Below are 71,431 nucleotides of genomic sequence, written 5' to 3' on the forward strand. Positions count from 1 at the left end.
CCGATTTCCCTTTTGTTGAAGGAAGCATGGAGCTAAGGCCGGCCCTAGTCTTGTGGTTCTGATGGAGCCAGTGCTCCCTGGAGGGAGGTTGGGTGAGTTTAATGAAGTTAATGGCTGGGGAGGTATAAATGGGTTTGCTCTGCAGAACAACCAGAGCGTGGATTCCGTCTCTGAGACAAGTGGAGAGAGAAAGGCAATGCTGGCATTTCTCTTCCCCTGGCTGTGTCCTGGGGAGACTTGATTGGCCAGGCTTCAGGCTCCTAAGGGCCCTTGCCGTGGACCTCTTAGAATGGGACTGGTGCTCGTGACTCTAGAGTTTAGAAGTAGTTTGAGCAGCTACAAAGGTCTAGAACCTTCTGCCAGAGACACTGGGGTTCATTTCCTCTACACATCTTTTTGCAGTCCCTCTGATTTGGGAATGGAGACAGCCAGGTAGGCACATGCCATGTTGGCTTGGGTGCCTCCACTGAGCACCTGTGCTGTGTCCGCCTGTGTCATCTTGACCACTGTGGCCCTGGGGCAGTTGAGTTGCCTTCTGTTGTCCTCTTTCCTTCCTGTCATTCTGCTGTTTTTGTACATCCTGACCCCAACTCAAATTTCAAGATTCATTCCAAACACTATCTCCTCCAGGAAGCGTTCCTTGATCCTCCTGCTCTCTCTCTAAGCTAGGATGGATTTTCTTTTTTAATTCCCATGCACTTTTGGCATTGATTGCCTCATATTAATATTTATTTAATTTTTAAGTTACCAAGCAAATACATACCTCTTTTAAAAAGTCAAACAAAAAAGGGATTTATTTAAAAAATCAAGAATTTGCTTCTACTTTTCCTCATCTGAAATCCTGCCCCTTTCCCAGTAAACCCTTTTAAACATTTGGAGTGTTCTTTTTATAGCTTTCTTCATGGTTGATGTGCACACACACACACACATACACACACACACACACACACACACACACACACACACACAATGTTGGAGACAGCTTCTGACATGGCTCCTAATGACCCTACTTTGTGTATTCTTGCCTTGGTGTATGCCTCCCCTTGAGTGGGAGCTGGACCTAGTTACTTGTTTCTAATGAATAGAATACGACACAATTGATAGGATGTCACTTCCATGAATAAGTCACAAAACACCTCAAGTTTTGCCTTCTTGGTAGTCTCTATAGCTCTTTTCATGTGTTTGTTCTGACAGAGAGGGTCACCTGGTGAGAAACTGAGGGTGGCTCCACCACTTGCCAATACTGTCAGTGCACCAAGGAACGTGGAAGGCCGATGGGTCTTGGGTGCTAGCAGGGCTGACACTAAGTACCGATTGTTCATGTTGAGATAGTGGTGGTTCAAGGCAATTTCCTTATTTGATAATCCTTTTATTGTTTATCAGACTTTACATTTGATATGCCTGCAGAGAAGCCAGGCCTGGGCTTCTCTCAAGTGAATAAAAAACAAACAGTACTGAGAAGTTGGTGTGTCTCTTTAAGAAAGAGGTCTCCACCTGGTCCCCAATGCCTTCTAAATTCATATTTTTTTTTATAGCATTTTCATTTGTTTATTGGCTCCTCCTTCAGACCCTGAACTCTGCCTCAAAGGTTGAGGCAGCCCCTGGCCAATCACCACTGAGGAGTTGAGGACCTCTGTCCAAAAGCTCTGAAGGAGCTTAATCCTTCCAACAACCACATAAGTGAGCTTGGACACAATCCTTCCACAGTCAAACCTTCGGATGACTGTAACCCCAGCAGACACCTTGATTACAGTCCCACAGGAGACCCTGAGCCTGAGGACCCAGCTAAGCAGTGCCTGGGTTCCTGACACATACAAATTGGATGTTGTTCCAACCTGCTGGGCTTTGGGGCAATTTGTTACATGGCAATAGATAACTAACACATCTTACATGCTGGCACTTTTATTTCTATAGGAGAAATGTATAATAGCATTATTAAGGAGCAAACAGGTGTATACATTTTAATTGTTAGCAGATGGCGCTATCTTCTAAAATACTGTAGCAATGCCCTTTCTACCAGCCCATGCTGGTAGAAAGGGCATCAAAACTGATTATTATCAATCTTTTACAATTTTTGCTACTCCGGTAGGTGAAATGGCATCTCATCATGTTTTTGTTATAGTTTGCATTTCCCCTACTAAAAAAGTTGAGCATTTTTTCTTATATTTATTGTGTATCTGTATTTCATTAGATAAATATTTACTGAACCCCTAATGTGTGCCAGGTGCTATTATATTATCTATAATAATAAAAGCATAATATATTAATTAGACTGGACATCCTTCCAGACGTTCTTCTGGGCATCCTTCCAGACGACCTTCTGGATGAAGCCAGTGATGGGGGCTGAGGCAGACGTGGCCATGGCAGCAGCAGGGAGCCGAGTGCCTTGCATGAATTTCATGCTTCGGGCCTCTAGTTAAGACATAAGTCATGAACCTTGCCCTTAAAGAGCACACAGCTTAATGGGGAAGATTAACATTAAAAAAAAAAAAGATGATAAGTCCTGAAATAAACATTTGCATCCAGTATTCTGGAAACACAAACATAAAAGAGACCATAATTCCTGGGGCTGCTTGAGAAGACAGGTGGAGGAGTGGGCATTTGAACAAGATATTGAAGAGGGTGTAGAAGTTTGTCAAATGGAGAGGAGTAGAGCCTGGGCAAAGATCCAGAGGCATGCCAGGTTGGCATTCAGCAAGGCTGGAAGAGAGAAGGCAGAGTGATGCAGGAATGAGGAGGAATGGGCTGGAGTTGAGACCGAGTGGGTCAGTTATGGATGATGGGGAGAAGATTCAGCAGCTAAGCTCAGGCCTTTGGACACTGTCATGCAGGCCACCGGGAACCCCTGAAGATCTTCCAGCAGAAGAATGACATGATGGATTGACATGGCTCAGATTTATTTGTGCATCTGCCACATCTCATTGACTAGGGGACATGAGGGTCTGTCTCAGTTTCATCCCCGCGCCTCTCCCAGCACACAAGCAGCATCCAGTGTGTGTGTGTTCTGCTTGAACCCATTGGGATGGGACTGGCCAACGTGGCTGAAAACATCAGTGTGGCTGTGAGTGAGAGCCATAGACTGGGGCATTTGGGACTCAGGAAGGAAGAGCGCCTGTCGTGGTCCCAAAAGATGACCCAGGACCACAAAAGCCTCCCAGGTGTCCAGGACCCACGTGGGTTCCCTGCAGCTGACGCCTGCTGGGAGCGCTCCTGCTGCTTCTCACAGGCATGGGCTTCTCTCCAGGCAGCTCCTGCGAGACGACCAGGGGCCTCAGCCCCAACAGACAGATGGCTTCCTTCCTTCTTCTATTTTGCCTTGGTGTCGTTTGTTTTCCAACTAGCCATGATGGAGGCTCCTCATTGTATTTTTAATAAGGCTAGATGGTCTCCAGGAGGAAAGAGGATGAGCTGAAAGAGCCCTTCATATTTCCCTTGTGCAACAACCCTCCCCTGACAAATGTAGTTCTTTTTCTCGTGCATGAACCACAATCGATTTCCCCTCTGTCAGAATCCCTCAGGCGTTGCCAGTCTCCTAATGGTAACCGATGAGGACACACTGGGCTCCTGTTGTTAGTGGAGCCGCCAGTGGTGCGGCATGTCTATGACCTACTCGCTGCAGGATTAGAAGAACAATTTGTCAACAGTAATAAAGGTACAATCTATTGAGTGCCTACTGTGTGCCAGGCACTGTGCCAAGGGCTTTGCCTATATAATCTGGTTCAGTCTTCTCACTACTTCTGTGACATCTGTGTTATTATTATCCCCACTTTACAGGTGATGAAGCAGGGGCACAGGGAGGTTAATGACTAGGTCAGTACAGCACTGACACTGAGCAGAGGGGCCAGGGCCTGCAGCCTCTGTATGGAAGCCCAGTGCCTGCAGATGCACATCCAGGCTTCAGCCAACTCAAACTCTCCATGTGGGTTCCCATCATGTGCCTTAAAGGAATGTGTCTTCAGATGATGTCATGCTGGCCATTGGTGCAGTGTCTCTGCATGAGTCTCTCCTCATGGGCTCTGGGGTAAGGGCTTGGGTTCCTGCCCTGGTATTTTGTTCAGAGTAAGATGTATGAAAGGGGTTTAGCTCTCCCACCCCTGGGGCAAAGCCAGGATGGGGTTGTAATCTAGAGATGGAGCCGAGCATTAGACACAATAAGGAACCTGGTTCCTGGGGAAGTGGCCAGAGGGGGGATTAGGGTCTGGGGTGATTGAGGGAATCATGACCAGGTGTCTTTCCTGGGCATCTCACGAGAGTTGGGAGAAGCTCAGAGGGTCTTTTCTTCTGTTTCTGATTTAGCTTTTCTCCCCCGTCTCTCCTCCTCTCTCTGCCCTCTTCCTTATCCTCTTCTATCAATATGGAAATAGTGGTATTGTTTTTCTGAACATAAAAATTCATGCTCTTTGTAAAAAAGTTAGTATGAAAGTTTGAAGACAAATGTAAAGATGATCCCATCATCTTTATCCCCCCGCCCCCAATTCAGAAATAGACCCCATCACATTTGATGTGTAGCCACTCGCTTTAAAAAAAAAAATATTTTATTTATTTTTTACAGAGAGGAAGGGAGAGGGATAGTAAGTCCGAAACATCAATGAAACAGAAACATCGATCAGCTGCCTCTTGCACACCCCCTACCGGGGATGTGCCCGCAACCAAAGTACATGCCCTTGACCGGAATCGAACCTGGGACCCTTGAATCCGCAGGCTGATGCTCTATCCACTGAGCCAAACTGGTTTTGGCTAGCCACTCACTTTTTCTATTTGTTAGAATGGAGTCAGACTACACAAACTGGGTTCCCCGGAGTGTCTCACTATACAATAGACTACGACCACCTCCTGGTACCAACTGTCGATCTGCCTTGCCATTTCATGTGCTGTGTGGGCTTCCACTTTTGGATGAACCATTACTTACACAGATCTTGTTGGTTGTGCGTTCCTGAAATACGGATGTGTATGTCTCAAGGAACTGGTTATGGAAACACCTAACCATGTATCTTTCACTTGTTCGTCTCAGATTTGCCCCTGAACTGAAGACACGAGGGGTTCATGGTTGACAAAAGAGAGGAGAGGAGAGGAGAGAGAGAGAGAGAGAGAGAGAGAGAGAGAGAGAGAGAGAGAGAGAGCGCGAGCGCCCATTTTGGGCACCATGCTGGCAGGATGCCAGGACATGGGCAAAGGGGACACTGGGAGGCATTGCTTATGCGGGCAGCAGTGCTCTGGCTGATGGACAGAGCTTTCTTGGGTAACTTGACATTATAGATGAAAACAAATCCCTGGCCCAACAGAGAATGAGATATCAAACTTCCACTCATCCATCAAATAGGCATCTACATCCATTCATATGTCAGGCTCAGTGCCAGGCACCGGTGATATGGAATCGAATAAATCATGGTTGGTACAAAGTGCCATGAAAAGATTCATGGGAGTGGAGCAGAGGGAAGGACTGTGACCTCTCTGGGCTGTTTGTGAGGAAGGCATTTGAGCCAGATCAGGGTAGGGAGTAGAGAGGAGAGGAAGACTGGGGTCTCCGGGCTGGAAGAATAGGATATTGGCAGTTAGGTGAAAAGCAGAACACGTGCCTGACATGTAGGTGAGAGTGAGAAGGAGGAGAGTGGTAGATGGGAATTAATTGATTAGAACTGATTGGGACCAGGCCTTGAAAGTAATTTTATTAAAGAAAAAAATCTTTATTGTTGAAAGTATTATTTATATCCCCCCTTTTCTCTTATTGACCCCTTATAGCCTGTCCCCAGCCCTCACCTCAGGCCTCCGCCACCCTAGTGTCTGTGTCCCTGGGTTATGCATATCTGCATACAAGTTCTTTGGTTGATCTCTTCTCACCCACTCACCCACCCTCCCTCACCTTCCCTCTGAGATTAGACTATCTGTTCCATGCTTCTATGTCTCTAGATCTATTTTGTTCAGCAGTTTATTTTGTTCATTATATTCCACATATGAGTGAGATCATGTGATACGCGTCTTTCTCTGACTCTTGAAGGGTTTTGAAGGTCAAATGTCATGCTAGGGGATTTATCCTGTAGGCCTTTGGGAGCGATGGAAGAGTTTGGAGCGTGCCAAAGAGCTGATCCAACAAAGATCTCTCTGGTTACTTTCAGCGAAAAAACTGGGGCCTGAGGACCAGGCCCAAGGCTCTTCATGGCCTGCGGGAGAGATGGAGAGGGTTCTAACTGAGGCACATGTCTCAGGGGTGCAGACGATGGGGCCTGTGAAGGAGGGCTGAGACAGAGGGCACTGGGTTTGGTATGGAACAGACATGGGGGCTGGAAAAGGTGCAAAAGGAGGCAGGTCAAGGTGAGAACAGGACATAGACATGCAGAAGGGATTGTGCTGTCCTCTCTCCTGTGCTGCTTAAGGCAGTGGGGAGGAGTCAGCAAAATACCAGTCTTGCTCTGTTTTGCGTGTGGATGCTCCAAGGGTCATAGGCTTACTGTCAAGAGGGCCTTGGAGATGATCCACCCACCTCATTTTATGGATGAGAAAACTGAGACCCAAGAGGGAAGGGATGGGCCCAGGGTCACACATGAAGTCACTTGAAAAGCTGGGGCTACACCCAGGTGCTGTGGTTCCAGGACAGGTTGGTCCCACCTCTGCCAGGAGCCATGACCAGGTGTGGTAACAGCTGTGGGCCGTGGAGCCAGACACACCTGGCTGGGAATCGGGGCTCTGATACTAACCATCGACCTTGGGCAGGCCCATCAGCCCCTCTGAGCTTCCGTTTCTTATCTTGAATGTAGGACTAACAGTTCTTGTAGCGCAGAGTAATCAGGGGGATTGAATGAGACATGTGCTTCAATACACACTGCTTCTCTACCCTCTGTCTGTCCTCCAAGCCTGGCCTCATCATTCCCAATCTCCCATCTCAGAGCAAATCTTTTCACTCTTAACTGAGGCCTCACAAATTTTCTGAATTGGCCATGATTCAGATTAATGGAAACTTCATACCTTTAGAAATTTCCTTCTTAAAATTTTTACTTAATGGAGAGAGAGAGAGAGAGAGAGAGAGAGAGAGAGAGAGAGAGAGAGAGAGAGAGAGAGAGGAGGCAGTGATTTGTTGTCCCACCCATTTATGCATTAATTGATTGTTTCTTAATGTGCAATCTTGGCATATTGGGACAACACTTTAACCATCTGAGCAACTCAGCTAGGGCTTTAGCAAGTTTAACTTCCTTAAGATTCAGTGTTCTTATCCATAAAGTGGGGAAAATAACCCCCACCTCCCAGGATGCTTTGGGAGTTAAGGGAGGTGATACAGGTAAGGCACCTAGCACTGTGCCCAGCCTGGGGCACAGGCTTCATGCCATCTCAGCCATCTCTGCATAGTGATCACCTGGCTCCCAGGAGGCAATGGGGAGCCCTCGATGGGGCACCAGAGAGAAGCTGAGCCTGACATCTCAGAGGCTCCTCGAGGGCATCTTGATGCATTTAGAAAAGGCTGATTTAGGTGGAACCGTCTCCTCTCTGCTGTATCTCTTTTTAACTTACTTTGCTTTGATTTTTCCATTTGTTACTAAGCATGTATGCGTACCTGCCTCTGTGATCTGTGATTAAACACAGCTAACTCTGCAGTGTGAGGAGGAGGCTGTGTTCATTCACGTTTTTTCTTTTTTTCTATTAATGAACACCGAGCTTTTAATATGCATTGGGATACTATGTAGTCTGTTGCTTTTGGTCTCACCACAATTAGAAAGGACTGTAGAACAGTGAGTCCCCTTGGACAAAGTAAGTGAACTCTCTACATTCCTGGATTAGCACGTTTGAATTTAACAGGCATGATCCGCATCTACTATTTTGTCTACTCTAAAGGGCAACCTACCTTTTTACATTGAGAAAAAAGCCAAGTCCTTAGCTGGTTCTATTCTCAGGGCCTTTGCATGTGCTGTTTCCTCACCAGAAACAGTCTCCACTCAGCTAATTTTAGAGTTTCCTTCTTTACTTCTTAATATATATTATTTCTAATATTATAAACATTATTTTAAGGTTCTAAGGTGTTTTTATTGATGGGAATTGTATGCAGTTGTCATCCTTCCATCAGCACATGAAATTACAGCATCATTCAAATATCCAGACCCGTTGAATTCTAATCTTGAACACAGAACAGTTCTCCCTTTATTAACAGCAGAAAACAAAACCTCTGAGTTTATCTTGGAAAATTTAAATTCCAGCCATTGAACAATTTGGAAAGCTGAGCAATCCAGCTTAAAGATGACTTTCTCCTGTTGATGGATTTCCCCCCCCCCCTTTTCTGTAGATGTGTGATTTGGGACCTGGTGGTTGTCCTGGCACTGTGCCCCGGTGAGTACTCTGCACCCAGCCTGCCACTCCCAGCCATTTCCCTTCAACCTGAGTATCCTTGCAGGAAAACATCCTTAGAACCTTTCCTGACAGTTCCCAACCCACTGAGAACAGGGTGGCCCCTTCTGCCGTGCTCTGATCCTCATCTTCCTCTCAGGCCTCGGGGATCACAGGGGTTTTGACCACACCAACAGTTCCCCGAGCCAGGAAAACCGCCAAGCTTAGAAGCTTAGAGTGGCCAAGCAGTGTTTACAAAGGATAAATTCTCCTCTGTCTTGTAGGCACACACGTGTCTGATTTTTCTCACTGTAGCATCCCCCATGCCCTGGCAAGGCCTGGCCCAGAGTAGGTGCTCAATGAATAGTTATTGAATAAACACCAGCCACGGGACTCAGAGGCTGAGCACCTGGGACATGATGGGAAAGGCACCTGGGAGGGGGCCTGCTGATTTCACAGAAGCATTGCCCACCCAAGCCTTGGGTCCTGGGAAGGTGAGGAAGTGGCAGATGACTCTCACTTGGCCATTGTGACCAAAGCACAGGGCTGCCGTTTCATTCTGATGTAACAGGAGACAGAAAAAGGGGTGGGCTGTATGCGTCCTTTCCACCCGTCAATCAGACGTATCACTGCAAGGTTGGGGGTCTTCCGAGTCCCCGCTTGACCCTCACATTCACACAATACCATCTCATCTTCAGTGAGCACTGCTCTGGAGTGGGCTCTCTCGTAAGTGCCTGGCCTGAATAATTCATTTACTCCTCACAGCAATCCTGTGAGCGGGGCACAAATCATATCCCCATTTATAGATGGGGTAACTGAGGCCTGGGCCTGGGAAATAACATGCCTAAGGCCACACAACTAGACAATGGAAAAGCTGGGATTTGAACCCAGGACGCTTTGGCTCTAGAAGCCCCAGGTACTGGGAGTGACCCCATGGCACTAGGACCAGCGTGGGGCAGGCATCAGCCCAGGCCATCCGGCTCCTTTTGAAGAAGCTGGGTTGGAGCTCAATCCTGCTGACCCCAGGAAAAGACTCCTTTCATAGCCTCGGGCAGTGTGTCATAGGGAAAGGGTGTGGGGTGAGAGTCCGTCCACCTGGATTTGAATCCTGCCCCCCAGGTGACCATTTAGTAGCTGATCCAGAGTCCGGCTGGACCCTGCGGCCTGGGGCCTGGAGCACCTGCCTTGACAGCACTGGGCACAGAGCAAGGGGCCACCACCACGTCCCCATGCGCCTGCCCCTGGTCTTTCGAGTCTTACCAGAGAGAACTGGGGGCACAACCCCAGCTCCTGCCCTCAGCCTCGGAGGCTGGGGATCCAGACTTGACAGTGGCTCACCTGGGTGCCATCTGTCCCATGCAGCCCCCTGGTCTAGTCCTCCCAGGTCGAAGCACCTTCCTTGCCTCTTAGTTTTGAAGCCAGCGGTTGTAGGTGAGGACTTTCTAGAATCACAGAACATCCTCCCCAGCCCTGGCCCCACTCCCTGTCCCCAGGCCTTTTGTCCTGAGTGGTTCAAGGCACCCGGCAGCATCTTCGCGTGGAATGAGCACTGGGCTTGGAGCCAGAAGACCTGACCAGGACTTGGACCCCGACACCTGCTCGCTGGGTGACTTGGGGCTGGTGACTCAGCATCTCTGAGTCCGCGTTTCCTCCATCTCTGAAACGGCTTTGCTCTTGAAAGGGCTGCTCTGAGGATTTCATGCGATAAAGTCAGCCAGGGCTCCTCCACCTTCTCTACCAAAGCAGAACCTGGCGACGGGCGCCCTGGGGGTTGGAGGGTGTAGCTTCAAGCGGCCCGCCAACAGCTCCCAAGGTATCTGAAGTCTCCCTGTCGCTTAAAAATTTATGTGCGTATTGCCTTCTGCTCCATAATATATGCAGGCTGTTTCTTTTAACCCAAACGCAGTGTTTTAAGTTGTTTACCGTTGGGTGATTTTAATGCCGGCAAGTAGGGCCGTGCTCGTCACGTGGCTCGGCAGGCTCCCTGGCCCGTGGCCGGGAGCCGCCAGGGGTGGGTGTACCCCAGCTTAAGAAGCATTCATGTAAGAAAAAGTGCTCTGGAAAGAGCAAAGCACGCCACATAAAGGTCAGAGAGTTTTAATGTGGCTGCTGGCGGTAATGGGAAGCGGAACGGTGAGCAAGACGGATGCAGGCAGGAGAGGGAAGGCAAGGCAGGCGGGGGTGGAGGGTGGGTGTGGGGCGGTGCTCAGGCTATGGATGCCAGTCCCAGGTGAGCCAGGGTCCAGCCAGGTTGCTAGACCAAGGCAGGACGGACACCCCCAAGCCTCTGTGGTCTGTAGATTCTCGAGAGCTTATACAGAAACTGGGGTGGACTGCGCTCTGCCCCTGGGGCCTGGTCAGCAGGCCCAGGGCCTGGACTCTGCCTGCTGGGGCCGTGCTGGAGCCTTCTGTCCCCTCCTGCTGGTGACGAGGAATCTTGATGATGTGTGTTTTGCATTCTGCTCCATAATGTGCCTGTTTCTTTTGACACAAAGACAGTGTTTAAAATTATTTACCTTTGCCCGAGCTGGCATGGCTCAGGGGCTGAGTGTCAACCTATGAACCAGGAGGTCACAGTTCAATTCCCGGTCAGGCACAGGCCAGGGTTGTGGCCTTGATCCCCAGTGTGGGGTGTGCAGGAGGCAGCTAAACCATGATTCTCTCTCATCATTGATGTTTGAAAATCAATCAATCAATCAATCAATCAATCAATCAAGTTATTCACCTTTGGGTAATTTTAACACCATTCGATGGGCCATGTTGGTTACATGACTCTGCCAGCTCCCTGGCCCGTGGTTTTGCAGACGAGGCGGCTACTGTCTGCTCAGTCACTGTGAGCCATGCACTCATGGGCTCCTTTGGCGTAGGAGGCTTTCCGGCAATGCCCATCCTCCCCAGACTGCCCTCTTCCGCTCTAGGCTCTCATATTCCCTTCATGGCTGTGGGGCAGAGTGTGTGCGATCCCTCTGGCAACTACCCCTGTCCTCCTAGGGGACCCTTCATATAAACGCTCGCAGGAGAGCCATGGCAATGTTCCAGAATTCTTCAGGTCGGTATGCAAATGAGGCTCCATTGTGACCAGGGCTATGGATGCTCCTTTAGTCTCCTTTCTGCTCCTTTTAAAAACGATAAAGCTCCCGGGCAGAAATATGCACACTTTACAATATTACAGAATGTCTGGAAGCAGATATTTCCAAAGAATTCTGGGAGCCCAAGCAAACACCTTTCTTTCTCCTGCTTATTTCCGGGGGAAAGCGGATAATGAGTTATCCTTCTCACAATCACTGTTCAGTGGGTTTTTGGCCACATTATTCGGAACAAATATAAACAGGGTACATTAAAGGCATGGATTATTGCAAAATAAAATTGGGATACATGAAGCTTAAAATTCTTAATTTTAAACTCCTCCTCACAATAGGCCAGAACTTGATCCTCTGTAATTCTTCGCAAACAGCGTTTGCATTTTATTATCGAGCGGGTTTTAAAGTGGCATAGGATGAGATTTGGCTCATGTTTTTGCATAAATATAATAAAAGGAGGCTTCCCAGTGAACACAGATTTGGGAAATAGTGTTTACTTTTCCTCTCAATTCAAAAGAGTGTGAACTAAAAATTTTTTTTGTTGTTTCAGTAATTTTTCTTTTAAACACAAAGGCTGTGAATTGTTTCTTCCCACAAAGAGCACAAACCAATCTGGGAACAATTACGGTTTTGTGTTTCTCTCTGAGGAGCCCGGGCCCACACTGAGAACTCACCAGTCAGCAAAGAAGGCTCCGTGATGCCCAGATGGCCTATGACTTGTTGGGGAGAGGACCAGGGCTGGGGCTCCAGGCTCAGGACTGGGTGCCAGTTTACCCTGGGGCACGCAGGGCAGGGAGGACCTATGGAGGGTGGGGCATTGTGAAATGGAGGCCCAGGAGAAGGGGAATAAAGTGGCCAGGCCCAACACTTTTTTGAGCCTATCCACTTCCAGAGACCTGCTGAGACCTCTGGGAGGGTAAGTGCTTTTTCAGACGGGCTCTGACATCTCCGAGAGGCCATCTGGGGTCTAGAGCGGGCAGGAGACTATAAAGAAATGGCAAAAGCCTGGGGTCAGCCAGGCCCAAGCCAGGTAAGAATTCTTTCTCTGCCACCCACCAGCTCTTTGACTATGGGCACATGGCTTCACCTCTTTGAGCCTCATTTTTCTGACCTGCAGGATGGGATAATAATAGGATTTACTTCAAAAGATTGTTGTAAAGATTTACGGGAGATAAAATATAGAGAAGAACTTTGCCTGATGCATGGCTTATTTTATCAGCTGTTGTGATTAATTCAAGTGGAGCTGCAACACTCACAGTCAGGATTTGACAGGTCTGGACTCAGTCAGCCTTATGCTTGAATTATTTATGGCTGTCTTGATTATAGTTAAACTAGAGGCCCAGTGCATGAAATATGTGCACTGGGGGTGGGGGGATCTCCCTCAGCCTAGCCTGCTCCTTCTTGCAGTCTGTGACCAATTAGGGGATGGCTGACTGCCGGCTTAGGCCCAATCCCCACCAGTGATCAGGCCTAAGCTGGCAGTCAGACATCCCTCTCGCAATCCGGGATCTCTTGATCCTTACCACCCACCTGCTCATTCTTTACTGCTTGGCTTGCTGCTCCTTAGTGCTGCCTCAAATCATAGCAATCAGTTGTTCTGGTCATTCCACTTAGACTTTAAAAAAAATATATATTTTTATTGAACTCAGAGAGGAGGGAGGAGAGAGAGACAGAAACATCAATGATAAGAGAGAATCATTGATTGGCTGGGGATCGAGCCCACAACCCAGGCATGCGCCCTTGACTGGAATTGACCTTGGGACCCTTCAATCTGCAATCTGACACTCTATCCACTGAGCTATACCAGCTAAGGTTAGGCTTTTATTATATAGTTGCTCTCAGAGGATTTGGGTTGGCTTCGCCTGACTTTGGTACCTTAAATACTCAGTAATTGTGATCTGAATTACATTAAATTTAATTTCTCCTATAAACCGGTTATTTCTGCCCTACTTTTTGTCTTCCCTTTGCCTATATTGTTTCTGCCTTGGGAAAAGAGATCCAGACTCTTGACAATTTCTGTGCTGCGTCTGGCAGTGTTTTCCTTTTGGGACACTCTTCCTGCAATTTACACTCATCACCACCAGGTGGCAGTAGTGCATCAGACCACTTTTGGGAGCCAGGTCCCAGCAGAGAGGATTTCCATCCTTGGGAAATGTGGAAAATGGATTTCATTAAACCGTCTCAATAAGATGCAGCTACTCACCATCCACAACTTTAATCATGGTGATTAAAGTCACAGCAGCTAATGAGACAAAATATAAAGGGTTTGGTACACTCAAGTTATCTTTTCTTAACGAATCCCTGAGGAGTGTGAAATCCGGTGCTCCCATTCCTTCAGGGAAGGCTCTCTCTCTAACAACACCCAGGTTTGCTCCACGTGGTATCACCACTGCCTGTGGCTTCCTTCTGCTCTGCCTTGTATTCACTCGTTCAGCCACACCCACTGCTCCTGTGCTCCGTGCCAGGCCTCATGCAGGGTGTGCTGACCTCATAAAGCTCACCCTCTGGGGTGGGGTCAGGGCTATGGAGACAGAGCAGGAGGTCATGAACCCAAGTGCCTAGAGTGTTGGGGCAGGTGAGGAAGATGAGTGAAGATGGGGTAAGGAGAACAGGGATTTGGGAGCTTGGAGCCCATCTAAAGTTCACCTGATTGTTGCCAGATGGGAAGGTGGCTTTGCATTCCAAGATCTCCCTATTCTTTTTCCTTCCTTCCTTCCCTCCCTCCTTCCTTCCTTCCTTCCTTCCTTCCTTCCTTCCTTCCTTCCTTCCTTCCTTCTCTCTCTCTCTCTCTCTCTCTCTCTCTCTCTCTCTCTCTCTTTCTTTCTTTCTTTCTTTTAATATATATTTTATTGATTTTTTACAGAGAGGAAGGGAGAGGAATAGAAAGCCAGAAACATCGATGAGAGAAAAACATTGACCCCTGCACACCTCCCACTGGGGCTGTGCCCGCAACCAAGGTACATGGCCTTGCCCGGAATTGAACCTGGGACCTTTCAGTCCGCAGGCCGACACTCTATTCACTGAGCCAAACTGGTTTCGGCGAGATCTTCCTATTCTTAAAGGAAATTAATATATTGATTTTTAAAATAGAAAGTTATTTACTGTACATCTCTTACTGGGCCAGATTCGGCTCTTGGGCTGTGAGTCTGAAACTGTGGAAGAGAGGTCACAGGCACAGTGTCCAGGGGACTGTGGAAGCCCAGAGGAGGGCGCCTCAACTTTGCCAGGAGCATTCACTCATTCACTCAGCAAATGCTGGTTGCTTTTCTACTGCGTACAGAGTTCTGTGCTGAGCACTGGGGACGCATAGACGGACAGGTGAGCGCAGCTCTGCCTCATGCAGCCTGGTAGGGGAGGCACGGACCTGACGCTGCCTGGCACGATTTAGGTTTGGCTGTAAATTGTGCTGAGTGACCTGAGGGACAGGCATGAAGGCAAGGACAGTCTGGTGTGAGCCAGGGAGGGCTTCCCTGAGGAAGTGATGTTTGGTCTGAGAGCTGAAGGATACATAGGGGTTGATTTGATCCCCTCACCAGGCCAGCCACTTTCTGCTGAGGGGAACCAAATGCTCAGGTCTAGCTTGGGCAGGGCCGTGACCTGGAGAAGAGGTGCCTTCCCAGGAAGGAGTCCCACGTGACTGGTAGTAGATGCTTTTCCTGCCGTGGAACGTGCCGAATAGGGCGGGAATCACTGGGGATGGGACGCAGGAGGAAAGAGGTTTTTCCAGCTCTGACCTAGGGCGTGTGCCATGGGAGCAGTGTCACAGGGCCCAGCTGGCAGAAGAGAAGCCTGGGGAGGGGCTAGGAGGAGAATACAGTTTCTTCAGAGATCAGACAGAGTCCCAAGCCAGCATTTTGGGAAGGAGACCCGGGCAGAGAACTGAGGCTCAGGCCCCTGGCTCCTGGGGCACAGAGATTCCAGGTTCCCTATCTGGTGCCGTAGAGTGAGCACTGCTCATAGCAGAGCTGAGCTCGGAGGCCAAGGAGGGTGAGGATGCTCAGGGCCCACAGTGCACCACGAGGGTTCAGACGTGGGGTGCGGAGTTGCCCCATGTTTGATGTGTGGGGGAAGGAACCCACCAGACCTGGCTCCACACCGTCTCCCCTCCGTGAGCTGTGTGACCTCGGGCAGGTTGCTTGAACTCACTTGGAGGATAACCATTGTGTATTGTGTGCTCTGTGCTCCGGAGTGGGGTGGTTACCTGGGAGCATCAGTGTGTGGGCCCAGCACCGTGCCTGGCCCACAGAGGGTCAGCACCTCTGAGCTCTGCTGTCGGGAAACTCCTGCCTTCTGCCGTCCTCACACTCACCAGCCCAGAGTTTGTCCCCTTGCCCCAAGCCCTCAAGGTCACAGGAGGCACCTCAAGGTCAAAGGTCTCCATTCATGCTTGTACCTCCTCTCCATCCTCAGCCTCATCGGGCCCTTACTCTGACCACTACTTTTACACCAATTTCTTTAAGAAGGTAGACTCAACATTTGACAGAAGACACAGGCACACACTTTCCAGTATATCCTCTCCAGAGCTGAGGGAAATAGCCCGCGCTGTCCGCAGCCCGGGATCTCTGGGTCTGGGCAGTCGCAGGGGCCTGCCGGTCCCTTGCTGCGTGACCTTGGGCGGGATATACATATGAAAGGGAATCACTTTACAGGTGCCACTGTTTGTCTTCTGTGGGCTGTTTTATGATCGGGAGCTTTTCTTTGGCGTTTTCCTATTTATTTCTGTCGAAGTGGAGGACAGAGCCGTTTCCACCCATCGGGCTGCTTAATGCATGTAGCACGGTCTCCATCCGTCAGCCAACGGCGCCCCTTGGACTTCACCTTCCGCTTGCTCGGCTGGTGTGAGGCGCCAGGGAGAGAGGAGGAAGGGATGCTCCTGCCGAACACCTCCCTCAGGGAGGCTCCTGGAAGATGAGCCTAGGCCAGTGGTGGGCAAACTCCTTAGTCACAGAGCCAAATACCAACAGTGCAACGATTGACATTTCTTTTGAGAGCCAAATTTTTAAAACTTAAACTATGTAGGTAAGTTACATTGTTATTAACTTAATTGGCATACTCTTAAGCTGGCCTTTGCAAAAAACTCAAGAGGCCAAAGAGCCACATGTGGCTTGAGAGCCGCAGTTTGCCGACCACTGGCCTAGTTCAATGCCGGGTCCTGTGCTTGTTGGCGGAGGGACCTGGGGCCCATGGCTGCCCTCCCTGCCCCTCACTGTCCTCAGGGGGGTCGTGATGTTGTTGTAGGCATAAGCCTATGTCCAGCATGTGGGAAGTTCACATTAGAAGTTCAATAGCATTGTTCTCTCTGTTTACTGCTATTTACATATGAAATCACACATGTGAAGCACATACATGTCCTGACACAGAGTAGCTACGTATAATAAGTCATGCCCATAATCATAATCATGCCCATAAATAACCACACAACACGCTTGGGGGTACAGAGTCGGTCCTCAGAGAAGATGTTTTAGAATGTCCAGGGGTTTCTGATTGGAGCCAGGGTCACAGGGCCTGCTGCGTGCTGAGGGCTGAGGCACAGTAGCATCAGTATTGATGACGATGACCCAGCTGGCACAGGCCGGGCACCTGCCGGACCATCAGTTCACGTTTCGTTCTGTCGCTGCCCTTCAGCACCCGGGGCTCATTCCTTGGATCAGAAAACCGGAGCCCCACGCTGCCAGGCCCCGTTGGTAGCCCCCGGCATGAAGCTACCGCCCCCCCCCCCCATCTGTGCTCCCTCAGCCTGGCTCCTCTGAATGGGGTTCTGGCCCCAGCCTTGCCAGTGACCTCTCTGGGCTATTCTCAGCCTCCTTGCTCCTCCCACCCCCTGGCCTTCCTTAGGTGGATGTGGTTTTGTGGTCTCTGGCTTCCTCCCAGAGCCGACTGCCCCTTCGCAGATAGTCCCCACCCTGAGGCCCAGACTCTGCTCAGGATCTGGGCTGGGAGAGGGCACCTCTGTGTCCCTTTCCACCCCTCTCCTCCAACCTCTGGCTCAGGGTGAATCCCCAGCCTCCCAGGCAGCTCCTCGGTGTGGGGACAACCTGGCAGGAGTGAGGAAGACCTCGGGGCCCCTAGTAGTCTCCCCTGGAGGCCCGAGAGGATGGTTGTGCCCTTAAACCCCGCTCTGCCCTCTTCAGGTACACACATGAATGCTCACACACTCATCACACACACATGCGTTCTCCATGTGCACAAACACTCAAACATACACCCACATACACACAGTCTTTACCCAGACACGCCACTCACACCCAGGCCCTTAGGCAGGCCCTCACGCAGGCAACCTCCCCCACCCTCCCCTCCCCGGCCTTCTCATGCAGCAGATGCATCTTTCAGGTCCTCATGCCCACAGACCTGGGTGTGTACATACACAGGCACACACCTATTGTTGCGCACTCGTGCAGACTCCAGGTGCAGACCCTGGTTACCTGCTCCCCCGCTCCTGGCACTCATTTGCCCTCATTGCAGCTATTATACTCCCTCCTGCCTTCACTCACAGACACACATTCACACACACACACACACACACACAGGCACCCCATGCCCGACCCAAGCGCAGACGCATGAAGATGCTTCCTATACACCTGTGTGGCACCCCCACACTGAGGCAGACCCCCTCCCAATCCTCTCTGGGCTCCCAAGTCCCCATACGTGCCAGGACCCCGGGACGCAGACTCGCACTGCCTGCCCTCATCTGGGCGCTCACCAGCAGCTTCCACAAACGTCCTTTCGTGACGGAGTGCTTCCTCCGGGCCTCTTCTGCCTGTAACAGATTAAAGGCGCGCAGGCATTTGTCACGGGGAAGCGTGCCCGGCCGTGCTGGAAAATGGACTTCTCGGTGAGCGCGGAGCCTGAACTGTCTCAGAGGGGAGAGCGGTGTTATTGCCGCCTGCCGGCCGCGGCGCCGTCACCTGTGTTATCGGCGGTGGCAGGCATCCCCTCCCACTGAAAGCATCCCATTACGGTAAGTAATGGCTTCATCACAGCCAGTTTGTAATGGCCATGACCTCCCCGCACCCCGCTGGCCTCCCCCGCAGAGGGCACCTCTCCACACTGTGGCTACGAGAGTGCTGCTCTGCACGCCTGCGGAAGTCCACAGGCCCAGCTAGGACAGGAATCAGGCAGCTCTGCTGAGGCTGCAGCCGGGGACCCAGGGCAAGGTCAGGGAGAGGAGGAAAGGCACCGAGCCACCGGCTGACCCTCGTGTACCAGTGGGGAAACTGAGACCTGGAGAGGACGGCCTTGTCTCAACCTTGTCTTACCCCTGCCTTTTCCCAGAACCTACCATGTACAGCAGAAGAGTAGTGACATAAGAGCTTCCGTCTCCTGGGGCCAGGACCTGGCATGGCACTCTCCATGCTTCATGTCACTCCAGCCCTGGAAGTGATACAGTGGCAATGAACATTGTTGAGATCTTACTGTGTGGCAGGTACTAGTGGCTCCCATGGACTTATTTAATTATCCCCAAATTCTAGGCCATCTATATGTATAAAAGCCTAAGTGACCGAATGACCTAACAACTGGTTGACTGGTTGCTATGACATGCACTGACTACCAGGGGGCAGACAATCAATGAAGGAGCTGCCCCCTGTTGGTCAGTGCACTCCCACAGACAACCTCCCCTGACCCCTCCCCACAGCCAGCCGGCCCCAATGTTCTGGATTGGGCCCATAGGCCAATCTTCTGTGGTCCCTCTCCCAGCAGGCCAACCTCCTGTGGCCGATTGCCCTGACCACTGGCCAGGCTGAGGGACCCCACCCGTGCACAAATTTGTGCACCAGGCCTCTAGTAATTAATATATTGTTTCCACTTTACAGCGGAGGCAAATGAGGTTAGGGGCCTTGTCAGTGTCACACAGCTAGAAAACGTGCTTCCGGATCCAAACCTGGGCCATCTGGCGGAGCGTCTGTGCCTTCACGTCTGTGTTCTGTTGCGTTGGGGACATTTGGAAATCCCCAAAGTCTGTTCTCTCTGCCTTTGGAATGCAATGTGGACACCTCTCCACTGCCTTTAAGCGCCAGTATCCTCAGCTCAGGGCAGGGGACAGCAGGCCGCTGGGGGCAGGCAAGGGCTGAACTTGAACTATGTTCAGAAAGGCTCTGGGGCTGCGGGGGGGAGGGGACATGAGTGGGAGGCAATGACTCCGAGGAGCTGGCTGAGGAGACAGCAAAGGAGCCAGGCTGGGAGAACCCAGAAACAGGCCTGTGGAGGGCGCACTTTTTGGCAGACCGGCCTCTGTCAGGGTGAGTGTCAGCAGGGCTCCTGGAGACAAGGCTGCTGCCAAGGGACTGGAGGGAAGCAGCCACCGAGTTTCACTGACTTAGCAACATCGATTCCAGGGATATTTACGAGGTGCCTACTGTGTGCCAGGCACTGGGCTGAGCAGCCAGTGAGTTTCACTTGCTTAGCAGCATTTATTCAGGAGCTATTTATTAAGTGCCCACTCTGTCCTGACTGACGCGATTCCTTCTTTCCTGGTGCAGAGCCAAGGCGGTGCAGAAAGATGCCAGCTCATCGCACTCAGAGGGGGTCGCTGAGGACGTGCTTTGTGCTAGAGACCAACACACTCGTCCTGCCATCCTCCTAACAATTCACGAAGAGGTACCGGGCTTATGCCCATTTTTTTTTTTTTTCAAATGAGGATGCTAAGTCTCAGAGACCTTAAGTGGCTTGCCTGAGGTTGCACAGCTGGTAAGTGATGGCGCTGAGTCGTGAGCCCAGACCTGCTGAGAGCCTGTGACTTGAACACCCTCCAATGCGGCTCTGCTCTCTCGTCTACTCACCTCCCTGCGAATCTGGGGCCACACGAAGAAGTGGAGTTGGGGTGGCGGCTGCCCTGTTCTTTCCACCTGGAGGGCTGCTTCCTTCTCTCCTCTCTTAGCTCCCCCCCACCAGCCCCCATGCCTGGGCCTTGCCTTCTCTGCAGTTGGGGAGAGCTTATTCTCATGCTAATTGCAAAACTAATTGTTCTTATTGCAAAATCCATTATATAGTATATTTATATTGCAGATAATGAGCTGTTTGGATTAAATAGCTCACTAAAAGTCAATAAAAAGAAATTTGCTTCGCTGTTCCTCCCCTCATTTTTCACCAGCACCATTAACACGGCCGTCCTTCTCCCGAAGGCTGAATTCATTAACCTGCCTGGAGCAGCAAGGGGTGGCTCTGTGCGGGCTTCCCCTTCCCCTCTGGAAAGGCTTTGGGAGGAGAGGGCTGGGAGACAAGATGCAGGCCCCTGGCCCAGTTTTAGAGATGCAGGGCTGACTCACCAACGGAAGGCAGAACCAGAGAGCATGATTTCTCTGGGGCTGGATATGCTGGGGGTGAGGGTGGGGCTGGGGAATGAGCTGATGGCAGAGGGGAAGGGCAGTGTGGGAGGGGAGATAGCTAAAGACCTTAATCCAGGCTCTGCGGGGTGAAGGTAGGACCCAGGGGCCAAGGAGACAGCCCAGGTCATGATCTGGGGGAGCGAGTACTAGGTTTGGAGTCAAGGGTCTGGATGCCCATGCTCTGGCCCCTGCCAGCACCACATCTCTGGTGGCTTCCAGGATTTTCCTGGCTTACCTGTTTTTCTGGCCTTGATTCCCTATGGGGAGGAGGACTGGTCTGTGAAGTTCAGGGGTGACTAGCTCAGGCCCTTCTGTGATCACTGTGTTTCACAAAGTGTGGGTTTCTCAGGAAGGGCTGGAGCCAAGGCTCAAACCCAGATCCATGCACTCAGCATTCTGTGGCCCTGCTCCCAGCAATCAAAGGGCAGGCTGAGAGGAAGGGCCTGCTTTTATTTCTTTTCCTAGGAGCCAACCTCACACTTGGTCTGATGAAACGGCCCGATCTGAGTTGAGTTAGCATGGCTGGGGGCTGCCAGCTCCCTCACACCCAGAGCAATTAACCTCTTCTCCTTATCATGTATTCATTCAGGCAGTCAAATATGTATTGCGTTAGGCCTTGATGATGACTTTGAATAAACACACATGAAGACTTTATTCTCATGGAACTTACTGTCTACTGGGAGTGCAGGGACAAGTGTTAGTCACATAGCCACACAGGTGAGTGGTGAGTTAAAACCAAGGCAAGTGCTTGCAAGGAGAGGAGAGCAATTGTAAGAAAGTCATCCCAGGAAGACCTTGCCTGAGAGGTCTCCTGGAGAATGGTGGGGCCAGAGAGGACCTCCTGGAGGATGCAACACAGGAGCCAAGCAATGTAGGGTGAATATGCTAGACAAAGAAGGGGAAGGTGTGGTCAGACAAAGGCCTGCCCCAGGGAGGGGGCAAGGAGCAGCAGTGGGACAGTGAAACAGCCCGTAGGATGAGGCTTTGGGATGGTGGGTTGAGCCTTGTATGTCAAGAAGCTAAGTTGTTAATCTTTCCTGTAGGTGCAATGCGGGGCCACTGAAGGGTTTACGGCAGTGGGTGACATGACTTGTGCTTTGAAAAGTTCACGCTGGCTGCCAGCCACGGGGGTGACATGAAAGGTTTGAGCTGCAGAGAACGAGGTGGAGCCAGTAAAGAGAGGAGGGAAAGAGAGAAAGAGAGGGAGAGAGAGAGAGAGAGAGAGAGAGAGAGAGAGAGAGAGAGAGAGAGAGAGAGAGAGGAGAGAGAGAGAGGAGAGAGCAGGATAGAAGATCAAACTTGGAAAGGATGAGGGAGAGGCAATTTTCCCAAAGGAAATCAAAGTTGTATGAGCAAGAGAGGAGAGATGTGAACTATCTTCCCACTCAGTGTGGTGCTGAGGGTTCAGACCTTAATTTTGGGGGCTGGTGTCGGACCTGGATTCAGCACCACGGAGAGCTCCCCAAGCCATTCTTGAGGTCATTGAGACCTAGGTTGGCATCCCCAGAGGTACCCAGCTCAGTGCTTGCAGGGCCAAAAAAGCCACTGCAGAGACATCTCCTGGGAGCATGGCACACAAAGAGATGCCAGGTCACCACTGCACGACTGCCCAGGACCTGTGGGAGGGAGGAGCTCTGGCATCGGCTGGCCTGGAATGGGGGCTTCAGACCCACTGCCACAGACTCCACCAACAGAGCAAAAAGGCTAAAAGCAAAGAGAAGGCAGCCTGAGCAGGTCCTGCTGCAGGCGGCTGAAATGGCTGTAATCTACAGCTGTCTTTACTCAACAACTTCAAAGGGAGATGGAGAGACAGAGAGGCAGCTGGCTGTTGGAGAAACTTGAGTGTGACTGAGATCAAAGGCAACAGATGGAGTGCCACATGCCCCTTTCTGCACCCCAAGATCCACAGAGGTGCCAGAGTGGAACAGCCCTCCAAGGAGGCCATAGAGACTCCAGAAGGCTGGGCCCAACAGTAGGGGCACTGTCCAGCCCCTTCCAGAGTGGTCTAAGGCAGCAGTTGCTGACTGTTCGGACCTCACTGGCCACCAGTGGTCCATGGACCACCGGTTGGCGAACCACTGGTCTAAGGAGCTCAGGGGTCCTGCATTCTGATTTCTCCAACCCTCCCTCCCCAACAGATGAGGAAATAGTGACCTCTTGAGTGTGCCCTAGGCTCCCGTCTAGTTCGTCACCAAGACCTGAGCTGGCATGTGGTGTGTCAGTGGGGAACTAACAGACTCAGTCAGGAAGGGCTGGTTCTTCCTGCTGCATCTCTGGAGTTGCCTAAGAGTTTGAGGTCACCATGCTTGGGAGTGGGGCGTGGGTAAGCTGGCCTTCTTGTGGCAAGCTCTTTTTCCTAAGTCTCGGTGGGGACCCAGAGGCCATTGCTAGTTGACTCGCAACCAGCAGTGTCCTGCTCCTGACTTGAGAGTGATCTCCCTGCCCTTGAATTTGGTTCTCTCTGAGACTCTGTGTCTCCGTGGATGGCCAGCTCCATGGCAGCAGTGGCCTGGCAGCAATGCTGCCCATTCTTGTGGAGGTAGCTCAGAGCAATCATGAATAAGTATTTGCTCGATAAACAAATGAGTGGATGAATAATGACAGACATTCTTAGTGGGCTGTGACCAGTGCAAGGAAGGAGTGGCTGCCACTGGGAGTAGGCAGAGACCTGGGGGCCTAGGTCTCTGGGCTTTGGGGAGAGTGGGACATTTATGGGGTTTACTAGTAGCTATCAATAACCAGGTGTCACAATGGAGCTTGGAGAAGGGCCAGGGCTGTTTTCCTGGCAGCACAAGGTAAAAACTCAGCATTTCTGCAGATGACCAGGGCAAAGGGGTGTGTGTGTGTGTGTCCCTTTGGGTTAGGAGGGCCTTGGAGGGGGACAAGGGCATGGTTGAGGATCTCAAGTACTACTGAGACAGAGACACCAAGGATTACCCCCACAGACTTCAAGGAACACAGTATACCCTCATAGCTGGTGGGCCCAGAGACTGGAGGAGTGCGTGCATGTGTGTGTGTATGTGTGTGTATGTGTGTGTGTGTGTGTGTGTGTGTGTGTGTGTGCATATGCCCTAGGTGGTAGGAAAGCTTGGAATTAAGAAATGGTGCAGAGTATGTCTGCATTTGTGCGTTTGAAGGTTCTCTTGATGTGTACACTTGGGTGAAGTGCTCTGAGTGTGTTTGTGTCATTGTGTATGAGGGTTGTGAGTGTGTGCGCCCCTGCTGCATGGTCCAAGGGCAGCATGAGTTGTGCTTCGGGGAAGAGGGGGATCCGTGCAGGCAGGAGTGTGTGTACGTGAGCGTGCCGAGTGGCAGGGATGACAAATGATTAATCTATAGGAATCTATATTCTATTCTTCCATGCGTCCACTCCGCCCTTCTCACGCTCCCATGCATCACCTCCGGAAATCCATCACCAACTCTCTGCCAAGGACAGGCTGCGAGCAGCGAGTGCTTGCCTTATTGATGGACTTGTCCATGCTTTTTATACATTTGGACATACAGAGAAGGAGAGCCTCATCGTTCATTCTCTCATTCACTTATTCATTCATTCATTCAATCAATCATTGGCCCAGCAAGTAGTTCTCGAGTGCCTACTGTGTGCCAGGGAATGGCTCTGGGTGCTCAGGGTAGATGACGAATAAGGGAAATGTAGTCCTTACTTTCTCTATGTTATGGGCCAATGGGGATTTTAGCCAGCATGCTGGCTATCTCAGTGGAATGGGATGCAGGAGGTACAGGGGGCTTTGGAAGAATAGAAGGGGTGGGTGGGAAAAATTAACCTGGGTAGGAGTCACAGAAGCTCCCGAAGGAGGTGACACCTCAGGGGAGCCCTACTGGGTGATAGAACCAAATGAGAGGGAGGGAGTGGGTGCACCAGGCAGAGGGAACCGCATGTACAAAGGGCTGCAGCTGTGGTCCGGACTGCGAGGGCTGGAGAGCGAAGAAGGAAGTGGCATGAGATAGAGGCACAGAACTGGGCAGGGATGGGAGGAGCCTTGAATGCCCATGAAAGAGGCTGATTCGCCCTGAGGGCAATGGGGGGGCATTGAAGAGTTTAGGTGGGGGAATGAGAGGTTGTGCTTATAAGGCAATCTCTGGTTGGTGGGAGGAGGTGTAGGTTAGAGACAGAGAGGCCAGCCAGGAGGCTGCTGGGCGGAGTTCCAGGAAGGTGTGGTGGTGGCATGGGTTAGGGTAGTGTCTGCATTTGTGCGTAGGGTAGTGGTGGGGATGGAAAGATGTGAGCTAAGTCCAGAGATATTTTGGAGGTGTAAGCAAGAGCTTGGTGATAGACTGGATCTTGGGGTGAGAGAGTGGCAAGTGTGACCCTAGGTTTCCGGGCAAGGTGTTCCACTCCTCTCAGCCTCAATTTCCCCATCTCTAAAAAGGGATTATAATTCCTGCTTCAGAGGGTTGGTGTGAGGCCGTGTGACACGATCTCCATTTCTGACCACCACTGGCGTCCCCTCCGCAATGGTCCAGCTGTTCTTCCTCTCCCACTGACCCACGAGCCAGCTCCTGATCTGCTCTTTCCGAGGAGAGTTTGGGTGGATCCCCCCTCCCCCCGTGGGTGTTCCTCAACCTGCAGCCCAGGCAGCACTGGGACTGTGATGCGTGTCCCAGAAGCCTGCTGCTCCGACCCCCTGAGGTCACTCAGGCCAGCCCGCTGTTCACAGACGGACAGCCGGCACTCAGGGAGGGTGGGACAGGACCATCCACTCTTGCAGGTGTCCAAGTGGCCACAGACACATCCTCAGGCAGCCTGACTTTCTGCAAGTGACCACATCCCACCCTCTGCCTTCAGGCCCAAGTGCTTCCCCGCAGCTGGAGACTGTTCTTAGAGATGACCAGGGAGACCAGCCAAGGCAGCAGGTTCCAGACTCGTCTCGGGGAAGGGCAGGGCCAGCACCCCTTCCCGCCGCCCTCCAAACACTCCCATCCCCAGAGGCTCCAGAGGCTGCTAATTTTCCCCCTGGCCCTCATGGGATGTGAGGAGACGTTCAGAGATGAACTTTTACTCGGACTCCTCCCCCCATCCCCCGCCCCACAGCCAAACAAGTTCTGATCATGAAGACTTTGCTTCAATTTATCGCTTCTCTACATTTGAATTATGTTCCGTTTGGCAAAACAACAGACGTTTTAAGACACAGACAGAGTAGACACATCACAACCAAACAATTTGTTTCCTTCTCCTCCCTCTCCCTTCCAGTGTGCACGGTGACAAGGTTGTGAGGTCTGTGGGGGAGGCCTCTCCTGGGGGGTGTGGTGGTGAGAGGCGCTGTGCCTGGGGCTGGGCGGTGAGGGGAGGCCAGGTGCAGGGCTCCTCGTGGCCTTTCTGCCCGGTCTCGGATGCGTTGCTGCATTTACGGAGGAAATGAGACCGTGAACAAAACGGGGTCAGGCTCCTCTCCAACATGTGCCAACATGTGCCAAGGAAAAGGCCAGGCGCAGAGCACGTTCCGATTAAGGGACAGCGAGCCCAGCACGATGGGGGAGACGGCTTGTGTGTGCGTCTGGAGCGTTCCATCACAATTTATCATCATCCACTCCTTTTCCCTTGGGTTTTCTCTCTAGCACATTTTTTATTCTGATCTGACAGCTAAATGAGGAATCACACTGCCTACGTTATCTGTTTTGTTCAGGAATTAATCCGATCGTCAAACACAGGCTGCCAAATGGCTGGTGTGAGAGAGCCTGACGGTGCTGATCCGGGACGGCCCCGGGGGCACAGGTCCTTTCCAGCCGGCCAGCCTGGGACTGGGGGCCCTCGGGAGCCACGCCCTGGAGGGCTCTTAGCCAGTAGAACTCTCCGGGCTGGCTCTGTTCGGTCCCGTATCTAATGGGGTCATTAGATACGAAGTCAGTCACTGGAGCTCAGGCCATCCCGTCCTCTGCCTCTGGGCCCCTGGCCTCTGTGAAGGGGCCGGTTCAGCTGACAGTGTCCTCCCAGGAAATCCATGGAGTAGCTGGTCCTGCGTTACCACCTCAGTGACTCTCTGGGAGCTGGTTAGAGTTCCACCCAGAATAAGAGGAAAGCCTAGGGCCTTTGGGGAGCATCTGGTCTTTCAAAGTGGCCCAAGTTTCTTCTGACTCCCTCCTCCTTCCCTTATTGCTCCCTTCTCCTCTTATTTCATCTTGTGCCCTGGCCTTTCTCCCTCCCTCTTTTTTTTTTTTTAATTTTTTTAAAAAAATATCTTTATTGATTTCAGAGAGGAAGGGAGAGGAAGAGAGAGATGGAAACATCAATGATGAGAGGGAATCATTGATCGGCTGCCTCCTGTATGTTGGACTGAGCCCACAACCCAGGCATGTGCCCTTGGCTGGAATCGAATCTGGGACCCTTTGGTCCACAGGCTGACACTCTCTCCACTGAGCCAAACCAGCCAGGGCTCTCCCTCCCTCTTTCCTCAGCCTTCAGTGTTTGTTCTCCATGACAGTGATGAACAAGATCCAGTGGTGAGTCAGACAGGCCTGGTCTCTACAAACAAAGGACTGCAATGGGGTGAGCCTGGGCGGGAGAGGCACAGGGCCACCCCGGACCGAAGGCCCAGCTGCATGAGGCCCGGGACAGATGGCAGGGCTCCGGGGGGGAACGAGGCCGGGCGGAGGCACACTGTGTGCAGGCACACCTCCGCCCGGCCTCGCTCGCAGGACCGAGTACAGAGCAGGTGGAGGTGTGCACAGGTGTGTCAGGCCAGAGTCCATGAGGGACAGAGGAGAGAGGAGGTGGCTGGGAGCTGAGTCAGTGACCCCACTCACAGTCCCCAGATTCCTCTGTAGCTGGCAATTTCCTGCCTATCACCACTGCTCCCCAAACAGTCTCATCTCTAGATGTCACTTTACGTGGCCTCCGGCTTGAGCAGAGGAGAGGACTGCGACATGAAGGAGGGAGGCGGATGCCATGAACCGCAGTGTGCACGGACCCACAGTGTGCATCCTGGCCCAAAGCCAGGCCTGCTGTCTCCTCCTGGTGGGGCTGCTGAGCCTCAGTTTCCACCGGGGTGAAAGTGGATGGTCAGAACAGGCTGTGTCTCCTAGCGATGCGATGAGGGTGAGACGAGATGCTGTGTCGCTGGGGCCTGACTCAGCTGCCCTTCATGACCCTCCGGCTCTGCCGTGGCCGGCGGCAGAGAAACCCCTCCAGGCCCCAGCGTGTCCTTGTCCTCGTCCTTCTCTGGCCAGCACGGTGACCTACAGGTGCACGGGACCTCTCCTTCCCTCCAGCTCGGCGAGGTGGGGATGCTGGTGAGGAAGCAGATGGCAGCTGGGGCCGTGTGTGACATTGATTACGCTGTGAAAGGGTGATAATTTATTCCACTCAGCCCCAACTCAGAGTTGGAAGGAGAAATCTATGCTGGAAGGCAAGGCTGAGGGCGGCCTCCCCTCTCTGACCTCTAGCAGGCAGCTGGCCCAGTTCTCCTGGCCCTTCGAGGGAAGGGGTGGAAAGCAGGCCTGGAAGGACCCAGGGAGCTTCCCTGCACAGGGATGGACCTCCAGCAGGAATTGAGAGGAGGGGCGGGCTGCAGGATGACAGGCGCAGGCAGAAGGGACGGCCGCCAGGAGTGGCCATCTCGGTTTCTCTGACTTGGCCGGGCCTGTCCCTCATTCATCTACTCATCTTCCCTGTGAGTGTTGGATGCCTTCTAAGCGGTGGGGAGGAAGATGTAAAACTAATCCCCACTCTAATAAAAACGGCCTCCCGATTAAATATGTATGAACACATATTGATTTGGGGATTAAACAGAAAAGAAAATTGAGCCTGTAATTGAGCCGGGGAACATGTCCGGGGTGAGACTTCTCCAAACACACCTGCTGGGCCTGGGCCCGGGCTGCCACGGCCGGCTGGGGAGCCGGGGCCAGAAGCAGGGAGCCATCCAGAGGCAGCACCCATGGGTGGGTGCCCAGCAGGAGGGGCTAGGCCAGCCTCTGTTCACTCTGGGAGGAGCCTCTGCTGGCTTCCCGAGTTGGGGGAATTCCAGGGGAGGGCTTTGCTGTGTGGATGGATGTGTAAGCAGGAGGCTTTCGCTGGCGGGCAGCTGAAGGTTACAGACAGGCTTTTGGCCCTGAGGGGGAATGGCTTATTGTGCAACTGCTACTGGAAGGTTCTGAGAAAAGGGGAGAGTGAGTTGGAATTCCGCCCACAGCCTTCTGACGCCAAGTCCAAGGTTGCGTGCGGTGCAGACCAGGGCTGGGCAGTCTGGTCACACGGAGCTTGCAGAATCATGGGACGTGCTTCCTCACGCTGGAAAGGCTGTGGCTCTGAGGCCGGCCCCACTCACTGGCACGTCATCTCGCTTCTCCTGGGAAGCTTCCAGGTCTGGGGAGCTCAGTGACTTCCAAGGGGAGCTGAGAGTCCTTAGAAGGGACCAACGTCTGTCTTCCTATCACGTCCACTCCGGTTCCATTCCTTCTCACGGGGACAGAGAGAGGGAGGGAGCGGGGTGGGGGGTGGGGGGGAGAAGACACTGGTGATGGTCGAGCACCTCTCGGGCCCCAGGCACTGTGCTGGGCGGACTCCTGTTACGACCTTTGAGTTTCCCAAGGACACTGACATCGATCCGATTCTCCCTGCTGACAGTCCAGGAAACAGACTGAAGTAATTTGCTAATCATTCCCATCATTATTATAATGGGAACCATTTATTAAACACCTACTGTATGTCAGGCGGTTTGCACACATGCCAATCCTCGCCGCAGCCCTGAAATGTAGCTGTGTTTCCTGGACCACGCAGCCCAGAGGCTAGGACGTAGCTGGTGCCGGCACAGCCAGCCACATCCTGCCGACCTTGGCCGTTTCTGGCTGGTCCCAGAAGTGTGGCCTCCCACTTTCTTGCCGTTAGCTCCTCAGGATGCCCCAGCCCCAGCCCCCTGTGGCCGACCAGATGCCCCCTATGTCCTTGAGCCTGACACCTGCGGGTACCCCTTCCCTTCTTCCCCCTCCCCCATTTCTTCCCCTCTCCCTTTCCCCTTTCCCCAACCCACATCCCCCCTCTGCTCCTGGCTGCTGCTCCCTCCCCCCCTGCCCTGACATCCTTCAGGTTCGCCTTTTCCCCACAGCTCTGGGCCCTCACTTCCTCAAGGTGCACGGACTTTACAGTTTCCAGAGCAATTTCACATTTGTCATCTCACTCAAGGTCCCGATGCCCCGATATCCCGCATGACGGATGGAGAACCTGAGGCACTTGTCTACGTGAGGCACTTCACCTCCGACCACAGAGCTAGCGAGGGATTGAGGCTGCGTGGTGGAGTGGACCGAGTAGGTGGACCTGGGCTCAAGCCCCCGTGCTTCCTCCAGCTGGCTGTGTGACCCAGGAAATCACACACTCGCTCTGCGTCATAATTTTTTCAGGCTTGCTTGACCCCATCCCTGGGGCTGGAGCCAGCACCCATCAGGGCATTCCTCCGAGAGGTGCTCCCGGGGCTCAGGGTTTGCCTGTGTGGCTAATTGTCAGAGGCAGCTGCGCCTCGGCGAGGCCCTGGGAGAGAGGAGGGAGGGAGGCGTGGGCGGAGGAGTGGAAGGACAGAGGGGTCCCGGTGCTCTGCGGGCTGCTCACTAAGACCCCTGGGGACTGCGGAGAGCGCCCGGGGCCCGGCGGCAGCGGCCTCTATCTATGCTTATTAAAGCAATGACTTAATTTTAATAAGAGTCGGAAGAGTCCTTAGGAAGCTGCTGCCACCACTCCACCCCTGATTAAAAGAATGAATCAGGCAGGATCCAGCTTCCACCGAGCAGGGCTGGGAGTGGGGGCATCAGGCCGCGCTCTCCGGAGACCCCAGGGTCTTCAGAGGAACCCAGGCGGTGGGAGGACTAGTAGGTGATCCCCCTTGGAAGTCTGGTCCTGCCTCCTGGCTCCGTGCTGATCTGCCCCAGAAGCCCTCCTTCCCTCACACCCTCCCTTTCTGCAGGGTTTCCTGCTTGTGAGCCAGCGAGAACCTGGCTGCCTGGAGCCCGGATGCATCCCACAGGGCTCGGTCCCAGAGCACAGAGCAGATCAGGGTGGGAAGCACAGAGCCGAGGTCGGGGAAGAAACAAAGCCAGCACAGCTTTGTCGCACTTATCACTGCCTGAATTATTCCTATTTCTTTGGTCGTCTGGCAGGCTGGCTTTCTGCTCTCCCAGAATGCCAGCCCCACAGGGGAGGGGCCTTCCAGCTGGGCACTGTGGCGTCCCCAGCGTGGAGCACGGTGCCTGGCATAGGACAGGCCCTCCATGACGCCACTGGATGCAGGAATTGGGAGGAATGAGGATCTGCCTGAGGCTTCAGGCTCAGCCCAGCTGCCTGTTGCTCAGGGCTCCTTGGGCCGCCTTGGTGCTCCTTGGGTTCAAGCTCAGGGTGGGCACCCCAGGGTGGGGAGGGTGTGTGTGGGTTCTGCCAGATTAGAGCCTGACATTAGCCCCAGCAGGCTTCCTGGCTACGGGACCCCTGAGGGATTGGGTCTGGTGGGTGGGTGTGAGCCCAAAGCTCCACTTCCCCAAGTCCTGGGTGCTGAGCGCCTGCCCCCACTTTGAAAGGACAGTGGAGAATGGATGCCTGACTGTTGGGAAGCTCCAGTGCGGTGGGAGGGTCATGGCGCAGGCCAGGTGGCCTTCCTTTGTTTCCTTCCCAGCCACAGAGCCAGAGACTGACAGATGAAGAGAGAGAGCCAGATGGACATGGGGACGGTTCTTCTATCTGGATCCGAAGACCCAGTTCCATCGCATTGGTGGTCCCAGGTGTCCTGGGCCGGCCGGCTGGGGGCAGTGCTGGGAGGAGCCCTCAGCAAGGTGGGTCCTGTCACTCAGTGCATCTGCGTACTCCCTTATTCACTCAGTTCATCCATTTGTTTGCTTACCAACTATTCATTGAACACCTACTATGCGCTAAGCCCTGGAGATAACTATGGACACGGCCCGGACCTGCCTGTCTGTACGTTGCCCACGTTTCCAGGGCTTCCAGTCCTACCACAGCTGGGACTTAATCTATCTGAACAGTGGGCCCCTCCTGGGCATCTTTCCACATCGCGGAATCATAGCCGCTCCACGTGGAAACCCAACGGGCAGTGTCCGTGTTGCTCAGCGACCCCACCACCCGCCATGATGCTGTACTCCCCGTGTACCCCATCATGGGCTCTGGGTGCACCCCCAGATGCACCTCTCACCCCTGCTTCACCACGGCTGGGAGCATCCCGCAGGACCGGGATGTGCACATCCTTCACACTCTCCAGTCCACCAGGTTAAAGGGGCTCAGGTCACTGAGGCCTGGGTCTCCCCAACTTACAGGACAATGACGTCTGTGATTGCCAGTGGCAGTGGAAGGGGACAGGGGAAAGGCCAGTAGCTGGCTCAGAGAAGGCAGACGGCAAAGCTCAAACGCTCTTGGAGCAGGAGGACACTTTGCAAAGTGGCTGCAGCTCCTTGCAAATGAAGTATGAAATGCAGAGCATATGCCGTGAGCCGTTCGTGCCCAGGAGCTTGGCTTGGCTGCCCAGCCTCTCCTGGCTGTTTGCTGCGGCCCTGTGCTCCCAGCCCCACCATTCTGGAGCCATCTGAGGCTGGGCACCAGGCCCCTCCGCAAACCATGACAAGCTCACAGCCCCTGCCTCCTCCCAAGAGATGGTGCTGCACATAGTAGGTCCTCAATCTCTGTGACAGGCTGATTGCTCCTGCCTGCCTGGTCTCCGGAAGCCTGAACAGGAGGAGGAGAGTTGTAAGGCATTGGGGAGATTATCAATCCCAATGTTGGCATTTCCCAGATGGAAGAGGTGAGCATGAAGTATGAGGTGAGCTCATCCTAGGCCACATGGGAAGTGAGTGCAGAGCCGGGCTGGACTCCAAGTCTCTTCCCCTCCAGCCCAGGCTCATAATGACACTAAGGAGTGAAGCCCTTCACTGGGTGCATCCCACACCTTTATTTCTAATTGTATGGTTTTGGGCAAGCCCCATGGCTTCTCTGAGCCTCTGTTTTCTCATCTGTAAAATGGGGACAGATGTGCTGAGTTGATATAGTTCTCAGCAAATAGTAATTTATTTATCTCCACCCCTGATAAATCTCCAAGGTCCAAACACACACTTCCAGCAGTTGCTCAAAATAAATATGTTAAAGGAGAAAAGTCGTACACTTGTTTGTGCCTGTGCATCTCATGAATGAGACTACCATACTCCTTAGCACCAGGGGTGGAGACCCCAGAGTCCTCTGTTCTGACACCCCATTCTCCTGCTACACTTGAGCAGGCACCTTCCCTTGTCTCCCCATTTCTCCTCCTCTCCCTACCCTGCAACCTCTGGCCTGTTGGTCTCTGAGTCAGTCAATATATATTTTTTAATTTCAAGCAATAAAACTCCAACTCATACGGGCTTATGCACATAAAGCATTTTATTGGTTCATGGCAACTCCTTGATTTCGTTGCTCAGGACAAAATTCTTGGCATCATCTTTGACTCCTCTCTTCCTTATTCCCCATCCCTTAGCAAATGCTGTTGGCTTCATCTTTGGAATACATCTTCTTCCCACCCCATTGCCACTCTCCTAGTTTAAGGCTCCATCACTCTCAGCCTCTTAAGGGCTTTCCTTGCCCCTATCCTTAACCCCTGCAGTTGTCTCCACAGAGCACCTGGCGTGGCTCCCTCAGAGCTGAAGTCTGCTCACATCATTCCTGTGCTCATAACCCTCCACTTCGCTTCCCTGATCTTGGCATCCACTGCCCTCTCTCTCCCATCACATACCAGCCTCAGGGCACCCACGGTTCCCCTCCTGAGGCACGAAATGCTGTTCCTTTAAGTATTTGGGTAGCTCCCTCCAGGCTCTGCTCACAAGTCACCTCCTCAAAGAGGGCTCCTGAATTTCAGTTCTAAACTTCGTGCACTCTGTTCTGTTTTTCTTGTTGCATTCATCAGCACCGTTCCTTTACTAAACTGGAGCCTTCATGGGAGCAGGCATGAAATGTCTGGCACATAGTAGGTGTTTGGTACATAGCAGGTGCTCAATAAAAATATCTGAATGAGTGCGTGAGCAAATGTTGGGTCTTGTGCTAAGTGCTGGGAATACAAGGATAAACAAACCCCAGAGAGAGGATAGGTATTAAATAATAACACAAAGATGACTTAATTACTTTTGAGAAATGTGCTACAGAGAAACAGCACAGGCTGATAAGTCAGTGAATTAGCCAAGCATCCCGAAGCAGAGGAGAGGGAGTAGGGAGAAGGTATATCTGGGAGGGCTTCCTTGAGGAGGTGGTATTTGGGTGGGAATTGAAGGATGGGGAATTATCCCAGTGAACAGTGATGGGGAAAGCATTTCAGGGTGAAGGAAGACAGTGTTTAAAATCTCTGAGTGGGGTGGGGAGTGGAAATCGGTGCTTTTATGGAGCAATAGGAAGCCAGGGTTGTCAGAGTAGACTGGAAGGGAAAGGAGTGTGAGGGAGGAAAAGCTCAAGATGGGAGCAAGGCTATGGGCTCCCTGCAGACAGGATTCCCTACTCCTGCTTCATATGCCTCCAGCCCACGCTCAGTCCGGCACATCGCTGGTGATGAAGTGCAGTGCAAACAGCACTTGGCAAGAAGTTCAATAGATGGGGTGTGTGTGTGTGTGTGTATGTGTGTGTGTGTGACACTTACTTGCTGTGTGTCTGTGTGCAAATCCCACTGCTCCTCTGAGCCCATATGCCCCTCATCTGCTAACAATAGCACAGCTCCCCTCCAGGAACCAGCTCGATAGCCTGTGGGGCCCATGCAGCTAGACAGGCGACCAGCTGTGAGGGGGTGAGGCCGGTTATGGAGGCAGCCATTGCTGCTGCAACCCTGGATCTGAGGCTCCTGCAGGCCCTGGAACTCAGGGAACATCCTTTCCCAGCCGTCTGCTAGGACAGGAGCCGTGATCCTTTCCCAGGGCTGGCCCCACCCCCCATCACACAAAGAATAAAAAAGAACAAAACACCTGGCTGGCGTGGCTCTGGTTGAGCATTGAACTATGGACCAGGAAGTCATGGTTCGATTCCTGGTCCCGGGTTGCATGCTCGATCCCCAGTAGTGGGTGTGCAGGAGGCCACCGATCAATGATTCTTTCTCATCACTGATGTTTCTATCTCTCTCTCTCCCTTCCTCTCTGATTGCCCCACTCCCACTGCCACCAGTTCCACTTACACCTTCTCGTTCTCTGTGATGTAGACAGTCAGGAACCTCGTCACACCTGGTCCCTTCCCATCCTCCCCGGAGGAATCCGCCCAGGGGCACAGCCCGTCTTGGACACGGTTTGCGTCTCCTGCCGAAAGTGCGATGCTGGCAGTGAATGAGATGTTTGCCTCTTGCAAGGCTTGATCATAAAAGATGGCGATGACAGGCTTGAAGCAGTAGGTCACGTTGATATTTTCGCATTCATTTTCTGTTCTTATTACATTTTGATGGATGGAGAGCGTGGGGGTTTCGTCGTCATCTCATTCCTGTCTTAAACTGCTAATTCATGCCCGAGTCCCCGCCTCCATTTTGTTTCTACAGATGCAGCCGAGGGCCGAGGGAGGAGATTTACTACGCGGCCGCAAAGAGCACGCCGGCAGGAACACGCTGGCTGGGGAGCAGAGCTCTGAAGAGAACGGTCTCATCAAGTCATTTTGTTACAAAAGTGCCTTGTCGGCCCGGAGGCTGGGCTCCCGGGATAGACGAGTAGAAATGATGTGACAATCAGACAGTCTCTTCCATTCATGGGGCGCTTTTCATTTTCCAAAATGATCCAGCCCGATGTTTTGTGCGTTTTATTTTTAATCCTCCCAGCATGTGTGACTGGGAGGGGATGGTGGCTCCTATTTTACAGATGAGGCAACTGAGGCTCGGAGGAGGGGCGTGACTTGGACCTGAGCCTCTCAACCTTGAGTGACAGCCGCGCGGCCAGGTGGTCAGAGCCTGCACACCCCCGGCACCCAGGTGACACACGTGGATAGCAGAGGTCTGCTGACACGTGTCTAGGCGCGTGTGTTGTTTTGGGCCTTTTCACGGATTCTGTGGCTTCCCTTTAGCTGCCCTCCCTGCCGGCTTTATACTTTGGCAGATGAGCCCTCCCACTCACTCCTCCCCAGGGTCCCAGGGCTTTCACAGGCTTCCCTCTCTCCCCGACGTCTCCCGGCACACCTCATTGTCTCACCCACCTCCACCCCTTCGGTTTTTCTTTTCCCCAGGGGTGAATGGGTGGGTGTCTCCTCTCAGCACCGCGGAGGAACCCCCACTGGCCCCGGACTCCCCTGCAGCCCCTCTGCTCAGCCCCAAGAGCACCCAGAAGGGCCTCCTGTCCCACGCCTTAGCATTTGGGGCTGGGCGTGCATGTGTGTCCGTGTGCCTGCAGGCTGGGTTGGGGCTGGGGCTGGATCCCAGGGTTGCAGGAAACCCAGGAGCCATCTGGCCAATGGAAGAAGCCCTTTGCATTAGGGAACCAGATAGAGACACGGATGCAGGCATGCTGGGGCCTGGAGGGCTTTCTGTGCCAGCACCGCCTATGGTTACAAAGTGCTTTGGCAGCTCAGTTGGCTCCGTGCTTGAGTGTGGACTTCTGAACCTGGAGGTCAGGGTTTGACTCCCAGTCAGGGAACGTGCTTGGGTTGCAGGCTTGATCCCCAGTGTGGGGCGTGCAGGAGGCAGCCGATCAACGATTCTCTCTCATCACTGATGTTTCTATTTCTCTCTCCTTCTCCCTTCATCTTTTAAATCAATAACAATAATAATAATAAAAAGAACCAAAGGATCCCCACGTTTCCATGACCTTGCCCAAGGTCACCAGCCACTCTGAGCGAGGCCTGAACTCAAAGCCCACCACAAGTCCAATGCTATCAGTAGATACACCGGGGGCAGCTCTTTCTGGAGGCATTTCGCCTTTTCCTACATTTTGGGCCAATAATGGGAGTCACACTGCACAACCTCTCTGGCTACTTCCTGCCAGCCTGCGGCATGCAGTGTGAGTTCTGGGAATGTTGGCTGAGTGCGTGGCTGGCTGGGCACGAAGCACGTGTGGCACGAAACCCTCAGCTGCTGCAGCTCCCTGCCTCTCTCTCTCTCTCTCTCTCTCTCTCTCTCTCTCTCTCTCTCTCTCTCTCAGTCTGCTCCCACCTTCTCACTTCCTTCCAGTAGCTTTCCTTTGCCTGCTGTGCCGTTTCTCTTTTTCTTCCCCCTCGTCTCTCTCTTCGGAGAATAAAAATTACTGGACTTGGCATTATCTGCTGGTTTCCATGGTAATAAAATCTGTTTCCGATAATGGCCCTTCCCTGGCTGTGGTTAGTTTTGGTAATTTTAGCAACACTGTTGCACAAGCCACCTGCATTTCAATGCCGTGCAGGCTGGATGCGACTGCCGCTTCCAGGTTGAATAGAAGTAAGGAAAAGTGCTTGCGCTGAGATTTCTAGGCTAGAAAATGCTCGGGAAGAAAAGCAAAAGTTATGTAAACCCTGCAGGCTTGGATGTGTGTGCGGCATGTCATTGACCTGCTTAAAACCTTTCTTACACACGACCTGGGCGCTGTGGGTGGGTCCGGACCCCCCTGCAGTGTTGGGGCTTCCAGCCCCAGCCCCAGCCTGCAGGCACACGGGCACTCACTTATTCTGCTCACCTCCGGCCTCTCATTCGCTGAGGCTCCGGCCATAAAACGCTGTCTCTCGCCTTTGAGTCTTTGCCTATATTGTTCCATCTGACTACAATATCTTTCCCACCTTGACAGCCTGGTGAGCTCCTATTCAGACTTCAAGAGTCTGTCCAAGCATGCTCACATCCCTTTCTCAAGGTCTTCCTTTTTCTGCCCCCCCCCATCCCCATAACTTAGTCATTTATTATACAAACACTAGGGGCCCAGTACATGAATTTGTGCACCTTGAAAAGAACTGTGGGCTGCTAGGCTGAGGTGGGCACAAGGGGCAGGTCTCGGCCCATCCTCCACGCCCCTGCCCAGCCCCTTCCACCCTGTCCCCTGTCTTCTGGAAGCCCCTCTCCCGCTGCTGCCACTCCCATGCGCTGACAGCGCTGGCCCTGCTCTCACCCACTGATGGCATGGAGCGATTGGGGCTGGTGTCAGCAGCAGGTGGCAGCAGGTGTGAGAGGCGACTGCCAGCCCTGATCACTCCTCAGGAGCAGAGGGAGTTGGAGAAGCCCTCAGGGGTGATCAGGGCCAGCAACTTCCTCTCGCACCCGCTGATGGTGCTGAGCTATTGGGACTGGAGCTGGCAGCGGGTGCAAGCACGGGCAGGACTGTGGCACATGGGAGCAAAGAATTTTCAGTAACCACCGAAGGCTCACCCCAATGACAATGACCAGTGCCCCGCCTTAGTCTGGCACCCCCGCTCACCTGCTCTAACATCCCACTGTGGCCAGTGACCACTATGTTCTGCGCTGTGCTGCCTGCTGCTGACTCCCACCATGTTCTGCATGCGCCCCCTGGTGGTCAGTGCACGTCATAGCAACCAGTTGTTTGGTTTTTCAGTAGTTCATTCTATTTGCATATATATTCTAATATATATATATATATATATATATATATATATATATATATATATATATATATATATATATATATATATGGCCTAGAGGCCCAGTGCACACAGTTCGTACATGCGGGGGGGTGTGTCCCTCAGCCTGGCTTGCACCCTCTCCAATCGAACATTCTTCTCACAATCCAGGACTGCTGGCTCCCAACCGCTTGCCTGGCTGCCTGTCTGCCTGCCTGATTGCTCCAAACTGCTCCTCTGCTAGCCTGATCACCCTCAGTTGCCTTCCCCTGCTGGCCATCTTGTGATGTCCATCTTGTGGTGGCCATATTGTGATGACGTGAGGGCAGCTATCTTGTGGTGGCCATTTTGTGACGATGTTGCACAAGGGCATCATGTGACATTATCTAGGCTTTTATTATATAGGATAGCCCATCATGTTGGCATTTCTATGTCCTAGTGAGCTCTTCGAGAACAAGGATGTGGGTTGGGTTCATCTGTGTGGTCCTGGGGCTTGGCACAAGGCATGTACCCAGTGAACAAAGATGTCTACATGCCAGGCCCTCGGCTAAACACGTAGTGCGTCTCTTCATTGCTCCCCACTCAGCCTATGAAGTAGGCACTGTTACTCTTCCTGTTTCACAGATGGGCAAACTGAGGCTCAGAGAGGTCACGATGCTCACCCCAGATGACCAGGTTGGTAAATGGAATGGATATTAGTTCAGCAAATGAGCAGATGGATGGATTCAGGGAGAGAGTCTGAGTGACTGGCACTGAGCTCAGGGCCTCCTTTTGAATTGTAGGAAGGTTGTTGGGGAAATCCTAGGGGAGCTGTGCCGGCTTTGGCTGCAGGCAAAAGTGGCTCTTGTTTACATTTGGCACAGTGGGGAGGAGGGAACAGTGGGAGGGCCTGAAGGAGGGAGGATGGGGAGCACAGCTGCGAGGAAGATGCACACCCAGGTTTGCTGACCCTGTGAACTTCTGGGGAAGAGGGTAGGAAGACCTGAGGAAGGACCCCAGAGCCTCGAGCAGCCCAGCCTGAGAGTGGGTTTGCATCACAGCCCTGATCCAGCCCTGACTCCTCTGGAGAAGGTCTGATGTGTGCCTGGAACCACGAAGGACTTAAGACTGGCCAGCATTTTCTGGCTGCTGGGGAAGGTGAGAAGATAAAGGCAGGGCCAGGCAGGGTGAGGCAGGGAGAGGACCGCTCGGCTTGTCTGCACTGACAGCCATCATTGCCAACAGCCGCTGCGCTCTGATTCATGTGCAAGCCCAGCCCGGCTCCCCCAGGACCCGCTCTGCAGAGGCTGTGCTTGAAGTGGAAACAGTTCTAAAGAAGCACTTAGTGGGGCCTGAGCCCACGAGGCGAGCAATGGGAACTGTCAGAACGCTGGACTTCTTAAGCAAGTCGCTGCCTTTCCCCCTAACCCCCTCTAGTCCTGTGGGAATGTGGCTGGAGTTTGCTGCAAAGCACAGCCCAGGGCAGGCAGAGCCCCAGGCTTGTTCCCCACCTCCCTGTTCAGGAGGGTGATGTGAGGCCTTTCCACAGATGGTGGCCTGGGGAGGCTGAGGGCAGCGGAGGTGACGCCTGCCCAGCTGCTGGCTCCACAAGGGCCAGAGTTGAGCCAGACGCCCTCCCTAACCTCTCTTACCACAGAAGCGGGGCCTCCAGCATAGTTACATGGAGCAACCTGATGTTCCTTACTCATTTGCCTTTCGCAAACGTTGGGTAAACTACCTTCAGAGGCTCTAGAAAGAGGGATGACAGGAGATGGCTATCTATAAAAATAAAAACGTAATGTGCTAATTAGACCAGACAGTCAAACAGCCTTCCAGACATCCTTCTGGATGACCTTCCAGACAAAGCCAGGTTGTGAGGGCCAAGCCTCTGGCATGAATTTTATGCATCGGGCCTCTAGTTCCTAGTAACACCCAACACTTGCATAGCACTTACTGTATGAACAAAGTGGTTCCAATATTATTCCCATTTTACAGGTTAGAAAGCTAAGGCACAGAGAGGTGATGCAATTTGACCAAGGTCTCACCCCCATGGAGTGGACCCAGGATTTGAATCCAGGTACAACCAAGTGAGGAATGATTGATAGAAACGTGGCTGGGCCCTTGAAGAACATTCCTGCTTTCCTGCATTCAATCACCAAATGCTTGTGAGCACCTTCTATGGGCCAGCCTGGGCTCCAGGGGGATGATGTGGGGGTGGGGGTGGGGTCCCAGGTGAGGAGAGGCTGGCCTAGCCTCCAAGGATGCCCACTGAGCTCTCGTGCCTTTCGGAGAAGTCTGATGGGGCTGGGAGCACAGCTGTTTGGGGGTTCCGTATTCGACTCCCAGCTGAGCCACTTCCTAGTTACATGGTTTTAAGCAAGAGACTTGGATGCCTCTGAGATTGAGTCTGCTTCTGCAAACGGGAAACATCTACTTCACATCTGCCGTCGTGCAGGCCGACCCAAGGGATGTAAATGGCTTAGTGCTTTACAAGTGCACCGATCTCCCCAGAGGAGAGGGGCTGGAGAGAATACCTATTCCAGCAGGAATAGCCCCCGTGTCGTCAGTGTGGGAACCTCGACCAGGGACCTCTCAGAGGCACACTCCCTGTTCCAACCGCTGCTCCTCTTCCTCCATCAGGCCTTCTTCCTGGCTGTGCATTGGGAACGGCCTCTCTGCTTTGCACAGAGGAGGTCAATAACTATCGACCCGCGACCTGAACTTGGAGAGAGGGCAGTTATTGAAATGGTCTTTGGCAGGCACCACCAGTCCGGGACTTTTCAGATTCAATCCAGATCAATTTTTAACTCTGGCATCAAGAAGGACTGCGTTGCCTTATTCCTCAATACTTTCATTTTGCAGAAGGTAACACTGAGGGGCTTGGAAGGCCCGCCTGGCTGGCAGGAGGTTTGGAAAGTCTGACTGGCAACATGGGACACATCTCAGGTCTTGCTCAAGATTTTGCCTCAAGCTAGGATCTTCCCTGGGGAGGAGATGACCCCAACCAGGACAGACCTCTATTGGCCCAGGGATCCATAGGTGCTGGAGGCTGCTCCCATGATTCCCGAGGTCTCTCTCCTGTGACCTGTGCCTTCCTTCTGTTGGTCCACGATCCCCCATGAGAAATGCTCTGAATTGGCCTGCTGACCTCCTTTTCAAAGTGGCACCTCCACATCACACAGGTGAGAGCTGGAAGGGCATCCTAGGACAAGACGGGAAACTGAGGCCCAAAGAGGGTAAGGGGCTTTGCCTGAGGTCACTCTCCTAGCATTCTCAGCGAGGCCACGCCTCCTTCGGATTTCTAAGCCGATCCTTTTGAAAGGACCGCTGCATCCTAAATCCTCTTCCCACCAGGTAACGACTGTCTTGTTTAAACGGTCTCTAGGATTAGTCAAACAATCAGAGATCACAGCCAAGAGCCGCCCTGCTCTCTCATTACATGGTGCCTGTAATTAATATTTATAAACGAGAGGGTGCTTGTCTTTCTGTGCTGAAGAGGGATTCAGTGTTTCCAGTTGGTGGCTGCAAATACATAGCCTCTTGTTACCCATCGTGAAAGCAGGGCTGGACTACTTCAGCAGCTGCACTTGTAATGGGAGCTGGCAGAGAACAGAGTTGGGGTGGGGAGGCAGTGCCGGGGTGAGGGGAGAGGATAGAGGTTGGGAAAGAGGGACAGAGATACAGAGTGCTAGAGACACAGAGACACAGAGACACAGAGAAAGGAAAAAAACAAAACAAAAAACATGAGCAAGAGAGAGAGACTGCATAACCCCAAAGGGGAGGGGATTCCCCAGGAGACCTGGGGAGAGGGAGGAGTGGAGAGAAGTGAGAAGGGGGAAGACTGGGAGAGAGACAGACGGGAAGAGACAGAAAGATTCAGAGGTGGAGAAAAAATAGATAAATAAAAGAGGCTGAGAAAAGAAAGCAGGAGGACAGGAGAGAGAGGGAAAGACTAGAAGCCCATGGAGAGCAAGCAGATGAAAACAGAGCGTCCAGAGGGAGACAGAGGGCAAAGTGACGAGGAGAGAGGGACTGGCAGGGAGGCAGAGGTGGCCAGAGACCTGGACCATCAATGACCTGGGTCATTGAGGATGTGGCACATCTAATAAGTTGCTCCTGTTCCACAGCACAGATCTGGCCTATGGTAGGTGTCCCCAGGGCATGGTATTGAATGAATTAGGAAAGGAAATCAATTCCAGCTTCCAAACCCTAGCCTGTGCTCTCCCACCTGTGACCAGCAGGGGGCAGTGAAAAGAGCACAGACCAGGGAATCAGGAAATGTGGTTCCTGACTGGGCAGCAGAAATGTTGACTAGGGCCAGTCTATTTACTTCCTCTTGCCTCAGTTTCTCCATATGCTAGAGGAGGATTGGTTCCAAACTGTCTCTCAGGCTCCCTCCAGGCCCAGGATTCCATGACTTCAGACCCCAACCCCTCCTGTCCCTCGCCCTACCCAGCTGAGCCCTTCATGCTCCAAACTCTGCCCCCATCCTCCCTGGGTTCCCCTGGGCTGTGGGGCCTGCATCCTGGCAAGGACCACACTCCCTCCTGGGGGCTGCCAGTGCCCTCTGATTTGCACATCAGAACCCAGGGAGGGATTTTAGCCGTTCATGCCTCCAGGCCTTAGTGAGGCGGCTGGAAGAGAGGCAGCAGCAGCAAAGAGGCAGCCTTGGAAGTGGGGCTCTTGGGAGCCACGAACTTGGCCCTGGGAAGGTGGAGGCCGCATGGTTATTCATGAGGACCGAGGCAAAGGCAGCAGGCTCTTCAGGAAGGGTAAAGAGGGCAGGACTGGGGACCTGGGAGCTGCCATAGTTAAGAAAAACCAGAGACATTGGAGGGTGATGCTTAAACCTGCCTCTGCAGCCCCCTTATGTATTTATTTTTATTAAAAAGTCCTTTTTGTTGAGAGTATTACACATGCCCCCCCTTTTCTCCCATGGACCTCTTCTAGCCCCCCACTCCCTGCCTTAGGCCTCCACCACCCTATTGCCTGTGCCCATGGGTGATGCATATATGTGTACGAATTCTCTGGTTGTTTACCTCCCACCCACCCACCCACCCTCCCCTGCCTTCCCTCTGAGGGTCCAAAGTCTGTTCCACGCCTCTATGTCTCTAGATCTATTTTGTTCATCAGTTAGTTTTGTTCATTAGATTCCACATATGAGTGTGATCATGTGATACTTGTCTTTCTCTGTCTGGTTTATTTTGCTTTAGCATGATACTTCCCAGATCCCTCCATGCTGCCTCAAAAAGGTAAGAGAGTCTTCTTTTTTACTGCTGCATATTATTCCATGGTATAAATGTACTTTTTTATCCACTCATCTAATGATGGGCACTTGGGCTGTTTCCAGATCTTAGCTATTGTAAATTGTGCTGCTATGAACATAGGGGTGCATATATCCTTTCTGATTGGGGCATTTCTTAGGATATTCCTAGAAGTGAGATCACCGGGTCAAATGGCAGTTCCATATTTAATTTTTTGAGGAAATTCTATACCGTTTTCCACAATGACAGCCCCTTTATTTTGCAGATAGAGAAAGTGCTACAGAACAAACCAACTCCAAAACTCAGTGGCTTTGAACAAGAGTCATTTATGGTCACAGATTTGTGGGTCAGCTGACATGGGCTGAGCTTGGCTGGAGGTGGCTCTGCTTCATGGTCTCTCCCCTTCCTCCTTCTCCTGAGACCAGTGGGCTACTGGGCATGTTCTTTTCTTGGCTGGAACACAGGTGGAAGAGAGCGAGCGGAAATGCACAGGTCTCTTGAGGCCCAGGATTGGAGCCAGCAGGTCCTACTTCCCCTTATTCTACTGGCAGAAGCAGGTCACATGGCCAAGCTCAAATGAAGAGATGGGGAAATACACCCTCCCCTCTCCCCCCATAGCAATGGGGCTGCAGAGCTCCTGGGGAGAGGATGGTTACAGGAAAAGGCAAGGAGTCGAGGCCAATGAGGTAATCTATCAAAAGCACCTACTGTGTGCCAGGCCCTATGCCCAGAGCCTAGGATTCACAGTAGATGGGACAGTCCAAGTGACAGACCTTACAATATACATGTGAACAAATAAATAAACAATAAAGTCACAGACAATGAGATTATAATAAAGGAAATCCCAGGGGATGTGATGAGGAGAAACTGAGGCATCTACTTTGCTATGATGATCTGGGACAGCCTCTCTGGGCAAGGTGACGTGTGAATAGAACCCAGGGGTAAGGATAAAGACCAAGGCAATAGGTATGACTCCACATGCAGTGCTCTCTCCACGCTGCCCTGTGCTCCTTGGGGAAGGGCGCTCCAGGGATTCTTAGGGTGAGCCTTTTTCTCCATTTTCATGGCCGCTGCCCTCACCACCCCTGTCTGGATGACTAACAGTGCCACATCCTGACCCCACTGGGCTCCCACCTCCCCTTCCAATTGATGCTTCCTCCATCACAGAGCCCCCTTGTAAACCATGAATCTGACTGGGTCAAGCCCTCACTCAAAGCCCTTTAAGGCCCCCCGAGAGCCTACATGATGCAGCCCAAGCCACTGAGCCACGCATTCTAGGCTCTAACAGGCGTCTTCAAACTACGGCCCGCGGGCCACATGCGGCCCGCAGAGGAGTCTGATCTGGCCCGCCAGGTTTTTTGGGCAGTGAGCGCAGCCTAGGTGTTACAGTAGGAATTAGTAGTTCATATAGTCCGGCCCTCCAGCTCTCTGAGGGACCGTGATCTGGCCCCCACTTTAAAAAGTTTGAGGACCCCTGCAACCAGCCCAGCCCTCACAATGTTATCTCCTGCCGCCCCTTCTCCCTCCTCTCCAGCCAGCTCACCATGATTTATAACACCTTCCCTGTTCCCTCTTGCCCCCGCTACTCCTGCCTGTATTGCCCATCGCTCTTGTCTGTTCTGCTTTTCCTTCAAGACCCAACTCAAATACTGACCCCTACGGAGTCCTCCCTGATGCCCTGCAGGAGTCAGTCGCTGTGTCCCGGGGGATGCCACAGTGTCCTGCACGACCTCTACCAGCTCTTGCCACACCGTGTTGAGGCTGTCTGTGGGAAGTGCTGGCGGCAGCAGTGGGCCCGGGCCTCCAGCCTCTGAGGTCACTGCCCTTTCTATCCTATCAGCTGTCTCCGGGATGGGGGACCCGGGATGGCCTTGGATGCTCTAGTCCCAATATGGTAGTCTTCGCCTGCAACTGCACTGCGAGCTCTCCAAGGACTGGGGCTGCGTCTTCACCATCTCTGTGTCCCTGTGACCAGAGGAGGGCCCCACAGCCCGGCAGAGCCCAGGCAGGCTGGCTGAGATGGATCTGGGGAGACTGCCTGAAGGCACTGCATGTTCTGAAGCCCCACTGTGAACAGCTCTGCCATTCTCCAGCTGCAGGAAAATTTATACTGTGCCTGTACGCTCTGGTCCAGGTGGTGGACAGGGTCTTCGGGTGCCCAGGGGTGGTGGTGGTGGGGAACCAAAGGGGCTGGCCAGGCCCCCTCTCAGGTACTGAGCTCCCTTGCCTTCCAGTCTGAGGAGCAGGGTTTCAGGCCACGGCCATGGGCTGGACAGAAGCCGAGTCTCTGCCAGTTTCAGGGTCAAAGCGTCCAGCGAGAAGCACAGTGCCTGGTGCAGAGTGGGGCTCTATAATCTGCCGAATGAACCGTAGGAAGGTCTCGGAATCCTTCTGAGCCTCAGAGCTTGGTTGTCAACTGTAACATTAGAATCACCTGGGAGCTAGTGAAACACCAAAGCCCAGCTCCACTTCGGACAACCCAGTCAGAACCTGGGGCTGGGGTCAAGCAGGCCATTTTTCTAAAAGTCCTAGCTCTCCAGGTCTACCCATGCTGCTGCAAATGGTACAAGTTCCTTCTTTTTTACCGCAGCGTAGTATTCCACTGTGTGGATGTACATAGTTTTCCAATCCACTCATCTGCTGATGGGCACTTAGGCTGTTGCCAAATCTTAGCTATGGTGAATTGTGCTGATACTCCAGGGATGAGAGCATGAGTGAGGGACTGGGGGGGACAAAGGAGGGATATGGACTCATAGGTAATACCTTAATCAATTAAAAAAACACACACCCCAAAGTCCTATATGAATTGAGGTGCCCTAGTGGCTGTGACAGACAACCCTTTACATCTTAATGGCGTAATGCGGGGAAGGACTGCTGCGTAAGTACAGTCCATTCTGCCCTAGGGTGGTTATGTTCCACACAGCCATCGGGGACCCAGCTGAGGGCAGCTCCGTCATCATCGGCTCTCGGCTTCCAAGGCCTCCTGGGCTTCAGCAACTCGTCAGCCGATGGAGGACTGCCTGGGAGGAGTCCTATGGGCCAGCTGTAGAAGCCATGCACACGACTCCCACCCGCATTCCGTGGGCTGAGCTCTGGCAATGGCCGCATCGCCACGCGCGAAAAATTGGGATACACTCGTCCTTGGCAGGGAGGCCACTTCCTAGCCACGTTAGGAGGGAATCATAAATCTTGCTGCCCAGCTGGCCTCGCTGCCACAGCCTCCTGGGTGACTCTAACGTGCAGCAGGGTCGAGAACCACTGGTCCAGAGATTCACGGCTTGATTAGAATATTGTCCCAACATCCCACCCCATCTCTAGTGCATGGAGCCACAGATGGACCTCCTCCTGGCTTCCATGCCTTCCAGCACCATGATGTCTCTCCCAGCACGGCCAGGAAGGAGGGGACCACAAAGAGTCTCGGGACGCAGCAGCCTTCTTCCCCCAGGGAGGTCCCAGGACACAAGGAAGCCGTGGAAGATGAGGCTGTAACCGATGGAGCCAGGTTCTGGGGACCATAAAGCAGGCCTGAAAGCTTGGCCTCCACTCTGCAGTCACCCAAGGTTTGGAAGCAGGCAGGTCGCAGGCTGAGAATGAGGTCTAGAGGGGCTAGTCTGGTGGAAGGGGGTGTGCGGAGCCTGGAGGAGGTGGGGCTGTTGGTCTGTTGGGTTCAGATCGGGCTCTCCTTACAGTTCTGGCTGGTCCGGGCTCCCAGCGCCCAGAAGGAAGAGGTGGTGCCTACGTCCGACCAGCCTCACTTTCTATGCCCCTGTCAGGAGCCCATACTTCCACCCTTCCTGATTGGCCACCGCAAGACTATTCAGAGGAATATATCATCTCAGAAGCAATTCTGTAAAAGAAATTTCTAATGTATTATGCCATGAGAGAGGTGTAAGAACTATTTATAGTCCCCCAAGGGATACCTTTGTGGGGGAAATACTCCTTTGTATATGGTATACAAGGTCTGATAGTTTGTAAAGGGAAATCAGGTATAGTTAAATTTATTCACCTATTCACCCCACCCATTGTTCTGGAGCTCAGGGCCCATGCCGGGCATCGCGGACACGACTGTGAACAGGACAGGCTGGAAGGCCCCGCCCTCCCGGAGCCTGTGGCCTTTCTCCCCTTGGCTGAGATCAGAAATGTGTGCATGTGCAGGTGGGTCTGCCCGTTCTGAACGCTCCATCACTGAGCCCCATTTAGGCCTTTTTAAAGCAGAGCTGTCTGCTGGCATCCTTTGATAGAGACCTAATCTGCACAGGGACGGACACAAAGGTACCTTTGTAGCGTGTGGAGTAAACAAAACAATTTCCTCTGGAGAAAGCAGCCGTGAGGTATTGAGGCTCAGAAATTGGTGCCCAAAGATGGTGGGAGTCACAGGACGAGCTTCTGCGCTGGCGATGATTTGTTCATGTCAGATTTAGTAGTCATTGCAGTTTTTTTTTAATAGTGTTTATTGTGTTTCCGATGATAAAAGTAGTATATGCTCACTATAGAACACTGAGAAATAACCCGCAGTCACATTTTGTTCTTTTTCCTCCCAGATTTTCTTTTAGTGCTCACGTTTAAAGAGCCACTATTAAAACATTACATGATAAGCACCTCCTCATTTTATTAACACTTACCATAAGCATCTTTTTAAATGACTACCTAGTATTGGGCTATATGCTTGGATCAGAATTTACTGAACTAATTTTCTATGTGAAGCCCTTAGGCTGTTTCTTAGTATTATGAGCGATGCTCTGAATACCTCTTCACTCGAGAAGTTCTGTCTGCTTCTCGGAAGACTCCCTCGGTATGGACTCCTTTAGAAATGAAGGCGCCCAATTAAAAAATGGGCAAGCAATCTGAAGGGGGCACTTCACAGGGAAAGATATGCAGATGGCCATCCGCTCATGAAAAGCTGTCCAATATCATTACTCATCATAGAAAGGCACATTAAAACCATAGTGAGACTCCACTATCCACCGAGTGGGTAAAATATGAAAGGCTGACAGTACCCAGGGCTGGCACGGATATGAAGCAACTGGCCCATGCCCACACTGCAGGTGCCGTTGAAAATGCCACCACCGGTTTGGACAACGGTGTCTATGGACACTAAACAAACACCTACACTATGACCCCAAAATTTCACCTCTAGGCGTATATACTCGAGAAATAAGCGCGTGTATGTCCGGATGAAGACATCTACAAGAAGAGTCATAGTAGCTCTATGAACCACAGCCCCAAACTGGAAAGAATCTAATATCTACCAATAGTTAAATGGATAAATGGTGGTACTTTCATCAAATACAATAGTAGACAGCAATGAAAAAGAACAAACTACAGGTACACACCACCATATGGGTGACTCTCACGGGTATTGTGTTGAGTGACAAATGTGATCTCGTTGGTATGGAGTTGAAGGGTAGGCAAAATGAATCAGTGTTTATTAAAGCAGAGTGGAAGTTACTTCTGGGGGAGATACAAATTGGAAAGGTGCGTGACGGAAGCCGATGAGGTGCTAGAAATGCTCCTTAGCTTGATCTTGGTGCAGAGTACATGGGTGCAGAGAAGAGTAAGAAAAAACGTATAAAGCCGTATAATGAAGACAATTATACTGTATGCCCGACTGTGTGTAGGTTATCTCTCAAAAGATGAGGGTAGGTTTTCTATGACATCAGAAGGCATCGCTGTCAGGAATTCAGAAATGCTAGAACCCAGCTGGAACCGGTTTGGCTCAGTGGATAGAGCGTCAGCCTGTGGACTGGAAGGTCCCAGGTTTGATTCCGGTCAAGGGCATGTACCTTGGTTGCGGGCACATCCCCAGTGGGGGCTGTGCAGGAGGCATCTGGTCGATGTTCCTCTCTCATTGACGTTGATGTTTCTGGCTCTCTATCCCTCTCCCTTCCTCTCTGCAAAAAAGCAATTATATATATATATATGAAATGCTAGTACCCAGCTTTCCCAGGCACGGTGCCCTCCTTCGAGGACTTAGAGAAGCAATGTGCCAGAAACAACAGCAGGACCAGAATCAGGTACCCCTGTCCTCATCGCCGTGGAGTGCCCCAAGTCCCCACATCAGAGCTGGTGTGCGAGGCAGAGGGGGTGCCTGGTCGTCAGGGTCTCTAGAGAAGCACACATCCCTACGTGAAGAAACTGCCGATGAGGAAGTGAGAATTGGCCCACGTGATGATGGAGGCTGAGAGTCCCAGGCTCTGCCATCTGCAGGCCGAGACCAGGGGAGCTGGTGGTTCAAAGGGCAGAAGCGGATCGTGGTCCCTGCTCAAGCAAGCAGGCGGGAAGGAGCAGGCTTCTCCTCCACCTGCTGTTCTAATGCAGGCCCTCAACAGATTGGCTGGCACCAAAGCATCGGACCCCAAAGTGTCTGGAGGATAAACTCTCACAGCAAAGAAATTTCCCCGGGGTCTTGTGTCTGCTTCCCGGAAGGCCCAGGCTCTCAGAAGCATGTTTTCCTCCCAAACATTTTCTTTTCTTTATTTATTTAAAAAATATATATTTTATTGATTTTCCACAGAGAGGAAGGGAGTGGGATAGAGAGCTAGAAACGTCAATGATAAACATCGACCAGCTGCCTCTTGCACACCCCCTGCCGGGGATGTGCCCGCAACCAAGATACATGCCCTTGACCGGAATCGAACCTGGGGCCTTTCAGTCCACAGACCGACGCTCTACCACTGAGCCAAACCAGTTTTGGCCGCAAACCTTTTCTTATCTGACCCACAGCCGTGGTGCTGGGGTTGTTGCGATTGGCGTTTCTTCGCCTACCAGTGAGGTGGTGCCTTACTTCCTAGGTTTATTGGCCACTTGTCCTTCCATTTCTGTCAACATGCTGTTTCTGTTCTTGACAGATCTGTGGGTGTTTCCTGGTGGTTTTCTCTGGCCTCGGGAGCATCCCTGGGAGGTGTCGCCTCCGTGGACACGGCCCCTCGTGTGTGCCTGGATGTCTTGATGGTGGTGGTCGCACTTGGGCGTTTTTGTCTCTGGTACTTTCCCGGGAAGCTGTGTCAGCCCTGCAATTAGCTCTCTCAATCAGGAAAGCAGCTCATCCTGAGATTAGGCACTGCTCAGCGGCTGATTGCCGGGAATTTGGGAGAGAGCTGGCAGGCAATAATCTCCCGCTTTCTCACTTTCTCGCGTCGCTTTCCCTTTTTTCCATTTTAAATAACGGCTTGATTGTAAAGAGGGCTGATTCACTACTCCAGGTTTTTTTTTCTTTTTTTCTTTTTTTTTTCTTTCCCCCCTGCAGCTTTGTAGGGAGGTTCTGAGAAAAGAACTACCCTCTCCGTCCCTCCCTCTCCTCACCAAGTCCCAGATCCCTTCGGCTCCTGTTGTTCCCTGGATAGGCAGGAAGAGGGACAGGAATGCAGCTGGGCCCTCCCACACTGCCCAGGACAGAGCAGCCGGCTGGGCTGGCCTCCCTCTGAGGCTGACCAGAGAACCCACTTCCTAATTGCAAATCTCTTGATAATGCCCCTCCCCACCCAGCTCCAGTACCTTATACCTCTCACTGTGAAAAAGTGCATTCTGCTCTGGCCTGTGTGGCTTAGTTTATTGGGCGTTGTCCCATGCTCAGAGAGGTCACCTGTTGGATTCCTGGTCAAGTGCACAAATCTGGGTTGCAGGCTCTATCTCCAGTAAGGGGTGTGCAGCCAATCAATGTTTCTCTCTCTCTCCCTTCCTTTCTCTCTAACATCAATGGAAGCATAATTTTTTTTTTAAAAAAACTATATTTTATTGACTTTCTACAGAGAGGAAGAGAAAGGGATAGAGAGTTAAAAAACATCAATGAGAGAGAATCATTGATCAGCTGCCTCTTGCACACCCTCTAACGGGGATGTGCCCCCAACCAGGGTACATGCCCTTGACCAGAATCAAACCCAGGACCCTTCAGTCTGCAGTCTGACGCTCTATCCACTGAGCCAAACCGGTTTTGGCAATGGAAGCATATTTAAAAAAATGCTTCTTATTTCCAACTCCAATCCCTCTTCCTGCATTTCATATTGTTTGGTCCCGAAGAGTAATTTATTCCCTCTCTTTTCTGATGTCCTCCTCTGCCTTTCTTCCCTCCTACCATCCCTCCCTCCCTTCCTTCTCTTCTCTTTTGCAACTTTTCTAACTAATATTTATTTGAGAACCTATTATGTGTCATGCATTGTTCTAGGCATGGAGGCTCAACATTGAAGAAACCAGACACGGTCCTGCCTTCAAGAAGCTTACATTCTACTTGGGGAACAAGGCAACAACAATAACAAAAATATGCACAAACATTTATATGGTAACTAGATGCCTGGTGCACAAAATTTGTGCACTCTGGGGGTGGGGGGCGAGGGTCCCTCAGCCTAGTCTGCACCCTCTCACAGTTCAGGAGCCCTTGGAGGATGTCCAACTGACAGCTTAGGCCCACTGCCTATGGGGAACGGATCTAAGCCAGTAGTTGGACATCCTTAGTGCTGCTGCAGAGGCGGGAGAAGCTCCTGAGACCACCACTGTGCTCACTAGCCATGAGCCCAGCTCTGGCTGAGCGGCGCAACCCCTGTGGGAGCACACTGACCACCAGCAGGCAGTTCCTGCATTGAGCGTCTGCCCCCTGGTGGTCAGTGCGCATCATAGTGACTGGTCATTCTGCTGTTTGGTCAATTTGCATATTAGCCTTTTATTATATAGGATGGCAGGTATAATATAACCAATTCAATGTCAAAAGGTAGAACAAGAAGGTAAATAGCCACAAAGGATGTGGTTTTGTGGTAGGCAGCGATGGCCTCTCTGAGGAGGTCACTCTTGACAGAGAGCTGAATGAGGTGAGGGAAAGGGTCATGTGGACAGCTGTGGGGGAGACTGTTGCAAATGGGGGAGCAGCAAGCACAAAGGCCCTGAGGCAAGGGCATCCTGGTGTGTTATGTGGGAACATCTCATGTGAAGGGCAGAGCTTTGGCCATGAGGCCAGGGAAGGGCAAGGATCAGATCATGCAGGGCCCCAAAGGCCCTGATGAAGACTTGTGTGGTTTTTAAAAAAATTTTTATTCTAAATAGGATGGAAAACTACTTACAGATTTTGAGCAGAGGCATGCCATGATCTGACTTTGGTTTTTAAGGCCTCATCTGGCTGCTCTCTGCTGATTAGACTGTAGAGGGGCAGGAGTAAAAAGCAGGGACATAACCCAAATAACCCTTTTCTCTCAGTGAAATAACCTCCTCCCTTCAGCTGACAGCAGGGAGCAAATTCAGCCGGAAGTGTCACAGGCAGCTCAGCAACCGTTCTGGGAGGCAGCGCCCGGAAGCCACCAAGGTGTAATTCGTCTTTTACTAAGAGAGGCGTTCAAAGGACAGATTTTAAAATTTAGCCCAGTGCTTTTGTTCTTCCTTTTTAATATAATCATCTACTGATTTTCCCTCTCTTTCAGATGTTTTGTTGATCAAATTCTATTCTTGACATTCGGGGGCCTTCTATGTTTTCCCAAATGCCGCTTCATAATGCCACAGAGCAATTAAGACTAATTTGTTGGCAGAAATAATGGGAAGTTGTTCAGTTCTACAAAAGAACAAACATCGGTGCTCTTATATATTTTTTTATCCTGATAATTGAGGCCATTATTTTTGCTAGAAGCATGTGTCAGGCTGGAAGAGGCAGGAGGGAAGATGAGAAACATCTGGAAGGGAAAAGAGAGCCCCTGAGAAGTCAGATCATTTGGGGTCAAAATTCCAGAGTCCAGATTTCACCTGCACCGGCTGCACATTGTGTGACCTTGGACAAGCGACTTACACACCGTGAAGCTATGGTTTCCTCACCTGTAAGTTGGGTATATTAACCCTATTTACAGCATTGGATCACTGAGAAGTAAATGAGATAAGATATTTAAATTATTGCTGGAGAGACGGAGCATAGTATATATTATGTAGAATTAAGTTTGGTTGGGACACACTCAAAAGAACAGTGGCTTGAACGAATGGATGTTTATTTTTCTGTCACCTACAAGTCTGATTTAGGCAATGCAGAGCTGGTGCCAACTCGACTGGATCGAGTCTTCAGGTATGCAGGGTCTTTTTAGCTCCCTGATTTAAAATGCTGGCCCAAGTCCATCTATCATACTGCTGTCAGGCAGCAGGATGAAGAAGGGAGACAAAGAAGGGGTCAAAGGACACGTGCTGGCTACCTTTAAGGAAGGCTCCCTAAAACAATCACATGACACTTCTTACATCTCATTAGCTAGAACTTAGTCACAGGGTCCTATCTAGCTGCAAAGGATCCTGGAAAATGTAATTTTTATTCTATTCTGGGAGGACCTTTGTCCAGCTAAAAATGGGGATTCTATGGTATATGTACACAGATAATAATTTAATAAAAATATAAATAAATAAAATTACTTTCTATATTTGAAAAAAAAAATAAAAAATAAAAATGGGGATTCTAACACAATGGAAAAAAGGAAGACTGGATATTAGGAGATAAGTGGGGGCCTCTTCCATAGGTGGCTCTAGGGGAAGGAGAAGGTAGGGTGAAAGACCCAGATAGCACCCCAAATACCAGATTTTGTTTCTCTTTCTCTTTTTTCTTTCATAGCTAGTCAACCATAAAAGCCCTGTTGGCTCTACATCCTAAATTTCTCTTTAATCCACCCTGCCCATCAGCCTCCATGGAAAGAGCCCTAATTCAGACTTCCTCATCGCTCACTAGGACCATGGCAAAGACTCCTCATTGTCTCTCTTCTTAACTGTGGTCTCCCCTCTTTACTAATGAGTTGTCCATGACTGAGAATGAATGGGGTCATCCACTATCTATAAGATAAAGTCCAACCCTCTGAGCTAAGCATTCAAGGCCTTTCAAGCTGGTCCCCAGTTTCTTATTGCTTTGCTCAATACCCTGTCCTGGCAGCCAAATAGAATATTTTGCTTTTAGCTGAATAAGCCATATCTGTTGCCTTTGCACCTGCTCTTTTCTCTATTTTCTGCTTGGAAAACTCCTATTCATGCTTTAAAACCCACATCAAATGTTCCATCTCTATGAAGTTGTTAGGCGTGTGCTCCTCATTTGACTGTTTACCTTCAAACCCATCCTTTGCTCTTCCCCTTCTCTCCTCTATCATGGGGAAGTGGGGGATGGTTGATTCCTGCAGGTGAGCTGTCTTCCGGCTGGGCGTGGTTGATAAGAGGCACAGGCAGAAGATTGGAGGATGGGAGGGAGAAGCTGGAGCATTTCTCACCTTGTCTTTGCTGAGGGCAGCATCTCTGACAACTACTTCTCCTTCCAGACAGTGGACCCCTCTGAGTTTCCAGGTTCTTCTGGGCAGCCTTCCCTGGGGTCTACCTCCCTGCAGAGCAACCCTGGTTTCTGGGATCTAGTGAAATCATCTCTCAATGATCTTAAGTTGCCAGCGGCTTCCTGCTGCTGCTAATTTGACCTCTTAACTCTTCCATCATCTGCATAACCACCCCTTGGGTTAAATTCCCACGGAGTGAAACACCTAGAATTGTTTCTGTTTTTTGTTTTTTGTGTTTTTTTGTTTTTGTTTAACTAGACCCTAACTGACTCAGGTGCCCAGCACAGCACTCAGCTCATTAGTCAAATATCAAACAGAGCAAATATTAATATCAATAGTACAATGATTGAAATTTCTGTTGAGAGCCAAATTTTTAAAACTTAAACTTCTTCTTTTATGCCACTTCTTCAAAATAGTCTCTCCCAGCCGAAGCCGGTTTGGCTCAGTGGTAGAGCATCGGTCTTCGGACTGAGGGGTCCCAAGTTCGATTCCTGTCAAGGGCATGTGCATTGGTTGCGGGCACATCCCCAGTACGGGGTGTGCAAGAGGCAGCTGGTCGATGTTTCTCTCTCATTGACGTTTCTAGCTCTTTATCTCTCTCCCTTCCTCTCTGTAAAAAATCAATTATATATATATATATATATATATATATATATATATATATATATATATATATAGTCTTGCCCAGGCTGTGGTATTTTATGGAAGAGCCATACTCAAGGGGCCAAAGAGCTGCACGTGGCTCTCGAGCCGCAGTTTGCTGACCTCGGGCATAGAGTATGCATTCGATAACTATCTGTTGAATGAATAATGAAAGGATCTTCCCCCACTTCCTCTCACCAGGGGCTTCCCCACGCCTAGGCCACTGATTTATGAAAGCATGCATTGCGCTTGTTTGTTGATTCATCTGTCAGCCCCATGAGAAATGGCTGGGAGCTGGGGAGAGAGACGTGAGAGTCCAGACCATGTGACTCCTGAAAGTGTTTTTCCACTTCCTGCTGCTGGGAGCTGGGGAGGAAAGGAGGGGAAAACAGAACGGAGAGGGGTGGAGGGTGCTCTATGGGTCTCCCCGCCTCTCTGACTTTAAACACAGGGCTTTGCTTCTGGGTTCAGGCCAGGATTTATGAGTGTGTTTAGGCAGTAACACTAGGGGACCTTTGGCAAGAAATGTTCCCTGTCACGCTCTGACAGCTTACACGGGGAGGCAGCTGAAAACATCAGGAAGGAGATTTTTCTCGAGCTGGTAGAGGTTCCAGCCCAACCTCTGCCGCCCCTTTAAATGCCACCTGGAAACGCTTGGGAGAAGAAGGAGGCCCCTGCCTCGGTGGTAGGAGGGTGCCGTGTCAGAGAGGGAGCACTAGGCAGCCAAGGGAGAGGGAGCCCTGTGATGAGTGTCCTCAGATTTTAGTCTAGGCTTTGCTGAGGACAGAGCAAGGCAATGAGGTTTAAATTGCAGTGGCAGGATTTCGATTAGACATTGGGAGGAAGTGTTACCGGGTCATTGGGGGTGATGGGAAGGTAGACTCAGGGGCAGAATTTCCCTGTCTCCTCTCAGTTCCTGTTCTCTCCTCTCCAGACCAGCTGATCTCCATGTTGTCCCTTGAACATGCCCCAGGCCTTTGCCCTCACTCAATGTCTTCTTTGAGTTGCCTGCCCTCCCTGCTCATTACTGGGTCCTTCTCATTCAGATCTCAGTTCATGCGTTACCTCCTCAGGGAGGCCTCCCTGACCACTGATGGCTGCACACCATCACTCACTCCCAGACCACTGCCTGGCTTTATTTCTTTAATGCATTGATCACTATCTATAACTATGATCTTTCTTTATTTCCATGCCTGCTCATTTGCCACCCGAGCCTGCTTCACAAAGGCAGGAATCCTTTCTATCGTTTTTCCCATTCTTACCTGACACCCAGGATGTGCCTAGCATATAGGGGGCATTCACTAATGATTTTTCCAGTGAGTAAGTTAGTTAAAATGCTCGAGAAGACTAGTTTTTGTGGCGCAGAAGTGCCCGGGTGTGGTTAGCTGAGGTCAGCCCGGGAGATCGTGCAGGGAGAGAGGAGAGATGGACATGATGCTGGACTCTGGATGGTAGGCTGATCCAAGGATTAAATGGCATAACGTCTGCCAAGCACTTAGCACAGGGCCTGGTGCATTATCCAGGGCTCAGTGAGCGCTGGCAGCTGTCAGGTTCAGATGCACTCCCAGCTGCCGCTTGTGGAGATCCTCCTGCACGCTGGGGGAGTGTCTGGGTTCTCAGGGCTGACGATAGCTGGGTCCCAGGCCTGGTTGCCTGAGCTGGCCTTCCAGAGGAGGCTGCTGGGCTGGAGGCCAGGGGACAGCTTGCTCCCTGGGTTGGGAAGGACTGGGTTTCAGTGGGCCTCGGCAGACCTTGTAGACAAACATAGAATACAGTTGCTGAGAATGGACTCAGGAGCCAGCTGCCTGAATTTGAATCCCGGCTCTCCTGTTGACTGGCCTGGCTCATTACCTAATCTCCGTGCACCTCAGTTTCCCCAGGTGACAAGAAAGCAAACAGGCAAGAAGGTCGCCTGCCTGGGCCCCTCCGCAAACACAACTTCTTGACCATCAATCAGCCCATGAGTCAGGGGCAAGCTTATTCATTCCAAGGCTGTTGTCACTTTATCCCGTTTCAGTCACAAGGATGTCCTGAGGAGACTGAACGGGAGAATGTGGCTGACTCCCACAAACTCTCCCCACGCCTGGACAGGAGAAACAGCTCCAGCTGCCATCCCTCTCCTGGCGGGGAAGAATATCAGTCACATGGTGGAAAGAGCCGCTCTGCTCAGAGCGAGGGCTCTTCAGACTGAGAGACTCTCCAAAAGCAGGCCTAGAGGGCCCAAGAGGCATCCCATTCTACAGATGGGAAAACTGAGTTTTCCAAGAACTCCCAGGGATATGGATTAGTTTCAGGGATAGAGAAAAGCTGGAGAGGACTCACGGTGGAAGGGGGATAAGAAAGGGGCCTGAAACCCTATGGCGCTGGATCAAGTGAAGGAATGAGAGAGCAGGGGGGAGGGGGTGGGGCTAGCTCCTGACCCCATTTTGTACTGTGGGGCAGGGCGGAGCTATCCTCCATTTTGTAACTGGACCCTAGCCCTCACCCAACCAATCAGGGTCAGCCAAAGCAGTAACATCACCACCCTATAAAACCCCTTGCTCTTCTGCCACGCCAATGTTGCTGTAAGTGGGACAGAGCCCATGCTAGCATGGATAAGAGGCTCTTTTGTTCTTTGCATCGGACTCAGCTCCCTGGTGGTCCTTGGGGATCATGAAATCTGGGCGTAACAGGAACAGGCAGTTCCACCCGGAGAAGGCCAGACAATTTGGAAGGGCTGCTGAGGGCCTGAAGGTGCGGATGGAGCTGTGGGGGACCCTCAGGAAGGAGCAGGAGGAACGGCAGGATGGTTCACAAAATGTATCATAAACTTGGATTCCAACAGGCAGTCTTCACGCCCTCCCCTTTCACCCCATCTGTACTCCCACCTCTGCCATGGAGTCTGATATTCTCCTCCTTCTGTCAGAGCCATTCCCAGAGAAGCAGGCAGGATCAGGCCCACCTGATTGGAGCAAAGAGTGCCTGGACGCAGGGCCACATGGTTGACTGACTGGAGGGGCTCCTGCCTTGGCCAGACAGTGGCTGCAGAGAAAGGCCAGTCGCTGGCTGCTGGGCAGGGTGGGCAGTGGCTCTGGAGCAGCTGGTCAGCCGCGGGCCTTTGGCAGTGGCGCTAGCTCTGCTCAGCTGGTGAAGTGAAGCTCTCGTCTGATTGAGCTAATTATGCTGATTGAATTTCCTCCTCTCTTCAGTGCCTCCTCTCTCCCGTTTCTCGCCTCCCTTCAGAAAGAGAGGGAAAGGTTTCCTTAATGTGACTGGTATTGTTATGCACACAGTGTCAGATGTTAATGCAGGCCTTGATTGACAGCTAATCAGCCCGTCAGCTGTACAAAAAGAGAGAATAACTCGGTAATTTGATTTCCCCTGATTCCCCTGCGTGGGATGGCAGGAAAGTCTAAATTAGCAATCAGGGAGCCCGTGGCAGATCCTGGAGGGTGGCGGAGAGGATCCAGGGGCTGTGGGTACAGCTGCAGCCTCGCAGGTTCCTGTATCCAGGGTGGGGAAGCCCCCCCCCCCCCCCCGCCCCGCCCTGTCCCCTCCTCTCCTGCCATGGACTTGGATAGTGAAGGAGCTTCGTGACCTGCACAGACTAAATGTGGAGAGACTCGGGCAGTGCGCCAGGTTCCCATCTTTGGTGGTGGCAGCGGGGAGCCTGGGCTGGCCTCTGGGAGATTGGAGGAGCCTGCGCTGGGGTGCCCTCACCCTGTTGTCTGGGAGACCACCATGGAGATGCCTGGGATGGGACAGCCAGCGCCTCCCCTGTCCCCAACCCCCTGGCTGCCGGTTGCTAGGGTTTCTACCATGTGACCCATATTCTTCCAATTCAGGGAAATAGTTGTCCCTTCACTCAGCTTCTGGCAGGTTCCATTCAGGTAAAATGGAGCACAGGAGAGACACGTGCGGATTATTTGGTCCCAAATGAAACCACTGCTGGCCCTCTGGGGCAGGCATTAGTACCAGTCACTGTTAGCATCCACGGGGGCCCAGGGACCATGCCAAGTGCTGTGTCTGCGTTCACTGTGTCGAGGAAGAAGGATGGAGCACCTGGCTCCAAGTCCCGCAGCGGAAAGTGGTGGAGCTGGGATGTGAACCCAGGAGAGCACCAGCTGTCTGGCTGTGGTGGTGGAGGCAGGATGAGCAGCCATTTCCACCCTGGCCTAGCCTCGTTGGAAGACCTCCCCGCGCCCCATGAGGTCCTAGCCCTGGAGACCCCAGCCAGAGCAATGCTGGTGAGATCTGTAGTCATACAGTCATTTATGTGAATGTTTGCCCTTTTACAGATGGGTAAACGGAGGTCACAGGAGGGCAGGGACTTGCTTGAGGCTACATAGACCTTTTTTTAAAATTTTAAAATATATTTTATTGATTTTTTTACAGAGAGGAAAAGAGAGGGATAGCAAGTTAGAAACATTGATGAGAAAGAAACATTGATCAGCTGCCTCCTGTGCACTCCCTACTGGGGATGCCCTTGCCCTGTATTGAACCTGGGACCTTTCAGTCCACAGGCTGACCCTCTATCCACTGAGCCAAACCGGTTTTGGCTAGAGCTTTTGACCTGACAGGGGATAGAAGATGTCTCTCCTGCCCCTGCCTGGAAGTGCCCAGCCTGCCCCCACTCCATGTCCCATCTCATCTCTCTTTCTGCTTCTACTTGCCCACCCCAAACACCCTCACCTGTGGGAATCAGCAGGGAGCTGGGAGTGGGGCTGGGTAGCCAGCAGGGCCTAGAGATGCCTGGGGACAACTCTGGGTGACACCACTGTTGGGAGGGAGCCTCTCCCCAATCAGTCAGCACCTCTTGCTATAGGAGAAACAGCTGCTAGGAGTGGAGGTAGAGACTAGGGTTTGACCCCCTAATGTTCTGGGTACCCGGGGGCCTGGTTCAGGGGATGAGGGGGGTGGCTGTGACCCTCCTGGCCCACCTCCAGCCTCGGAGCCCTTGTTCCCACATTGCCTTCTCTGGACTCTTCTTGGGGATATGGCTATGGTGGGGGAGTTGGTGATATTCCTTGAATCAGAATGGTTTATTTGGGCTACTCAACCCTATTTATGGCAGTGGGCACCCATCCCATCCCACACTGTGTGTGTGTGTGTGTGTGTGTGTGTGTGTGTGTAGCCACACTGACATGTTTTTGAAGCTTTGTCCTTGTCTTGGCTGCTCACACATCAGTTTGTGTGTGTGTTCGCACATGTGTGCACTTAAGACTGGTGCTCATGCCACATGCATTAGCCCATCTGTGAGGATCAGGACCCCCACGCATCAAGTCCCAGTAGAGGTTGGGGAGCTGGGTCTTAGAACAGCCACCTGGATGCTGAGAGAGGGACGAGGAGTCTGAGAAGAGACATGACACAGAAGCCACAATCTTTGTCCTCAAGGGGGCTTGGGAAGCTGGCTTTATGTGGGAACCATAACCCGATGGACCAAGAGTTGAGTGTGAAAGCTACAGCCCATGGACTTGACCTTTGCAGGATCAAGGGTAGGGAAATGGCCTCGGAGGGGCCATAGTCAGAGTAAGAAAGAGGTAGAGTTCATGAGGGGTGGGTTTGGAGCAGCCACAGCCCTGGGAACAGCTGGGGAGCTTGTTTGTTCCAGCCTGTGTGCTGGCTAATGGGGGGAATTGTCCTGGTGGTGCAGAGGAGGAACGGCTCAGAGAGTGCAGAGAGCAGTTGCCGTAGGTGACACCCCGGAGGAGGAAAGTCCACCTTCTGTTTGTGCTGCCTAGTCAGACACAGCAGAGGCTGCAGGGAGTGGGGAGAGCTGGGGGAGGGGGAGGAGGAAGTGAGAGCAGCTATTGTCAGGAGCCAGAGCTTTGAGGAGGGACACGAGGGCAGGAAGAGCTGCACACTCTGAGCTGCGCAACGCAAACAGTCACCTCTTTCCAGACAAGTGTCTATTGGGAAAGGGCTGCGTGTAAGGCAGCAAGCTACGTGCGGGGCTACCTCGGTGCACCAAGCAGACTGCTTGCCTGCTCTTATGGAATCCGTCTATTGCGTGTGGATGTGCATACATTTGTATGCGTATGTGTGTGTGTACATGTACATGAGTGTGTGTGCATGTGTGCACACATGCATGTGTGTGGATGTGCATGGTTGGGGGTAGGCAATGTTACAGCACCAGCAGGGGTGATTGTAGCTCACATTGACTGAGCTCCTATTCCTCATTTAATTCTCACTACAGCCCTGTGGGGTGCTCTGCTGAACCCCTATTATAGATGAGAAAACAGAGGCATGGTGAGGTTAAGCAACTTGCCCTGGGCCACAGCATTGAGATGCGGTAGAATCGGCGTCCGAATCTGGGCCGGTTGACTTCAAGGTCAACACTTTTACTAACCACACCACCATAAATACTGACTAGCAGGTGTGGTGTGCGCAGTGGAAGAACAAGGGAACTGCGGAGGGGTGTCAGAGAGCAGCAGCCCCTGCCGGCTGCCTTCCCGATGTCTCCGAGTGACATTTCTGTGGTCTGGCCTCCTTGGGCTGTGAGCTGTCCACCTGCCACCCCTGAAGGGAAGGTTGATGGGCCTCAGCTGTGAGGCACTGGCCAATTCTGGCCCTTAACTCACCCTTCCCCTTCCTTTTCCTTTTCTCCAGCGTAGGGCTGTCGAACTCAATCAGAGAAGGGGCCAAAATCTAAAATCCAGCCTAAATCTCAGGCCGAATGGTTTACTGAACAGTCATAAACTGTCATTGTGATGGAAACGCAGCGGAGTGCAGTGATGACAGCGCGGTGCGGGCCACATTGCAAGGCCTGGCAGGACGGATTTGGCCCGCGGGCCTTGTGTTTGACACATGGAGTCCAGCGGCTGCTCCCATGCTCTCCCCACCGAGCTGCCCAGCATCAGAGGCTCTGCCCCACGTTTCCTTGGGGACCCCTGCATCCTCACAGAAGCTCAGGCCCTGTTGTCCCAGACCCATGGGTTTTGTCTCTCTACTCTTGCTCAGCTCCCACTTGGTGGTCCCCAGAGGGCCAATGCTCCGGCAGCACCAGTCACTTCCAGGACTGTCCCATGCGTGGTCTGGCACTTCCTCTCTCCACCCACCCTGAACTTCAGTCTCGCCCTCCGTGTGGTGGCATCATCTCATTCATTCACCTGGTAGGCATGTATGAGCGCCTACCCTGGCCAGGCACTGCTCTGGGTGCTGGGGAAGCAGGAGAGCATAAGCTAGGAGAGGCTCCTGTTTTCCTGTACTAGTGCCATTCAGTTGGGATGACAGACGAGATAACCAACTAGTGGGAAGGAAGCTAGGAGGGAGATTGGGGGAAGGAAGTCACTTGAGTCAGATGGTACTGCACAGTGATTAAGGACACAGACTAAAGTTAGAACACCTTGGTGGGTTCAACTCCCCACTCTGGCCACGTGGCCCTGGACAAGTCAACAGCTCTGTGCCTCCGCTTTCTCACTCCCTGGGTTGTTGTAAAGCAGCTGGTGCAGTGCCTGGCACACAGTAGGTGCCTTTATTAGGTCAGGGTGGTCTAAGGAGGCTTTCATGAAAGGGGGATATTTACGGTTTAATAGGAGCCAGCTCTGCCTAGAGGTGCAAAGGTCCTGAGATAGGAACAAGCTTGGCTTGTTTGGGGAAAGGCTGGAGAGGGTAAGAAGAGAGAGAGGAGGTCAGACGGAAGAGAGGGCCAACCCAGTGGTCTGGCTTGGAGATGGCTATCGGTGGTTTGGACTATAACCTATGGCCAATGGGGTAGCACTGAAGGATTGCTTTTCCAGATTTGTGTGTGTGCTGTGGTGTCAGGGTGGCTTGCAGGCAGCCAGGAAGAGGGGGCAGCTGAAGACTAGAGCCCCAAGCCCAGGGCCTGGCTGTAAGACACGCCCATAATCAGGCCTGAACCTCTTGCCCATCAGGATGGTGGGAGAAGCACCTGCCTACTGCTCCTGCGCCTTCTTAATCCGCCAAAGCCGAGGGGGGAGAAGCGAAGAGGCCGGAGGGGAGCTTCTGAGGCAGGTTATTTTGCATCTTAACTGCCGCTAAGCAGACCCGTAGGCAGCGTATTAGCTGCCACCAAACTCCAGTCGCTCAGGCCACGGAGCCTTAAAATATTTATTTTTCACAGCATGTGGAATTCAGCATCTGCGAGAGCCACCACCGAGAAGCGGGAGGGGGAAGCGGGACCTGTTGGCAACAGCAGTCTGGAAGCAGCGCAGGGCGGCGCAGGCCCTGCCTCCTGAGCGGGAGCCCGCTAGGTGGGCGGCGGAGCCTCCGCGGCTGCCGGGCCTCGGCTGGCCGGCTGGCTGTCCCCCGCACCTCCTGGGGAACGCAGCTTTCTCCATTACAAACTGATTTTCTGCTTTCTGGGCTGGGCTGTGGTTTACAGCCTGTTTCACATTTCCTTTGGTTCCATTTGAGGAAAAAGGAGCCCTTAGGATGGGAGAGGGCGTGCGTACTCAGGGAGTGTGTATGTGCATCTGCATGGACACACCATCTGGCTGCCCCGGGGACACATGGCAGGGCCGGGTGCGGTTAGCTGGGTTTAGATGGCCCTGCAGTTGCCGCCCATCCCCACTGTGACCTTGGCCGAGGCATGCCTCACTGCCCTCCGTCTGGAGAATGGGACCAGAGCTCCCACCTCACAGGGCTGTCCTGAGCCTTGCACCAGGCTGTTCGTGTGAAGCGCTTGGCCCCGGGCCTGGTCCTGAGGGCTCTGTGAGGGGTGGGCATTGCTGCTGCCGGTGCCTTGTGTAGGATGTGAGCCCTGTTCGGGTGCACCCCCATAGGGTTCATGGGGAAGCTGGCTATGGGAAGGGCCCAGGCTGGGGGGGACCCAGGGAAGGGGACGCTCCGCAGGACCACCCTCTCCTCCCGGGCGGGCGGGACGGCTGGGGGAATGCGGCTGTGGTAGCGCTTCCGTGTTCCAGGCCTCAGATCCAGCTCTTTTATTGGGGAGGCTGCTGAGGCGGCGAGCGGGCTGGATTTCCACTAAGTGCTTCTAATTTGCACAGAGAGATAAGGAGCGCATCCATACAGAGAGCGGGAGCTGCTGTCTCCAAGCAGCTGCTGCATCCAAGCTGGTCCTGGTGAGAACCTCTGGGCTGCGGTGGACTGCCTGGGCTCCCCTAGCCTCAGGGCCCTGTGCTAGGGGGTCTTGGTGCTGGCCACCGTGCAGGGGGTGGCAGGGCGGGGAGGAGGGGATGCTCCTTTAAAGAGGTGCTGGAGAGGGAGGGAGGGAGGGAGGGAGAGAGAGAGAGAGAGAGAGAGAGAGAGAGAGAGAGAGAGATACATAGACACTGAAAGTCATATTTCTGAAAATTGGACAAGTTATTGAGCTTAGCAAATGCCTGTCCTGCCCTAGGGCTGTGGGGCTGTGACTTGGAGGCCGGGCTATGATTTTCCTTTCCCTTCCGTCAGTTGCTCCCCCTACCCTGCCGCCTCGAGTGTGGGGGAGGGTGATCCTTTAATCGCCAGGCTTGCTCAGCCTGGGTCTGGGCTCCTGCAGCTGGAAGGACAAACGGGAGATCTTGGGAAGACCTTCCCAAGGAAGCATCAGGGGGGACCGTGCAGTCCTTGCTTCTCACCCCCTTTCCTGGCTCACAGCCCCCACAGACTCTGACCTGATGGGTTCCCTGGACCTGGCAGTGAGGGACAGGTGGCTCAACTCTCTTAGGAGATCGGGGGGCAGCAGAGAGGTCCAGGGACTTCATTCTGGTGGGACAAACTCCTCACATCTGAGCAAGAGAAGGGTTTTCCCTGACCTTGTCTCACAGGCTTCTCATAGCAGTCCTGGGAAGCAGGCATCATCATCCCCATTTTACAGAGAAGGAAACTGAGGCACAGAGGGATGGGGATGCTGCTCTTCAGGCAGGGCATCCTGAGCACTGGCCCCCAGGCAGGGGGGTGGGTGGGCACCGGGCTGCGGCCTGTGACTGTAAAAGCGAGAGGAGGGGTCAGCTTGGGTCTCCTGGGGCTGCAGGGAGGACGGCTCTGCGGGGCTGGGGGTCCTGGTGCTGAGAGATTGTGCGGCCAGCGGGCTCCTGGATGCCACGCAACCTCCCTGTCAGTCAGTCCTGCTGCCCTGTGGTGCTGCAGCATGAGCAGAGTGGGCAGCGATGAGCAGACTGCACAGTGGGAAGAGCACTGGACTGAGAGTCTTGGGTCTTGAGTGGGAGTGCAGTCTCCATTCATTGAATAAAGTTTTATTGAGCACCAAGGTCTTACCCCATTAAATCTCCACAACAGCTCCATGAGGTGGATGTTCTTTTTGTATTTCATTGATTCTAAATATGGGGAGAGAGGGAGGGGGGGAAAAAGGGAGGAAGGGAGAGGAGATGAGACAGAAATCACAGTCTTTTATAACCTAGTTTCAGAAGCAATCACTTTTGCCGTCACCTTTGCCCTATTTTGCCCATTAAAAGTGAGTGAGTCAGTCCAGCCCACACTCATGATGAGGAGATTATTTATACAAGAACATGGCTACCAGGAGGTGGGGATCAATACAACAATATCTATAGCATGGTAGAGTCATAAGGATGGGATTTGATATGTAAGAATTAGCATGGTGCCTGGCACTTAATATATGCTCAATAAATTGGCTCTTGTTATTGTTGTTGCTGTTCTCAAAGCCAGGCTGGGCCAAGGCTAAGACAGGCCAGAATCCAGCAGCTGTCCCCAGTTCTCATTAGCCGCATGGTCTGCAAACTCCAGCTCGTGAGCCACGTCCAGCTCTTTGGCCCCTTGAGTGTGGCTCTTGCACAAAATACCATGGCCTGGGCAAGTCTATTTTGAAGAAGCGGTGTTAGAGGAAGTTTAAGTTTTAAAATTTTGGCTCTCAAAAGAAATTTCAGTTGTTGTACTGCTGATATTTGGCTCTGTTGACTAATGAGTTTGCTGACCACTGCTTAGCCCAACACCACGGGAATCAGCTCGCGCAGCCCCATCTCCCCATCCTCAGTCCTGCTGGCTTCCTCAGGCTCACCTCACGTCTCCTCCCTGGGCGGTTTCTCCGTGGTCTGTGAGCGTGCTTCCCCGAAGGCCTCCTGGCTTGCAGGGAAGGACAGGCTGATGCTCACAAAGGCCCCTCTAACATTGTCTCCACATCACACACCTGGGGCATGTGGGGCTGTCATGTTGGAAGGCCCCAGATTTCTTGGATATAGCAACGGGAGGATTCTATTTTTTATCTGGAAGGAAACACTCTGACTTGACATCATTGCAAAATAAGCAGAAGTAGGACTTCCATTTACAATGGACAGTTCTGACGCGTTACTGACAATTACAAGAGTTTCCCTCCCTCTGGGAAATGGGGGAGATGGGTCCTGTGACACCATCTCACTCCGAGTGCTCTGCTGGCGTTAGAGATGAGGAAACCGCCACTCGGGGTGGTTAGGTGACTGGCCCAGGATCACAAAAACGGTGGGCTTTATATTCTAGTCTTCATCAGTCAAGCAATATGGTTTAGTCCCTGCTGTGTTCTGGCCAGGCACTAGGAAGAGAGTGATGAGCTAGGTTTTGTCCCAGCCTTAAAAGGCTGTTAATGTTTTCCTTCGCCCCCTATTCCCACTGGACAATAACTTTTCCAAATAGAGCCCCCTCTTTCCCAACATCTCTCCTTCCCTGTATGGACTACAAGGGCTTTCAATTTGAAATGGGACTATATTTCAATGGGGGTCTCTCAGCCGCTATTTTGTGTGGAAATGTAACAGATAAGGATCTGAGCAGATACAGAAGTTGGATGAAAGTTGGTCAAACAGAAGCCTCGATGGAAAATGAGGTCTATAGATTAAAGCAACTGGTTGATTAAAAACAAAACAAAACACAAGTCAACCAGTTGACTTTTGCCAGCCCCAAGCTTTCTCCCTCTCCCCTCCATGGCCCTTAGTGAATTAAACCCAAGCCACTGCCCTCCGGCCCTGTGAGCCACGTGGTGGGATTGCTGTTAATGGTACTTTGAACAAGGCTGGTCAACTAGAAACACGTAAGGAAATTGAAACATGAAAATGCCCTAGAAATTTAGTCAATTGCTATATGGTAGCTCAGCCATCTGTTAACTCCATTGTATGAAAGCTGGCAGAAATAATTTGTAATCAATCTCACATTTGTTTACTGAGTCTTTGCAGAGGAAGACGTGAGGGTCATCTATGCCCCCAGGAATACCTCCACCCTCCCACAAGCCCATGGTGCCCCCGGCACAGCCCCTCAGCCAGGCATGGGCTGCTGTCTGGAGGGACATCGTGTGCTGGGCACTCTGCTGGGCACTGGGGTTGTGGGTTCAACACGAGGGAGGGAGTTCTGCTCTCGAGCTTACCTGCTGGTGGGAGAGACGGATCATAACATACAAACCAGTGAGTAATCAAGCCAGAGAGTGAGGCGTGCTATGGAGAAAAGAAGGCAGGGTAATGGATGGGAAGAGATGGGCGTGGGGGGGGGGGGGCTGGCTAGGAGAGCTCCCCCAGCTTCACTGAGGCCTTCAATATTTTTTTTCCCCAATAATTCTTGCGATGCTTTTAGTGCAGGCCTCAGCGGGCTCTCTGATCTACAGCTTTCTATTCCACTTTCCAGCTGTGTAGTTTTGGTAACTCGACTTAACCTCTGAACTTCAGGTGCCTCCTCTAAAAAGCGGGAATAATAATACCTGTCACATGTTATTTGAGATAAAATGCGTTAGAGCTCATCTTTCACTGTGTTCTATGTATGGGAATTGATAGGTTTGCAATTGCAGTGTGAGATCTTTCTTTCTTTCTTTACCAAATATTGATTATTATGTGCCTTTTATATGCATGAAAGCCCTCCTTCCCCCCAATTTGCTAGCCTGGCCCAAGCATGGAAGGACTTCAGTCTAATTGAGACTGAGCTGAAATATTTAAACCAGATGGTACCAAAGGTTTAGGGATGACAACAGGGAAATAAACAGGGCGCAACTTGTAGGCTGTATGCAAATGAGCATGAGAGAGAGAGTGTGTGTGTGTGTGTGTGTGTGTAGGTATTAGAAGATCATGCTTCCTCATAGGGGGTAAGGTGACTTTGCCCTATTTGGGGTCTGTAATATTTCCAAACCTCTTATTCCCATCCCCTCACGCCAGGGGACAGCACAGAGGCTGCTGTTTCTGTTTGATGGATTACACTGGAGCTTCTCAGAATCCCTGGCTTAGAGAAGCCAGCACTGAGCTTCTGCCTCAGTCTCCGTGTCACACAGCATCCTGGGTCCCCCGCCTTGACTCCTTGGGACTCTGATAACCTCTCAGACTCTGCCTCCTCCCTTCTGGGGGTGGAGGAGAATGGGGCGGCTGTCTCCCTACCAGAACACCTGCTGTGGCTGGCTCGTCCTGGGTGCAGACAGCCTACTACACAGCAGCATGGGCCCTCAGTCTGCGGCCCTGGAATGAGCTTTGCAGTCAGATCCTGGCCGTGAGCCTCAGTTTTCATATCTGTCATATGTTCCTAATGCCCCATAACTAGCAGGGCCATTGTTAGGAGTCAGGGATGATGGGTGTGGCACCGCTGCACAGGGCCTGCCTGGTCCCCAGATGCTGCCACTATTTCTGCTCTGAGCAGCCTCTGGTTTTGACGGATTCTGCCAGGACAGCAACCCAGTCCTGAACCTGTGCCCAGGAGCTGGGCCTGAGTCCTCTGCCAGGGCCCGCCAGCCTCCTTCTTCCCGGGGGAGCACCACGCTCCCTCCTGAGCACCTGGCAGCTGGCTGGGAAGTCTGACCCAAAGTGAGCATACCCTTCCATTCATCTCTGAGCAATGCTTCTGCCCAGAAACACCTGCTGCCCCGCCCCTAACCCTGTAGGATTCCTGGGATTGGGAACCCTGTGACATGGCTGACTCCTCTGTGTTCTCCCTGAAGAAGGTTGAGTAAATGGCTCAGTGGCCGAACACTGGCCCAGGAGGTCACGGTTCGATTCTCAGTCAGGGCCCAGGCCCAGGTTGTCGGCTCAATCCCCAGGCAGGGGCGTGCAGGAGGCAGCCGATTAATGATTTTCTCTCATCATTGATGTTCCTATTTCTTTCTTTCTCCCTCTCCTTTCCTCTCTGAAATCAATAAAATATATTTTTAAAAAAGGTTGAAAAAACAAATATGAGGTTTTTGCAAATTACTGTGGCTCGCTCTAGTTGTTTTACCTGCTTAGTGCTGTGCCTCAATTGCCCACCCCTCTACGGAGGAGCCAGACCTTGGCCCAGACTCCTCCCTCTGGCTCACTCCAACCCCATCCTCTGCAGGTCCACCCACCACAGCATTCCAATATATTGAGACAAAAACTTCCATCATCCACATGTGTTCTGTTCTCTGCAGTTGCACCCAATAAGTGCCATGCCTCCCACCTGTGACCCTTTAGAACGGTGGTTCCTAACCTTGGCTGCACATTAGAAGCACTAATGCCTCAGGCCAATGGAATCAGAATTTCTGAGAGGTAGGAGGTACGGGCATTGGTGTTTTCTGAAGGTTTCCTCAGATGATTCTCTAAGACTCATTTAGAGAATGATTCTAAGAAGCATTCTCTAAAGCAGCTTAGAACCACTGCTTTAGAGAATGCATGACCCTGGAGCTTTGCCTCCCTCACCTTCATCTCCCAGGAGCTACCTGCAATTCTCACAGGATTCTGTTTTCAGACCTCTCATTGTTCTCGCCACTGTCCATTTCATATGTTCCACTGGTCAATGTCACTTGGGAAACATGACTTTCTACTTTGGCAAGCCCCAAACCTCCTTTGCTCATGATATTATAATTCTGTGAATATGACCCCAAGTCAAATGAGCCTTCTTTTTTTGTCTACACCCCACGTTGTGACTTACTTAAGGTCACCCAGCTCTTCCCTTCAACATTTTGTGCTCCATTGTCTTACTCTGTTTCTACCAACATAAAAATGCCTGTTCAAGCAGGGTGTAAAAATAATTCTACAAACGCATGCAATCAACCCCAGGACAACATTCCAGGACTTGGGGCTGCCTTCTGAAGGGTTTAGACTGATCACTGGCTTTCTTTCTGCTTCCACCGGCCCATCCTGAGGTTTGCTCCATCCATCGTCCCCTATTTGGGATGCGCATTACAGGTGTCTAACTCCCATACATTCAATACCTGCTCTTCTTAAACTTAAATAACAGATTCCATTAAAGGCGCATTAGTACGGCACTCTGTAATTAATCTTTTCCAGCGAGCTAATAGTTCAGAAGGCACACAGCGGAGCAAGGGCATTGTACATCACTAAGCTCATTTATTCTAATTGATTTATCTAAGAATTGCCGGGGCAGCCAGCCTTGTGCCCGATGACCTGCGGTGGGGGCCCCACGGGTGCCTGGAGCTGGGAGGAAGGAGCAGTATGGATGGAGCCGGGGCTGGCAGGGGCCGGCTTCATCCTGATCACAGGGAAGCAAACAACATAATGGGCCAGCCTCAGAGGCAGGCCAGGCTGGGGAAGCTTTTAGAGGCTCTCAGCAGCCCTTGTAGCACACCCAGATTGCACACAGAGCTATTTCACATCATTAAACCCCCCTATTCTGTCCCTGGGGGCTGCACACTCCGTCTGCATCGGGCTGAGCTTCAAAGTAGCTGCTTTGCCAAAGCAGGTGTAGCCACTGCGGCAGGCTGACCCTGGGGCACAGGGACACATTTGCTGTTGCTGGCTGTTTGTTTGTTTGCTTGCTGGACTCCCAGCCCTGGAGCTGGGGATGGTGTGCTGGGGACCTGCATCTGCCAGCCTGCCTATTTAGGTTCCTGCTGCCACTGCTGCTGGGGGCTGGGGAGTGGGCATGACTGGACTCTCACACTCATCAGAGGCCTCTGTGGGATGATCTCCATGTTCTTCCCAGCCCCCAGCCCCTACCCATCCTTCTTCAGCTTGGCCGACAGTAGGTGGGCATTGGGGATAATCCCCTAGGGCAGGAGGAGCCTGGGCTGTGTTGGATCCTACATCTGTTCTCCTAAAGAAGCAGGGAATAGGGCACCAACAAGGTGCCAGGGGACACCTTCTCTGGCCTCCTGGAGTTCTTATGCTTGGTGCTTGGTGCCAGTACAGACCCTTCCACGGGCTCATCGGTCTTTCTCTCATAGCCTCCTGTTTGGAGTCTTCTGTGATGTTTAACCCATAACGTGTGCGTGGTTCTCCCTCTGAATCCACCCCCAATTAGCATCTGCGTCCTGACTTCCCTGAGCCCAGACTCCAGCCCATCCTGATATTCATTCTCCCAG

Source organism: Pipistrellus kuhlii, unplaced genomic scaffold (genome assembly GCF_014108245.1).
Source record: "Pipistrellus kuhlii isolate mPipKuh1 unplaced genomic scaffold, mPipKuh1.p scaffold_m20_p_2, whole genome shotgun sequence".
NCBI lineage: Eukaryota > Metazoa > Chordata > Mammalia > Chiroptera > Vespertilionidae > Pipistrellus > Pipistrellus kuhlii.